Source organism: Budorcas taxicolor, chromosome 7 (assembly GCF_023091745.1).
Source record: "Budorcas taxicolor isolate Tak-1 chromosome 7, Takin1.1, whole genome shotgun sequence".
NCBI lineage: Eukaryota > Metazoa > Chordata > Mammalia > Artiodactyla > Bovidae > Budorcas > Budorcas taxicolor.
Genome location: NC_068916.1, coordinates 4,408,858 through 4,480,251, shown reverse-complemented (window position 1 = coordinate 4,480,251; position 71,394 = coordinate 4,408,858). Strand labels below are relative to the sequence as shown.

At 45.1% G+C, this 71,394-nt stretch overlaps 4 protein-coding genes across 4 annotated transcripts; 2 read left to right on the top strand and 2 right to left on the bottom strand.

The window, feature by feature from the left end:
• Positions 1-29,847: 29,847 nt before the first annotated feature.
• Positions 29,848-30,258, bottom strand: H3-4 (H3.4 histone, cluster member). The gene has a single exon (XM_052644072.1). It carries the CDS (start codon positions 30,256-30,258, stop codon positions 29,848-29,850), a length of 411 nt encoding a protein of 136 aa, XP_052500032.1.
• Positions 30,259-38,694: 8,436 nt separating this feature from the next.
• On the bottom strand, positions 38,695-39,417 carry LOC128050946 (histone H2A type 3). Its single transcript, XM_052643463.1, has one exon. It carries the CDS (start codon positions 39,415-39,417, stop codon positions 39,025-39,027), a length of 393 nt encoding a protein of 130 aa, XP_052499423.1. The 3' UTR covers positions 38,695-39,024.
• Positions 39,418-39,734: 317 nt separating this feature from the next.
• On the top strand, positions 39,735-40,115 carry LOC128050659 (histone H2B type 3-B). The gene has a single exon (XM_052642967.1). It carries the CDS (start codon positions 39,735-39,737, stop codon positions 40,113-40,115), a length of 381 nt encoding a protein of 126 aa, XP_052498927.1.
• Positions 40,116-49,562: 9,447 nt separating this feature from the next.
• RNF187 (ring finger protein 187) lies at positions 49,563-65,556 on the top strand. The gene is made up of 6 exons (XM_052642614.1): positions 49,563-49,592; positions 54,758-55,177; positions 62,025-62,501; positions 64,121-64,213; positions 64,421-64,642; positions 65,227-65,556. The coding sequence occupies exons 1-6, from the start codon at positions 49,563-49,565 to the stop codon at positions 65,227-65,229; spliced, it is 1,245 nt and encodes a 414-aa protein (XP_052498574.1). The 3' UTR covers positions 65,230-65,556.
• Positions 65,557-71,394: the final 5,838 nt, after the last annotated feature.

Here is a 71,394-nt window from a genome sequence, read left to right as displayed (position 1 = left end):
CAGAAATCCTGCTAGGTGGGTTTAACCAGAACCCTCCCTCCCCACCACTCACTGCTACTAAGATGTTTCCTCCTAGTAACTTCTTGTAACTGACCCTACCCTACTCCTTAAAAATCCCCACTGGCCCATGTTGTATTCAGAACTGAACTTCACAATTCTATATAGAAGGTCTAGTTCTATACAGAAACCCAGTTTCAATGAGACCCCAGTTTCTATGTTAATGTTTCTTCCTATTCCAATAGTCCCAAATAAAACCTGTTTTTACCCCTGTACCATCCAGCTCTGATTTTCCTTGACAAGGTGAAGTGCAGAAAAGATAAAGGAGGGCCATTACACGCACACATGCTCACACACATGCACCAGAACACACATGTACACGTGCATGCATGTTTGGACACTGGCACATACAAGGAAAGGCACACGCAGAGGCACCTAGACCCGTGCACCAACATCTGAACACAAACACACATGCACACACACTCTGGGTTGGAATACCCATGACTTGATGCAGTGGAGACCCAGTCCTCCTGGATGCACTTCACAGGGTGGTGGTTAGGGCTGAGTTAGAGTGGATTTAAACATCACTTCTTTACAATATTGTAGAATAAAAATTAAAAAAAAAAAAGTATAAATTTAAGCAAAAATAAATAAACATCATTTCTGAATTATTAATGCAAGCACTGTCCAGGTTCCCTTCTATGCAGTCTGAAACTATGGTGGCTGGATTCTGCAGGTTCCTGAATCCCTGACATGGGTCCACTTTGTCTCTGGGAAGAGCCTTTGGCGCGAGTCTCTCCCTCTGCTCTCAGCTGCCCTTCGTCCCAACTGCTGCCCACCCAGCAGAAGCTGGGTGAGAGTGGGGCAGTCTGGGCGCTAGGCTCTGGCTCAGGTTCTGGGGGAAGCCATCCAAGGGCTCTGGGCCAGTGATGGCAGACGGGCCTTCCTTGACCCCGGAATGTTACTTGGTAAATGCAGGGCTAAAATAGCGGGCTCTTCCTTCCAGTTTACAACCACCTTCAAAGCTGGGACAGCCACTCCACTAGGGCAGAGGGTGCACGGGGACCCAACCTGAGGCTCAGCACCCACAAGGTGACCACCCGCCGGCTCCCTGAAGGGGGTGATGCTTACGGGGTAAAGCAGTGCACGCTGCACCTCGCCAGGCACCCCGAACTACGTCTCCAAACGCGGCCCAGGAAAGCCTGCTTTGAGGCGATGGAAACCACTGGGCGGGGATCCGAGGGCGCTGGGCTTAGGGCATTGTGGCGTCAGCAGGAGCCCGAGGTCGAGGGGCGGGGCCGTAATCACGTGGGGGACGGGGAGGTTTCGTTGGCGAGCGGTTGTCAGCAGCCTAGGGATGGGGGCAGGATTCTCCCGATGGGTAAGGAGCCCTCACAGAGCTGGCCGGAGCTGGGCGGGCGGCGGAAGGAGCGGGAACAGGGCAGGGGTTGGGTAGCCAGGCGGGAAGGGGGAGGGGTAGACGGTGGTGGGAGCCTTGTCTGCGGAGGGGAAGGCGTGTGGGGCGGCCGGGAGCGGATCCCACGGGAGGGGCGTGAGGACGGAAGAGGCAGCGGGCGGCAGGCACACCTTTGGCGGAGATGGATGGCGTCTCTGGTCGACCGGAGGCTCCAGGTCTCCCGGGGCTCCACAGCCCGCCTGGCTGGCTGAACTGTGTGTCTTTCTGCTAACATCTCCAGGACAGAGTCTGGTGGTTCAAGGCTCGGGGCAGCGAGAGGGGCTGGGGGCCCGAAGGCTAGTTGAATGAGGCACTGTGTGTTGGTCGCTCAGCCTTGTCCGACTCTTCGCGACCACCGGGACTGTAGCCCCCGCAGGCTCTCGGTTGCTGATTAGAATCCCCCGAAAGCTCTGCGCCTGCTCTGCATGTAAGGTGAGTCTGGGCTGACAGTTTCTTTCAATTTAGAAAATAGAATCACAGGATTTTAAAAACATTTCTTTCTCTGTTCTTGTTAACTGTGTGTAACTCTTTTTTATCTGGCTAAATAAGCCTGTGGCCCATCTCATATATCAAGAACGATTCAAAGACCTAGGAGCGTTCCTGAAATGTAATCATTTCCCAGAGTCCTGGGAGGATATGGGCCTACCTTGTCATCGAACTTCAAATCATTGTTTATCATAATTGCAGGAGAAAATTAGCAACATTATCATGAAGACGTGAAAGTAATAAGTTGTATTCACTTAGCCATAGGAAAAGAGGTTCCTTTCCATCTCTGCACCCCCTGTAGCTATTGCTTGGGATCAGCATCACATTCTAGTTCTTATTAAATAACAAAAATTGTGGGTTTTTTTTCTTTTTTCTTTCTCTTTCTCTTCTCTGTGAGTGGTTTTCTGGATTGGGAGCAGATTTGGTTGTACGTTTCCCCATTAATGTGCAGAAATTTGAGAACTACCAGTGATCGGATTTGGGCTCACATGTCTTTACCAACAATATTGTGCACAGTGTAGGTGTGGTTGCAGGTGCTACAGAACCAAAATGTTTTTTTTTAAAAGAACTAGCAAGACTGGTAAACCTGCAACAGAGCTGGAGACCCTTGGGTCTGTGTTGAGAATTTGAGACAGGGCGAGTGTGAACCATGACCCAGCATCATCTGTGCAGCTTGCTGGAAGCCTGGGAGCAGGGTGTTGGTCCTTTATGAGCTTCTACTGATGCTTGTGGCACCATGCCACCTGCTCAGAAGGACACATGGGCTCAAACAATCCAGGTAACAGCACAGAGCGTGCCTCCTTCAAGAAGCAGCTTCTGCCCCACAAGACTCCCTATTCTCTTTCCAGTGTGGAAGTAAATGGAAACAGCCCGTGAGAACAAGCAGAGGGCATTTACTCATAGCTCTCTGCAACAAGGGAGATGACCACCATCCCTTGGCAGCAATTCAGGGTCCATCAGTGGTGTGGGGTGCTTCCTCTTGGAAAAAGAGGTTTTAGATGTGCCCTGATGGAGGCTGTGGGTCTGGGAAACTGGAGCAACTGATTAGAAATGAAGTGTCCTGGATTGTTGCTAGAGAAAACAGCCTAATGTCCTGCGAGTGTGACTCACCGCAGGTTGGCTTTCTGGGCCAATATATGTAGATGGTATGTTGGCTTCCTGGACAGTTTTACTATGGACTGAATGTGTGTCCCTAAAATTCGTATTTCTTTTCCATGGGGATGGTCTTGATCCCTGTGAGACTAGAGATCTCTTCAAGAAAATTAGAGATACCAAGGGAACATTTCATGCAAAGATGGGCTCGATAAAGGACAGAAATGGTATGGACCTAACAGAAGCAGAAGATATTAAGAAGAGATGGCAAGAATACACAGAAGAACTGTACAAAAAAGATCTTCACGACCCAGATAATCATGATGATGTGATCACTTATCTAGAGCCAGACATCTTGGAATGTGAAGTCAAGTGGGCCTTAGAAAGCATCACTACGAGCAAAGCTAGTGGAGGTGATGGAATTCCAGTTGAGCTGTTTCAAATCCTGAAAGATGATGCTGTGAAAGTGCTGCACTCAATATGCCAGCAAATTTGGAAAACTCAGCAGTGGCCACAGGACTGGGAAAGGTCAGTTTTCATTCCAATTCCAAAGAAAGGCAATGCAAAATAATGCTCAAACTACTGCACAATTGCACTCATCTCACATGCTAGTAAAGTAATGCTCAAAATTCTCCAAGCCAAGCTTCAGCAATACGTGAACCATGAACTCCCTGATGTTCAAGCTGGTTTTGGAAAAGGCAGAGGAACCAGAGATCAAATTGCCAACATCCGCTGGATCATGGAAGAAGCAAGAGAGTTCCAGAAAAACATCTATTTCTGCTTTATTGACTATGCCAAAGCCTTTGACTGTGTGGATCACAATAAACTGTGGAAAATTCTGAAAGAGATGGGAATACCAGACCACCTAACCTGCCTCTTGAGAAACCTATATGCAGGTCAGGAAGCAACAGTTAGAACTGGACATGGAACAACAGACTGGTTCCAAATAGGGAAAGGAGTACATCAAGGCTGTATATTGTCACCCTGTTTATTTAACGTATATGCAGAGTTCATCATGAGAAACGCTGGGCTGGAAGAAGCTAAGCTGAAATCAAGATTGCTGGGAGAAATATCAATAACCTCAGATATGCAGATGACACCACCCTTATGGTAGAAAGTGAAGAGGAGCTACAAAGCCTCTTGATGAAAGTGAACGAGGAGAGCGAAAAAGTTGGCTTAAAGCTCAACGTTCAGAAAACGAAGATCATGGCATCCGGTCCCATCACTTCATGGGAAATAGATGGAGAAACAGTGGAAATAGTGTCAGACTTTATTTGGGGGGGCTCCAAAATCACTGCAGATGGTGACTGCAGCCATGAAATTAAAAGACGCTTGCTCCTTGGAAGAAAAGTTATGACCAACCTAGACAGTATATTCAAAAGCAGAGACATTACTTTGCCAACTAAGGTCCGTCTAGTCAAGGCTACGGTTTTTCCTGTGGTCATGTATGGATGTGAGAGTTGGACTGTGAAGAAGGCTGAGCACTGAAGAATTGATGCTTTTGAACTGTGGTTTTGGAGAAGACTCTTGAGAGTCCCTTGGACTGCAAGGAGATCCAACCAGTCCATTCTGAAGGAGATCAACCCTGGGATTTCTTTGGAAGGAATGATGCTGAAGCTGAAGCTCCAGTACTTTGGCCACCTCATGCGAAGAGTTGACTCACTGGAAAAGACTCTGATGCTGGGAGGGACTGGGGGCAGGAGGAGAAGGGGATGACCGAGGATGAGATGGCTGGATGGCATCACTGACTCGATGGATGTGAGTCTGAGTGAACTCCAGGAGTTGGTGATGGACAGGGAGGCCTGGAGTGCTCCAGTTCATGGGGTCGCAAAGAGTCAGACACTATTGAGCAACTGAACTGAAAATTCGTATGTTGAAGTGTAGCCCCTGGGAGGTGGGGCCTTTGGGAGGTTGATTAGGTCAGGAGGGTGGAGCCCTCATCAATGGGATTAGTGCTCTTAGAAAAGAGATTCCTTTCTCCCAGAGAGCTCCTTTATCCTTTCTATCAGGTAAGGACATAGCAAGAAGGTGGAGGTCTGTAACCCAGGAAGCAGGCCCCAAATCAGTTGGTACCTTGCTCTTGGACTTCCATCCTCCAGAACTGTGAGAAATAAGTTTGTGGTTCATGAGTGGCCCTGTCATGATATTTTGTTATAGCAGTCAGAGCAGATTAAGACAAGATTGCTGCACATTGTGGGTCAGAGTTTTCTTTTTATATATGGTCTGGCTACTGTTGGGATGTTCACACTCCCACTGGAATGAAGCTGCAGTTAGATCAGGGCCTATCTGACCCTGGGAGGGCCGTTCTTCTCACCTGATGGTTTCTAGAGGAATACTTCGAGACTACATGTGGGGCAGTGGTTTCTTGCCCATCCTGAAGCTGTGCTGGGTGGTTCCCTCACCCTGCCTGTTTGGAGAGCTCAACTTAGCTGCAGAGAATCAGCTCAGGCTGCAGTACCTGGAGACAGTAGAAGAAGGCTGTGGATCCGAGAGAAAGCAGGATGGGAAACATAAAAATGTAATCTAAAACTAAGGAGTACGTGTGTTAGGGAATCATGGACTGAAACGGCCTGCTGTGGCCAGGCAGCATAATAACTGCTTGGATGTGTTAATCACACAACAGGAGGTCCCAGTAAGGAACACAGAGCTAAGAAGCTACTGCAAAAAGGAGGGGGTACCCCAGCCCATAACATGTCCTGCCGACCCTCCAGAAACCTTCATGCTGAAATCCATCGTGGCTGAGAGACGCTTACACTCCCAAGGACTCTGAGTCAGACCAAACAGGGGCAACAAGCAAGAAGACTGGCCACAGAAAACCCAGAAAGCTAACCCCACGACCAGAAAACCCGAGACTGTGAGCCCCTTGGCGGAGCAGTTCTGCTGGCTCTCTTACGTCACCATTCTCTCCCCGGTTTCCCCTTTCCAGTGAAGTCTTTTGCTTTGCCAGCACATGTGTCTCCTTGGACAATCTGTTTCTGACTGTTAGACAAGAGACTATTCTAGGCCTTGGAAGGATTTCCTTTTCTTGCAACATTTGTGTGCCTGAGTCTGTGGCCTTCAGAGCCTCACTTCACGTCATGCCTGATGACATAGACTTACAACTTCATTTCTGATTCTTTTTTCTACTTAGTTACTTTTGTAAAGTTTGAATCATTTCACTTAGAGTTTTTGTTTCCATTTATATTTGCCACTTCTAGTCAGAGGGACAAGCAAAAAATTAAAAGTCAGACTTTTTCTTTGACATCTACAAAGCTAAGTGTAAAGGAAATATAAGCTTTCAAATGATGATTTTGATGTGTTTGTAGCATTTATTCTTCTGAAGTATAGGGAAGGAAAATAATTTCTTCTACTATTTTAGAGATATATGAACTAAACCAATGAAACACAATAACAAGAAAAGCATAAACATTTTATTTAATTTTTTAAAAATTTATGTGCTTGATGGCTTCACAGACAAGAACTGTAACTCCCGCCCCCCCACCGCCCCACCACCACCACCTCCGCCAAAAAAACCTCAAGGGCCTATTTTGTTAACTGAAAAAAATATACAATGTGACTTTTGTGAATTAAGTTTTATTGGGACAAAATGAGGACTATAGCCTGGGAGGCAGTTTCAGATACTTCTGAGGAACTGCTTGGAAGAGGTGAGGGGTGGTCAGTGTATATCTGATTTTGGTGAAAGGATATACATGCAAGTGAGCACACATTTTTGTATTAGGTTGCTGCTTGTCATAGAGAAGGAAATGGCAACCCACTCCAGTGTTCTTGCCTGGAGAATCCCAGGGACAGGGGAGCCTGGCGGGCTGCCATCTATGGGGTCGCACAGTCGGACACGACTGAAGCGACTTAGCAGCAGTAGCAGTCATGAGAAGCAGATGTCTCTGTTAATGACTATAATGCTTTTCTAGATATAAGATGCAAGAATTGGGCGCATAATCTTCTGCTGAAAATATTGAACTGTCCAAAGGCCTGTTCTGCCCATTTTTCCCAGAGCTCAGAGTGCCTCATTCCTGATCTCCACACTGAGCTCCTTTTGGGGTGTGTGTGTGTCAGTGACTATATTGGCAAGTGAATTAATCTTTGTAGAGGCAAATGGCAAATGCTAATTTTTAGTTGGCAATATTGATTTTAACAAAGCTGATAAATTGTGGAGAAGTTTTAAAAAAGTGGGGGTGGGGAGCTTCTGTGGTGGCTCAGGTGGTGAAGAATCCACCTGCAATGTGGGAGACCTGGGTCCAATACCTAGGTTGGGAAGATCCCCTGGAGAAAGGAACAGCTACCCACTCCAGTATTCTGGCCTGGAGAATTCCATGGACAGAGGAGCCTAGTAGGCTACAGTCCATGGGGTCACAAAGAGTCAGACACAACTGAGCGACTTTCCAAAAAAAAAAAAAGAGCTTGAGCTTCTTGTAGTAGTGAATTGTGGCCAGGTAAATAAGTGGGGAGCCTGGTGGGCTGCCGTCTATGGGGTTGCACAGAGTTGGACACAACTGAAGTGACTTAGCAGCAGCAGCAACAGCAAATAAGTGGGGAAATTAATGATAGGTATAGGGATTTCCCTGGTGGTTCAGATGGTAAGGAATCTGCCTGCAGTGCAGGAGACCCTGGTTCTATCCCTGGATCAGGAAGATCCCCTGGAGAAGGGCCAACCTACTCCAGCATTCTTGCCTAGAGAATTCCATGGACAGATCGTGGGGTTGCAAAGTGTCAGACGTGTCAGAGCGACTAACAAACACATGGGTTATATAGCAAGTTTTGCTTATGCAGACTCATCTCAGCATTGACTCCCTCTTTGGTGATCCCCTTTTTCTGGTACAGAGGTCAGGGGACACCTACACAAGGGGGACTTATGGTCTGCTTTTAGGCAGATAGAGGGAGGGCAGGGAGTTCATCCTGTGTCTGCTTTATCTCAACTGACTTCAGCTCAAAATAAGCGTATGGCAATTGGGGCTTTTCTGATAGCCCAGTTGGTACAGAATTCACCTGCAATGCAGGAGACCCCAGTTTGATCCCTGGGTTGGGAAGATCCACTGGAGAAGGGATAGGCTACCCACTCCAGTATTCTTGGGCTTCCCTTATGTCTCAGCTGGTAAAGAATCTGCCAGCAATGCAGGAGACTTGGGTTCGATCCGTGGGTTGGGACGATCCTCTGGAGATGGGAAAGGTTACCCACTCCAGTATTCTGGCCTGGAGAGTTCCATGGACTGCATAGTCCATGGGGTCACAGAGTCAGGTGCAACTGAGTGACTTTCACTTTCTTTCAAAGTAGCATTGTGTATAAGCTCTAACAGTTTCTTTTTATAAAGTAAGTTGGTGTCCACTTCAAAGGGGCATTCTGAAGGATATCTGAAATAAATATACTGCCAGCTACATGGCTAGATAAACAACCAGGACTTGAGTGTGCACGACCTAACTCACCATTGACATGCCTTCTGTGTTCCAAGAACTGTAAGTAAAAAATTATTTTTTCTTCAAATTTCCTAATAGTTATTGCTGAAGAACATCTTGCAGAATCATAATAAAACCCACATGTGTTGGTCCGTTTGTAAGATTAATTTGCACAGGGTTCTGTGGGAAACTCACCAGACTCCGAGGCGTGCTCCCCAACCCCCAGGCATTTCTAGGCATTACTATTGTCAGGCTGAGACTGGCACAAAACAGGCACTTATTTGGGGCCTCCCTGGTGGCTCAGCTGGTAAAGAATCTGCCTGCAATGTGGGAGACCTGGGCTTAATCCCTGGGTTGGGAAGATCCCCTGGAGAAGGGCATGGCAACCCACTCCAGTATTCTGGCCTGGAGAATCTCCATGGACAGAGGAGCCTGGTGGGCTACAGTCCATGGAGTACCAAAGAGTTGGACACGACTGAGCAACTAAGCACAAAGGTTGTTGTCAAAGATAAAGCCAGATACTGGTTAAAGGTGGTGAAGACAGATTTCATTCCATACTATTACAAGACAGGAAAGAGACCTGATCTCAACTCTGAATACAACAAAGACAACCGGGGTTTGTAGCCCGTGAGTGGAGAGAGGTGGTCAGTGGTTGGAAAGTTACTAAGAGGGAACATCAGTCGGAAGGGGATGTGGACAGAAATAATCTATAATAGGAATAGAAAAGTTTTATTTCAGCCAAACTGAGGATGATATCCTGGGAGACAGCCTCACAGGTAGCTCTGAGGAACTGCCCTGGAGAAGCATGTTTTTCACCAGAGTTTTATATCTTGTCAGAAGAAAGAACATCAAATAGACAGGAAGTACATTCATTCAAGGCTTGCAAAAAAACCCCCACAAACCCCAGACCAACATGTGCACAGTGAGTCAGTATGGGAAGGGAGTCTTATCATCAAATGAGTATTAGTAACAGCATCCTAAACAAGGCATTTAATCTTTATCTTTTTAGAAAAAATATTTATTTTCTTATTTAACTGTATCAGGTCTTGGTTGTGACAAGTGGGATCTTCATTCTATGTGGAATCTTTCATTGTGGTGTGTGGGCTTGAGCTCACAGGTTCAGAAGTTGCAGCATGCAGGCTTAATTGCTCTGTGGCATGTTGGTTGGGGTCAAATCCATGTCCCCTGCATTGTAAGGTGGATTTTTAACCACTGGACCACCAAGGATGTCCATAATCTTTATGTTTAAAACAGACATTCTTTACGTCCGATCAATGCAAATTTCTCTTTAATGATTAAAGCAGATGTACAAGGTATGTTTGATAGACCACAAACCAGCTATTTTAGTTAGCATGAAATTCAAGTTATATCATGTATAAGCCAGAATGATGGTTACCGTATATCGATATTTGAAAATTCCATCCACTAGGGTGTTCCTGGGGGCTCAGATGGTAAAGAATCTGCCTGCAGTGCAGGAGACCTGGGTTCGATCCCTGGGTTCGATCCCTGGAGAAGGGAATGGCTATCCACTCCAGTATTCTGGCCTGGAGAATTCCATGGACTGTATAGTCCATGGGATTGCAAAGAGTCAGACACGACTGAGTGACTTTCACTTTCAGGGGGAGTCTTGCTTAACTGGCTCAGTCTGTTCAGTCCTCTGTAATAGGATACCATGCTGTTCACGGGGTTCTCAAGGCAAGAATACTCAAGTGGTTTGCCATTCCCTTCTCCAGTGGACCGTGTTTTGTCAGAACTCTCTAACATGAGCTATCCGTCTTGGGTAGCCCTGCATGGCCTGGCTCATAGTTTCACTAAGTTAGACTAGGTTTTGGTCCATGTGATCAGATTGGTTAGTTTTCTGTGATTGTGGTTTTCAGTCTGTCTGCCCTTTGATGGAGAGGGATAAGAGGCTTATGGAAGCTTCCTGATGGGAGAGACTGACTGAGGGGAAACCAGAGACATTATTTTGCCAACAAAGGTCCGTCTAGTCAAAGCTATGGTTTTTCCAGTGGTCATGTATGGATGTGAGAGTTGGACTATAAAGAAACCTGAGCACCAAAGAGTTGATGCTTTTGAGCTGTGGTGTTGGAGAGGACTCTTGAGAGTCCCTTGGACTGCAAGGAGATCCAACCAGTCCATCCTAAAGGAGATCAGTGCTGAATATTCATTAGAAGGACTGATGCTGAAGCTGAAACTCCAATACTTTGGCCACCTGATGTGAAGAACTGACTCATTAGAAAAGACCCTGATGCTGGGAGGGATTGAGGGCAGAAGGAGAAGGGGACGACAGAGGATGAGATGGCTGGATGGTATCACCGACTTGATGCACATGAGTTTGAGTGAACTCCGGGAGTTGGTGATGGACAGAGAGGCCTGGCATGCTGCGATTCATGGGGTCGCAAAGAGTCGGACACAACTGAGTGACTGGTAGCTCAGCTGGTAAAGCTGGTAGCTACCAACTGGTAGCTCAGCTGGTAACTAACTAACTGGTAGCTCAGCTGGTAACTAACTAACTGGTAGCCCAGCTGGTTAAGAATCTGCCTGCAATGCAGGAGACCCAGTTCGATTTCTGGGTTGGGAAGATCTGCTGGAGAAGGGAATGCCTACCCACTCTAGTATTCTGGCCTGGAGAATTCCATGGACTGTAGAGTCCGTGGGGTGGCAAAGAGTTGGACATGACTGAGTGACTTTCACTTTCATATAAATGTATCAAATCAACACATTGTATACCCTACACTCATGCATTGTTATATGCCAATTATGGGCTCCCCTGGTAGCTCAGCTGGTGAAGAATCCACCTGCAATGCAGGAGACCCCGATTTGGTCCCTGGGTCAGGAAGATCTGCTGAGGGGATAGGCTACCCCCTCCAGTATTCTTGGGCTTGCCTGGTGGCTCAGCTGGTAAAGAATCTGCCTGCAGTGCAGGAGACCTGGGTTCTATCCCTGTGTTGGGAAGATCCCCTGGAGGAGGGAAAGGCTACCCACTCCAGTATTTTGGCCTGGAGAATTCCATGGACTGTATAGTACATGAGGTCACAAAGGGTCAGACATGACTGAGCAATTTTCACTTACTTCACTATGCCAATTTTATGTCAATAGGAGTTTAGAAGATGGTTCTATCAAGTCTCTTTGAAGTAAAAAGGAAGTCGCAGGTCTTAATCCTGGGCGGCACGTCACGTGGGGAGCAGGAGAGCCTCAGATTTTGGCCCCTCCTTGGTTAAAGGAGGGCCTTGTGGTATAAATCATGCCTGCTATTCTGTGACCTCTTGAGGCCCAAGTCTTATAAAGCGGACATGGAGGAGAAATGATCTGTGAGAACTCAGAAAGACCTGCTGGCTGAGTGACACTGGTGAGGGTAAGAGGCAAGTTGATTTTTATTTTAAGCAAATTCGTGGTGTTGTCCGATAAAACATAAGACAGGAAAAGAAAGAACATCCGGAAAAGCAGACATTGGCCTTTTGTTTAGACATGTACCTGGATCGGTTTTATTCTGGGAAAGAGTTCAGTCATTCCCAGTGATACTTACGTAGACATAAGACTACGCCATGATACTATTACGTAGACATAAGACATTTACATTGCTTCCCGTCGCGTGGATCAAGGGATCTGTGGCTTTCCCTCGAGGCTTTCCCACGAGGCTTTCCCACAGGGCTGTTCCACGTGCCACCGTGGTGTGAGTCAATCCTCGGCGTGAAAGTCGAGGCAGTGCAGAGAAAGCAGGTTCCTCTGGAATGGACTGAGACATCTGGGGGACTCTTGGAATGGTGGCACGACCATTTACATTGAATTTACATCAGAATTTACATTGCTGATGTTACTTAGATATTTTTTAAAAATTTTATTTTCAGAAACCATGGAAATGGTATAAAACTTAACTCCAAAAGGCTGATAGTGAAATTTTGAGTCTCTCTCAATTGAAGGTTTTCTCAGTTCCAAGTTTCCATTTTCGAGATTGAATTTCTTATATATTGTATCAAAGGTGCGTCTTCAAGCATGTATTATTTTTATCCAAATGATGCCATATTATGCATACTGTTCTACAACTTGCCTTTAGTCAAACCTACCAAGTTACCGGGACATGTAAGAACTATCTGATTCTTCTCAATGACTTTTTCCCTTTGAAGCTTTGAGATTGTTTCCAATTATTTTATCATGAAGGTGATATATTTCTCTGCCCAGTAACTTGAGACAAACAAATAGGACATTAATAATGAATGTCTGGGGCTGATACAACATTTTTACAAATATTTCTTACATATCCCACATCATGCTGGTCTGGGGGCAACAGGTTTTGTACAGCCTGATGTACAAAAGAAAATACAAATTAAAAATAAACAACTGAATTCTCTCTGCGGAAATTAAGGGGACATGTCCCTCCTTCTTTTTCTTTCACAATTTCTTCCTCTACCCTTTTCACATCTATATAAATCTTTTTAGTGGCTAAACTTTCTAGTCTTATATCTCAGGAATGTTTCCCCAAGCACATGGAACTTATCTCTGAAACATAATTGTAGGGAAGGAAAAAACTTTCCCTCTGCCCTCTTAGATTCAGTATCTGAGGCCTGCAAATGAACATGACAAAAGACAGATTAACAGGGGAAAAGGCATACAAATTGTATTGATGTTAATATTTTTACATGCTTGTGGAGACTCATAGCAAAAAGTGAAAATCCAAGAAATGGTTTGACTCAGAAGCTTATATATCATTTTACCAAAAGGTATTAAATTGTGGGAAGGTGAGTAACAAGTGTATGGCCGGTAAATGTCGTTTAATAAGGTTTGTTTGTTATTCATCAGGCTGCTAACTTTCCATCTTCTTTATGCCCATAAAATTCCTTCAGGAAGGGGCTTTCTGGCAGTCCTCATTTCTCAGAAGTTTCTGCTTTTAGTTAGATAAGGGAAGCTCTGAGAAGGTGGCTTTCTACATCTATCGATTCTCAGTTGGCATCAGCTCAAAATTATCCATGTGCCAAAGTGGCATAGTTTGGGTGGCATTTTTAGACCCTCTTAATATTTTTTGGGCTCCAAAATCACTGCAGATGGTGACTGCAGCCATGAAATTAAAAGACGCTTACTCCTTGGAAGAAAAGTTATGACCAACCTAGATAGCATATTCAAAAGCAGAGCCATTACTTTGCCGACTAAGGTCCGTCTAGTCAAGGCTATGGTTTTTCCTGTGGTCATGTATGGATGTGAGAGTTGGACTGTGAAGAAGGCTGAGCACTGAAGAATTGATGCTTTTGAACTGTGGTGTTGGAGAAGACTCTTGAGAGTCCCTTGGACTGCAAGGAGATCCAACCAGTCCATCCTAAAGGAGATCAGCCCTGGGATTTCTTTGGAAGGAATGATGCTAAAGCTGAAACTCCAGTACTTTGGCCACCTCATGAGAAGAGTTGACTCATTGGCAAAGACTCTGATGCTGGGAGGGATTGGGGGCAGGAGGAGAAGGGGACGACAGAGGATGAGATGGCTGGATGGCATCACTGACTAGATGGACGTGAGTCTGAGTGAACTCCGGGAGATGGTGATAAACAGGGAGGCCTGGCGTGCTGCGATTCATGTAGTCGCAAAGAATCAGACACGACTGAGCGACTGAACTGAACTGAATAATCATCAAGGAATATAATGCCCATTTCCCAACTTCCTTGGAGGAAATGAGCCTAACTATCCCTTGCAAAATGTATCTAAAGTATTGAATGGGTTGCATCTACTCAGCTCTGTAAAAGAATGAAATTTTGTACAAGCAACTATATGCCAATAAAATGGACAACCTGGAAGGAATGGACAAATTCTTAGAAAAGTACAACATTCCAAGACTGAACCAGAAAGAAATAGAAATCATGAACAGACCGATCACAAGTAATAAAATTGAAACTGTGATTTAAAAACTTTTCAAACAAACAAAAGTCCAGGACCAGATAGCTTCACAGGCGAATTCTATCAAACATTTAGAGAAGAGCTAACATCTCTCCTTCTCAAACACTTCCCCCAAAAATGCAGAGGCAGGAACACTCCCAAATTCATTCTATGAGGTTGCCATCATCCTAATACCAAAATCAGACAAATATATCAGAAAAGAAAAAAGAAAATTATAGACCAATATCACTGACGAACATAGCCATAAAAATTCTCAACAAAATACGAGCAACTAAATCTAACAACACTTTAAAAGGATCATACACCACAATCAAGTGAGATTTTTTCCAAGGATGCAAGAATTGTTCAATATATGCAAATCAATCAACATGATACACCACATTAACATTGAAGAGTAAAAATGTGATCATCTCAATAGATGCAGAAAAAGTTTGTGACAAAATTCAATACCCATTTGTGATGAAAACTCTCTAGAAAATGGGCACAGAGGGAATCTATCTCAACATAGTAAAGGCCATATTTGATAAACCCAGAGCGAACATCATTCTTAATGATGAAAACCTTGAAAGCATTTCCTCCTAGGTCAGGAAAAGACAAGGATGTCCATTTCCACCACTATTATCCAACATGTTAACAGTTTTGGAAGTCCTAGCCATGGCAATCAGAGAAGAAAATGAAATAAAAGGAATCTAAAATGGAAAATATTACTTCTTTGTAATTGTAAGTGACAATTGTAAATTGTCACTGTTCGCAGATGACATGATACTATACATAGAAAATCCTAAAGGTGCCACCAGAAAACTACTGTGCTTAGTCAGTCAGTTGTGTCCAACTCTTGGTGACCCCATGGACTGCAGCCCGCCAGGTTCCTCTGTCCATGGGGATTCTCCAGGCAAGAATACTGGAGGGGGTTGCCATGCCCTCCTCCAGGGGGTCTTCCCAATCCAAGAACTGAACCCAGGTCTCCCTCATCGCAGGTGGATTCTTTACCCTCTGAGCCACCACGGAAGCCCTGGGAAAACTACTGAGCTAATCAATGAATTTGGTAAAATTGCAGGATACAGAATTAATGCACATCTGGTCCTGGGCTTTCGTTTGTTTGGAATTAATGCACAGAAGTCTCTTGCAGTCTTCAAGACACTTTGGACTATAGCAGACCAAGCTCTTCTGTCTATAGGATTTTAGACTAGAATACTGGAGTGTTTGCTATGACCAGTGCCTTCTCTTGGCAAAACTCTGTTAGCTTTTGCCCTGCTTCATTTGTATTCCAAAGCCGAACTTGCTTGTTACTCCAGGTATCTCTTCACTTCCTACTTTTGCATTCCTATGCAAAAAAAAGGACATCTTTTTAGGTGTTAGTTGTAGAAGGTTTTGTAGGTCTTCATAGAACTGTTCAACTTCAGCATTAGTGGTTGGAGGCATAGACTTGGATTACTATGACATTGAATGGTTTCCCTTGGAAATGAATCAAGATCATTCTGTCGTTTTTGAGATTGCACTGCATTTCAGACTCTTTTGTTGACTATGAGGGCTACTCCATTTCTTCTAAGGGATTCTTGCCCACAGTAGTAGATATAATGGTCATCTAAGTTAAATTTGCCCATTCCGGTCCATTTTAGTTCTCTGATTCCTAAAATGTTGATGTTCATTCTTGCCATCTGTTTGACTGCTTCCAATTAACCTTGATTCATGGACCTTAATGTAGGTTCCTATGTAGTATTGTTCTTTACAGCATTGGACTTTACTTTCACCACAAGACACGTCTACAACTGGGCATCATTTCCACTTTGGCTCAGCCTCTTCCTTCCTTCTGGACCTTTCTCTGCTCTTCTCCAGTAGCATATTGGACACCTACCAACCTAGGGGGTTGGGTTCATCTTTCAGTGTCATATATTTTTGCCTTTTCATACTGTTCATGGGGTTCTCAAGGCAAGAATGGTGAAGTGGTTTGCCATTCCCTTCTCCAGTGGACCATGCTTTGTCAGAACTCTCCACCACGATCCATCCATCTTGGGTGGCCCTACATGGCATGGCTCATAGTTTCATTGAGTTACAGAAATCTGTGATTCATGTGATCGTTTTGGTTAGTTTTCTGTGATTGTGGTTTTTATTATGTTTGCTCTCTGATGAAGGATAAACTTATCTTGAGGATAAGAGGCTTCTGGAAGGTTCCTGATGGGAGAGACTGGTTGTGAGGAAAACGGTCTTGCTCTGGTGGGCGGGGCCATGCTCATTAAATTTTTAATCCAATTTTCTACTGATGGGGTGTGTGTGTGTGTGTGTGTGTGTGTGTGTGTAGGCGAGGGTGGCCTGAGGCCAAACTATGGTAGGGGTATGGTGGTAATTCTGACCTCGAGCAAAAGGACTTATGCCAGCATGCCGCACCCCCAGGACTGCTGCCGTCCGTGCCCTGACCCCGTGGCAGGACACTTTTGACTCATGCCTCCACCAGAGACTCCCAAACACTCACAGGCAAGTCTGGCTCAGTCTCTTGTGGGGGTCACTGCTCCTTTCTCCTGGGCCCTGATGTGCACAAGGTTTTGTTGTGCCCCAGAAGAGTCTCTTTCTCCCCAGTCTTGTGGAAGTTCTGTAATGAAATCCTGCCAGCTTTCAAACTCAGATTCCCTTGGGATTCCTAGTCCCTTCACCAGATCCCCAGGTTAAACCGGAAGTCTGTTGTGGGGCCTAGAAGTTTTGCGACAGTGTGAGAACTTCTTTGGTATAATCGTTCCCCAGTTTGTGGGTCACCTGCCTGGTAGCTCTAGAGTGGGGCTAATGCAATCCCCTTTAAGAGGACTTACACCGCATGCCATGCCTCCCAGGCTGCTGCTGCCCCGTCCCCATAGCAGGCCACTGCTGATGCATGCCTCCATGGGGCATCATCAAACTCTCAAAGGCAGGTCTGGCTCAGTCTCCTGTGGGGTCACTGCTCCTTTCACTGGGTCCTGGTGCCCACAAGGTTTGGTTGGTGCCCTCCAAAAATCTCTGGTAGGTATGAGGTTTGGTTTTAAATGTGATCGTGCCCCTCCTACGGTCTCGTTGCAGCTTCTCCTTTGTCCCTGGACATGGTTTTTTTTTTTTTTTTTTTAACTCCTTATTGCAAAATTCAAACTTAAATTGAAAAAAGTAGGGAAAAACCACTAAGCCATTCAGGTATGACCTACATAAAATCCCTTATAATTATACAGTGGAAGTGACAAATGGATTCAAGGGATTAGACCTGGTAGACAGAACACCTGAATAACAATGGACAGAAGTTCGTAACATGGTGCAGGAGGTGGCGATCAAAACAATCCCCAAGAAGTAGAAATGCAAAAAATCAAAATGGTTGTCTGAGAAGGCCTTACAAATAGCTGAGAAAAGAAGTGCAAAGCAAATGAGAAAAGGAAAGATATGCTCATCTGAATGCAGAGTTCCAAAGAATAGCAAGGAAAGATAAGAAAGCCTTAAGTAAACAATGCAAATAAACAGAGAAAAACACTAGAATGGGAAAGACTAGAGATCACTTCAAGAAAATTAGAGATACCAAGGGAACATTTAATGCAAAGATGGGCACAACAAAAGAAAGAAATGGTATGGACCTAACAGAAACAGAAGGGATTAAGAAGAGGTGGCAAGACTATACAGAAGAACTATACAAAAAATGTCTTAATGACTCGGACAACCACAATGGTTTAGGCACTCACCTAGAGCCAGACATCCTGGAATGTGAAGTCGGGTGGGCCTTAGGAAGCATTACTACAAACAAACCTAGTGGAGGTGATGGAATCCCAGCTGAGCTATTTCAAATCCTAAAAGATGATTCTATTAAAGTGCTGCACTCAATATACCAGCAAATATGGAAAACTCAGCAGTGGTCACAGGACTGGAAAAGGTCAGTTTTCATTCCAATCCCAAAGAATGGCAATGACAAAGAATGCTCAAACTACTGCACAATTGCATTCATTTTATATGCTAACAAGGTGTAATGTTCAAAATCCTTCAAGTTAGACTTCAACAGTACTTGAGCCGATAAATTCCAAATGTACAAGGTTGATTTAGAAAAGGCAGAGGAGCCAGAGATCAGACTAGCCACATCTGCTGGATCATAGAAAAGGCAAGGGAATTCCAGAAAAACATCTACTGCTTCATTGATGACGCTGAAGCCTTTGACTGTCTGGATGACAACAAACTGTGCAAAATTCTTACAGAGATGGGAATACCAGACCTCTTTATCTGCCTCCTGAGAAACCTGTATGCAGGTCAAGAAGCAACAGTTAGAACCAGACGTGGAACAACAAACTGGTTCCAAATTGGGAAAGGAGTACATCAAGACGGTATATTGTCACCCTGCTTATTTAACTTCCATGCAGAGTACATCATGCAAAATGCCAGGCTGGATGAAGCACAAGCTGGAATCAAAATAGCCAGGAGAAATATCAATAACCTCAAACATACAGATGACACCACCCTAATGGCAGAAAGCAAAGAGGAACTAAAGAGCCTCTTGATGAAGTGAAAGGGGAGAATGAAAAAACTAACTTAAAATTCAACATTCAGAAAACTAAGGTCATGGTATCTGGTCCTGCCACTTCACGGCAAATAGATGGGGAGAAATGAGAAACAATGACAGATTTTACTTTCTTGGGCTCCAAAATCACTGTGAATGGTGACTGCAGCCACAAAATTAAAATGCACTTGTTCTTTGGAAGAAAAGCTATGACTAACCTAGACAGCATACTAAAAAGCAGAATCATCACTTTGCTGACAAAATCTGTCTAGTCAAACCTATGGTTTTTCCAGTAGTCTTGTATGGATGTAATAGTTGGACCATAAAGAAGGCTGAGCACGTTAGAACTGATGCTTTCTAACTGTTGTGCTGAAGACTCTTGAGAGTCCCTTGGACAGCAAGGAGATCAAACCAGTCAATCCTAAAGGAAATCAACACTGAATATTCATTGGAAAGACTGATGCTGAAGCTGAAGCTTCAATCCTTTGGCCAGCTGATACAAAGAGCTGACTCACTGGAAAAGACCCAGATGCTGGGAAAGATTGAGGGCAGGAAGAGAAGGGGAAGATAGAGGATGAGGTTGTTGGATGGCATCATCGACTAATGGACATGAGTTTGAGATAGTGAAAGGTAGGGTAGCCTGGCGTGCTGCAGTCCATGGGGTGGCAAAGAGTTGGACGCTACTGAACAACTGAACAACAACCACATACTGGAGTGGGTTGCCATTTCCTCTTCCAGAGAATCTTCCTGGCCCAGGGTTCAAACCTGCGTCTCCTGCATTGGGAGGCAGATTCTTTATCTACTGAGCCATTGGGGATGCTGTTCTCACACTAACAATGAAGAAGACCAGAAGGAAAAATTAAGGAAAAAATTCCAATTACCATTGCAGCCAAATGAATAAAATACCTGGGAATAAACCTACCTAAAAAGGCAAAAGGCCTGTACTCAGAGAACTATAAAATACTGATGAAATACATCAGAGATGACACAAACACATGGAGATATATTCAATGTTCGTGGAATGAATCAATATTGTGAAAATGACTATACTATCCAAAGCAATCTACATATTCAGTGCAATCTCTATCAAATTATCAATGGCATTTTCCAGATAATTAGAACAACAAATCTGTACAACTTTTATGGAAACAGAAAAGACCCTGAATAGAAAAAGCAATCTTGAGAAAGGAAAATCTGAGCTAGAGGAATCAGGCTCCCGGACTTCAGACTATAAAACAAAGCTACAGTAATCAAGACAGTAGGATACGGGCACAAAAATAGAAATATAAATCAATGGAACAGGATAGAAAGCCTGGAGATAAACCCACACACCTGTGTCACCTAATCTATGCATCCATGCACTGTTGTCACCTAGTCTATGATCACTAGATGAGAATATACAATGGAGAAAAGACAGCCTCTTCAATAAGTGGTGCTGGGAAAACTAGACAGCTACATGTAAACGAAATTAGAACACTTCCTTCTACCATACATGAAAATAAACTCAAAATGTATTAAAGACATAAATATAAGGCCAGACACTCTAAAACTGTTAGAGGAAAACAGAACATTCTTTGACATAAATTACAGCAATATCTTTTTTGACCCGCTTCCTACAGTAATGAAAATAAGCAATTGTGATCTAATTAAATGTAAGCTTTTACATAGCAAAGGAAACCATGAACAAGATGAAAAGACAACTCTCAAATGGGAGAAGAAATTGCAAATGAAGCAACTGACAAAGGATGAATCTCCAAAATATACAAGCAGCTCATGCATTTCAGTATCGGGGGGCGGGGGGGGGGGGGGGGTGAAGAATTTAAAAATGAGAAGGAAGAACTAAACAAACATTTCTCCAAAGAAGACATAGATGGATAACAGACACAGGAAAAGATGTTCAACATCTCTCATTATTAGAGAAGTGCAAATTAAAACTCCATGAGGGGCTTCCCTGGTGGCTTCAGTGCCAAAGAATCTGCCTGCCAATGCCTGAGGCATGAGTTCAATCCCTGTTCCAGGAGGACCCAACATGCAGCTAAGCCTCTGCACCACACTACTGACCCTGTGCTCCACATCCTGGGAGCTGCAACGACGGAAGCCCACGTGCCCTTAAGCCTGTGCTCTGCAGCAAGAGAAAAGTGAAATGAGAAGCCACTAGACAGGAGCCCCCTCTGGCCACAAATTAGAGAAAGGCCTGTGCAGCCATGAAGAACCAATGCAGCCAAAATAAATAAACAAATTTATTAAAAAATTACTTGAGGTATCGATACCAAAATCAGGTTGATTATATTCTTTGCAGCTGATGATGGAGAAGCTCTATACAGTTAGCAAAAACAAGACCTGGACATTACTGTGGCTCACATCATGAGCTCCTTATTGCAAAGATGAGGCTTAACTTGAAGAAAGTAGGAAAACTACTAGGCCATTCAGGTATGACCTAAATAAAATCCCTTATGATTATACAGTGGAAGTGACAAATAGATTCAAAGGATTATATCTGGTAGACAGAGTGCCTGAAGAAATATGGATGGAGGTTTGTAACACTGTACAGTAGGCATTGACCAAAACCATCCCAAAGAAAAAGAAATGCAAGAAGGTAAAACACTTGTCTCAGGAGGCTTTACAAATAACTGAAAAAAAGAAGTGAAAGGCAAAGGAGAAAGGGAAGGATATACCCCAATGAATACAGAATTCCAGAGAATAGCAAGGAAAGATAAGAAAGCCTTCTTAAGTAAACAATGCAAAGAAATAGAGAAAAACAATAGAATGGGAAAGACTAGAAATCTCTTCAAGAAAATTGGAGATATCAAGGGAATATTTCAAGCAAGGATAAACACAATAAAGGACAAAAATTTTAAGGACCTGACAGAAGCAGGAAATATTAAGAGGTGGTGAGAATACACAGAACTATATATAAAAAGTCTTAATAACCATGATTGTGGGGTCACTCACGTAGAGCCAGACATCCTGGAGTGTGAAGTCAAGTGGGCCTTAGGAAGAAGTACTATGAACAAAGCTAGTGAAGCTGATGGAATTCCAGCTGACCTATTTAAAATCCTAAAAGATAGATGCTTTTAAACTGCTACAAACCATATGTCAGCAAATTTGGAAAACTCAGCAGTGGCCACAGGACTGGAAAAGGTTAGTTTTCATTCCAATCCCAAAGATGGGCAATGCCAAAGAATGTTCAAACTACCATGAAATTGTGCTCATTTCACATGCTAGCAAGGTTATGCTCAAAATCCTTCAAGCTAAGGTTCAGCAGTACTTGAACCAAGAAGTTCCAGACGTACAAGCTGGGTTTTGAAGAGGGAGAGGAACCAGAGATAAAACTGCCAATATTTATTGGATCATAGAGAAAGCAATGGAATTCCAGAAAATCATCTACTTCTCCTTCATTGACTATGCTAAATCCTTTCACTGTGTAGATCACACACACACACACACACACACACACACACACAAACTGGAAAATTCTTAACGAGATGGGAATACCAGACCATCTTACTTGTCTCCTGAGAAGTCTGTATGTAGGCAAAGAAGCAACAGTTAGAACTGGACATGGAACAACTGACCGGTTCAAAATTGGGAAAGGAGTATAATAAGGCTGTATATTGTCACCCTGTTTATTTAACTTATATACAGAGAACATTATGCAAAATGCTGTCCTAGATGAATCACAAGCTGGAATCAGAATTGCTGGGAGAAATATCAATAACCTCAGATATGCAGATGAGACCACTCTGATGGCAGAAAGTGAAGAGGAACTAAAGAGCCTCTTGATGAGAGTGAAAGAAGAGAGTGAAAAGCCAAACCTCAGCATTCAAAAACAAAGATCATAGCATCTTGTCCCATCACTTTGTGGAAAATAGAAGGGGAAAAATTGCAAACAGTGACAGACTTTCTTTTCTTGGGCTCCAAAATCACCACAAATGGTGACTGTAGCCATGAAATTAAAAAGACCCTTGCTGCTTGGAAGGAAAGCCATGACAAACCTAGACAGTGTATCAGAAAGCAAAGACATCACTTTGCCGACAAAGGTCTGTATAGTCAAAACTATGGTTTTTCTAGTAGTCATGTACAGATTTGAGAGTTGGACCATAAGGCAGGCTAAGGGCTGAAGAACTGATGCTTTCAAATTATGGCCCTGGAGAAGACTCTTGAGAGTCCCTTAGAGAGCAAGGAGTTGAAACCAGTCAATCCTAAAGGAAATCAACCCTGAATATTCATTGGAAGGCCTGATGCTAAAGCTCCAATACTTTGGCCACCTGACTGAAGAGCTGACTCATTAGAAAAGACCCCATTGCTGTGGAAGATTGAAGGCAAAAGGGGAAGAGGGTGGCAGAGGATGAGATGGTTGGATAGCATCACTGATTCAACTGACATGAATTTGAGTAAAGTCCAGGAGATAGTGAGGGACAGGGAAGCCTGGCATGCTGCCGTCCATACCCTTGTAAAGGGACAGACACGACTTAGTGATTGAACAACAAAAACATAAGGTGTCAGAATTGCATAATAAAAAAAAATCTATAAACAATAAATGCTGGAGAGAGTGTAGAGAGAAGGGAACCCTCTTACACTGTTGGGATACAGCTACTATGGAGAATAATCTGGAGGTTCCTTTAAAAACTAAAATTAAACTACCACATTTATGCAAAGAAAATCAGAATTTTTAAAAAATGCATGCAACCTGAATGTTCATTCCAGCACTATTTGCAGTAGCCAGCACATGGCAGTAACATAAACATCTATCAAAAGAGGAATGGATAAAGAAGATGTAACACATACGTACAATGCAATAGTACTCAGCTCGACTCCAACAGGCTCAGGCGGGCACGTGGTCAGAGTGGACTCAGCACCATCACCGTCCTCTTTTTTAATGAGGTCCTCTAGGCAATGGCCACCGAGGCCTGCTGTACTAAAGCAAAGATGCAATTACGTCCTTTATTTTCTGTTCAGTTCAGTTCCATCTCTCAGTCATATCCAGCTCTTTGTGACCCCATGGACTGCAGCATGCCAGGCTTCCCTGTCCATCACCAACTCCCGAAGCTTACTCAAACTCATGTGCATCGAGTCGGTGATGCCATACAACTATCTTATCTTCTGTCAACCCTTTCTCCTCCCACCTTCAATCTTTCCCAGCATCAGGGTCTTTTCTAATGAGTCAGTTTGTTGCATCAGGTAGCCAAAGTATTTGAGTTTCAGCTTCAGCATCAGTCCTTTCAATGAATATTCAGGACTGATTTCCTTTTGGATGGACTGGTTGGATCTTCTTGCAGTCCAAGGGACTCTCAAGAGTCTTCTCCAGCCCCATAGTTCAAAAGCATCAATTCTTCAGTGCTCAGCTTTCTTTATAGGCCAACTCTCACATCCATACATGACTACTGGAAAAATCGTAGAGCTTTCTTTCCAAGAAGCAAGTGTCTTAATTTCATGGCTGCAATCACCATCTGCAGTGATTTGGGAACCCCCCAAAATAAAGTCTCTCACTGTTTCCATTGTTTCCCCATCTTTTGCCATGAAGTGATGGGACCAGATGCCATGATCTTAGCGTTCTGAATACTGAGTTTTAAGCCAACTTTTTCAGTGTCCTCTTTCACCAAGAGGCTCTTTAGTTCTTCTTTGCTTTCTGCCATAAGGGTGATGTCATATGTGTATAAGAAATTATAATATGCTGGGAGATATTTCTCCTGACAATCTTGATTCCAGCTTGTGCTTCATCCAGCCCTGCATTTTGCATGATGTACTCTGCATGTAAGTTAAATAAGCAGGTGACAAAATACAGCCTTGACATAATCCTTTCCCTACTTGGAACCAGTCTGTTGTTCCATGTCCAGTTGTAACTGTTGCGTCTTGACCTGCATACAGATTTCTCAGGAGGCAGGTAAGGTGGTCTTGTAGTTCCTTCTCTTGAAGAATTTTCCACAGTTTATTGTGATCCACACAGTCAAAGGCTTTGCATAGTCAATAAAGCAGAAATAGATGTTTTTCTGGAACTCTCTTGCTTTTTTGATGATCCAGCAGATGTTGGCAATTTAATCTCTGTTTTCTCTGCCTTTTCTAAATCCACCTTGAACATCTGGAAGTCCATGATTCATGTACTGTTAAAGCCTGGCTTGAAGAATTTTGAGCATTACTTTGCTAGCATTGAGATGCGTGTAATTGTGCGGTAGTTTGAACATTCTTTGGCATTGCCTTTCTTTGGGATTGGAATGAATATTGACATTTTCCAGTCCTGTGGCCACTGCTGAGTTTTCCAAATTTGCTGGCATACTGAGTGCAGCACTTTCACAGCATCATCTTTTAGGATTTGAAATAGCTCATCACCTCCACTAGTTTTGTTTGCAGTGATGTTTCCTAAGGCCCACTTGACCTTGCATTTCAGGGTGTCTGGGTCTAGGTTAGTGATCACATCATTGTGGTTATCTGGGTCATGAAGATCTTTTTTGTACAGTTCTTCTGTGTATTCTTGCCACCTCTTCTTAATATCTTCTCCTTCGGTTAGGTTCATCCATACCATTTCTGTCCTTTATTGGGCCCATCTTTTCATGAAATGTTCCCTTGGTATCTCTAACTTTTTTGAAGAATTCTCTAGTCTTTCCCATTCTGTGGTTTTCCTCTATTTCTTTGCCTTGATCACTGAGGAAGACTTTCTCTCTCCCTGCTATTCTTTGGCACTCTGCATTCAGATGGAGATAGCTTTCCTTTTCTCCTTCGTCTTTAGCTTCTCTTCTTTTGTCAGCTATTTGTAAGGCCTCCTCAGACAAACATTTTACCTTGTTGCATTTCTTTTTCTTGGGGATGATCTTGATCACTGCCTTTTGTACAATGTCACGAATCTCCATCCATAGTTCTTCAGGCACATTATCAGATCTAATTCCTTGAATCTATTTGTCACTTTCACTGTATAATTGTAAGGGATTTGACTTAGGTTATACCTGAATGGTCTAGTGGTTTCTCCTACTTTCTTCAACGTAAGTCTGAATTTTGCAATCAGGAGTTCATGATCTGAGCCACAGTCAGCTCCCGGTCTTGTTTTTGCTAACTATATAGAGCTTCTTCATCTTTGTCTGCAAAGAATGTAATCAATCTGATTTCAGTATTGACCATCTGGTGATGTCCATGTGTAGAGTTGTCTCTTATGTTGTTGGAAGAACGTGTTTGCTATGACCAGGGCATTCTCTTGACAAAACTCTGTTAGCCTTTGCCCTGCTTCATTTTGTATTCCAAGGCCAAATTTGCCTGTTACTCCAGGTGTTTCTTGACTTCCTACTTTTGCATTCCAGTCCCTTATAATGAAAAGGACATCTTTTTTGGCTATTGGTTCTAGAAGGTCTTATAGGTCTTCATAGAACTGTTCAACTTTAGCTTCTTCAGCATTAGTGGTTGGAGCATAGAATTGGATTACTGTGACACTGAATGGTTTGCCTTAGAAGTGAACTGAGATCATTGTCTCATTTTTGAGATTGCACCCAAGAACCGCATTTTGAATTCTTTTGTTGACTATAAGGGCTACTCCATTTCTTCTAAGGGATTCTTCACCACAGTAGTAGATATAATGGTCATTGGAGTTAAATTTGCCCATTCCAGTCCATTTTATTTTGTGGATTCCTAAAATGTCGATATTCACTCTTGCCATCTCCTGTTTGACCACTTTCAATTTACCTTGATTTGTGGACCTAATATTCCAGGCTCCTGTGAAGTATTGTTCTTTACAGCATTGGACTTTACTTCCATCACCAGTCACATCCACAACTGGGCGCTGTTTTCACTTTGGCTCTGTCTCTTCATTCTTTCTGGAGTTATTTCTGTACTCTTCTCCAGTAGCCTATTGGGCACCTACCGACCTGGGGAGTTCATCTTTCAGTGTCCTATCTTTTTGCCTCTTCGTACTATTCATGGGGTTCTCAAGGTAAGAATGCTGAAGTGGTTTGCCATTCCCTTCTCCCATGGACCACATTTTGTTAGAACTCTCCACCATGACCCGTCCATCTTGGGTGGCCCTACATGGCTTGGCTCATAATTTCATTGAGTTAGACAAGGCTGTGGTCCACATGATCAGTGTGAGTAGTTTTCTGTGATTGTGGTTTTCATGCAGTCTGGCCTCTGACAGATAAGGATAAGAAATTTATGGAAGCTTCCTAATGGCAGAAACGGACTCTGGGGGAAACTGGGTCTTATTCTGATGGGCAGGGCCACGTTCAGTAAGTCTAATCCAACTTTGCTGATGGGTGAGGCTGTCTTCCCTCCCTCTTGTTTGACCTGATACCAAACTTGGTAGGGGTAATGAAGATAACGGTGATCTCCTTCAAATCTCTTGGGCACACACTGTTGTACTCAGTGCCCCTGACCCTGTAGCAGGCCATTGTCGACCCACACCTCCACCAGACTCCTGGACACTGACAGCAAGTCTGGGTCAGTCTCTTGTGGGGTATATTTTCTGCCGTTGTGAATTATTAGAGTAAACCAATTTAGTCATGATATGTCACCCTAAGGGCAGGGCTTCATTTCTTAGAATTCTTGGTTGCAAACCCCAACTTAAACTGGTTTAAAATCATGGCACATTTACATCCTTATCAGGGCTCTTATCTGGCAGGTCCTTATGAACAATGATGTCATAATATTATAGTATCACCAAATGCAGGGTCTGGCTGCTCTTTACTGAAAAGCCAATAAGCAGGCCTGGTTGGTGGAAAGGAAAATTTGCTTTATTTCAGATGCCAGCAACTAGGGTTGGAGGAGGGCAGATGTCCTGGAAACTAGGGAGGCAGGAGCTTTTTTTAGACAAAAGTGGGGGACAGCTACATATAGAAATAGCAGTCAGTTCTGACAGATATCTTTAAGTTGGTCACTGGTGGCCTGCGCAGCGTCATCTTGGTAATTTTAGGTACAGTTAATCTTCAGATCCAGGGTCCATTTGTTCCCATTTCTTCAAGGCCAGTTCTCGGAATTGTGGCAGCTTATGTCATGGGTAGAGTCTGGTCATCGTGTAATTAAGTTTTCACCCTAGCGTTTTAGTATCTACAAGACAGCTCACAGGATATGGCTCAGAATATTACCCATAGCTCTTGAGAAAGAACTAAAGCTTCTTGACTATACTTACTGACTACATTGTCATTATTTGGTCTCCTTGGATTGTTTTCCTTTGTTTCCACGTTTCCTACTTCTCAAATTAAACTTATTTGACTACAGTTTTCCACAGACAAAAGGCAAGTAAACGACATGAGGTTGTAGGGGGCGGGGGGTGGCGGGTGGCAGGCAAGTACCATAGGGTCCTGCTGTTTCAATAATCCCTAGCACCAGCCTGGAATTATTGGTCACAGCTTTTATTGCCATGGGATAAAAAAAAAAAGGAAAAAACAGAATAAAACAACAGGCACCAAAATAGCAGAGTTGGGAGATGAAAGACAAAGCTGATGCTAACTTGAAATACTTATCTCCTTTTAAATAACCCTAAGTCTGCCACCTGCCTTTTCTGTGCTTTGTGAAGTATTTACCTTGCAAGGAATAGATTGAATTCATAGAAAGCAGCAAACCCAGACTGGATCTGCATGTCACCTGGTGGCCTGAAATTAGAGCTCCTGGAATGAAGCAGACTGCTTCATTCCGAGATACAAGCTTTTCCGAGATACACAGACCAGGCCTGTTCGAAGTTTATCACCAAGCCTTTGGCGGTGACATACTGCAGATTATGTCCACAAGGAATGAACGTTGTGATTAGAGGTTTGAAACCTTCAAGCCCATCACCAGGAAGGGGACAGCAGCTGGAGGTTGCGTTCAATCACCGACATCCAATGATTCAATCAACCGTACCTGTGTAATGAGGCTTCCATGACAATCCCTGTAGGACTGGAGTTTCCAGGTTGGTTAGCAAGAACTCATACACACGCCTGGAGGGTGGTGCTCCACAACTCCCTGGGAGCAGAAGATCCTGCATTTGGGACCCAAGTACGTAGCTCATATCTATTTATAGCCTTTAATTTTTTATAATTAAGCCAGAAACCTAGTAAGTAAAAAAATCAACGCTATTTCTCTCTCCCCCACCCAGGGGTGGACTTTGACTTTTAAGTGTTACTTTTGCTCTAGTAGATAGCGACATACAGGCTTCATCATTTCAACCATACACATCCCAAAAGTGTAGCCCAAACAAGTGTAGTAGGGAATGGATTTTATGCATTACCCCTTTATTGCAAAGGGGTTTGCATGACCAGCAAATCTAGCAGGCGTTTAATCAACTTAATAAAGCCTCAGTGGAGAAACTTCGAAGCGTCACCAATGAACGAGAAAATTCCTTTCCCCCTAAAATCCATGCTCCCATCATCTCCACAGAGCTCCACTGCTGAAAGTATGGTTAACCACCCTGTTTCCTCAGCAAGTTCGCTCAATAGGGATGGAAAACTACCATGTGCTGCCAGGTTACCAGCTGTTCCTCAGTCGCCTCCGACTCTTTGCAACCCCATGGTGTGCAGAACGCCAGGCTTCCCTGTCCATCAACTCCCCGACCTTGCTCAAACCCATATTCATTGACTCCGTGACGCTATCCCACCATCTTATTCTGTCGTCCCCTCCTTCTGCCGTCGATCTTTCCGTTACCAAGGTCTTTGCTAAAGAGTCAGTTCTTTGCATCAGGTGGCCGAAGTATTGGCTAATTAACTTCCATAGCAAAGCTCTCTCCTTGAAAGGGTAACACTTGGTACTAACCCATGATTTCAAAGGCTTCCCTGATAGCTCAGATGGTCAAGAGGCTGCCTGCACTGCAGGAGACCTGGGTTCAATCCCAGTGTCACTAAGATCCCCTGGAGAAGAAAATAGCAACCCACTCCAGCACCCTTGGCCTGGAGAAGTCTATGGATAGAGGCGCCTGGCATCGCAGAGTAGTACACGACTGAGCAACTAACACACACACACCCTGTAAGAAACCGTATGGATGACTTAACCAGTCAGGCCTCTGAGTAACTCAAAAGGAGCTAACTCGTCTGTGTGCAGCACTCTTTTTGAGCAGCTAGTGGCTCTGAAAAGAGCCTTTGGAGTCAAAGATTAGCAGTCACATACGCCAAAGAATCTAGGCTCGTTCTCCACGAATTCGGCGTGCCAGCTGAATATCCTTAGGCATGATGGTGACACGCTTAGCATGGATGGCACACAGATTGGTGTCTTCAAAGAGACTGACTAGATACGCCTCGCTTGCCTCCTGCAGTGCCATCACAGCGGAACTCTGAAAGCGCAGATCGGTTTTGAAATCCTGCGCAATTTCCCGCACCAGGCGCTGAAACGGCAGCTTCCGAATCAGAAGTTCGGTCGACTTCTGGAAGCGGCGGATCTCGCGCAGTGCTACGGTTCCAGGCCGGTAGCGATGAGGCTTCTTCACGCCACCGGTGGCTGGAGCGCTCTTACGAGCAACTTTGGTAGCTAACTGCTTACGAGGCGCTTTGCCGCCGGTTGACTTGCGGGCAGTCTGCTTCGTTCGGGCCATGCCGCTACCACTTCCGTCACCTAGATGACAGTAGCTGCAACTGTCTCCTCCGTCCCTCGCCAACGTGCGTAAGCGCGAAGCCTGCCCTCTTTTATAGAGGGTGTAACCTTCCCATTGGCCAATCGCTGGGTGGCGTGAGGGCAGGCTAAGCTCTGATTGGTCCATGGAGGCATACTGCATGGGCGCCTGCCCCTTATTTTCGCGATGCGAGGGCTTGGCCCCGGAGGCTGGCGTCTTGGAGCTCACAGGGTTGCTCGAAAACTGAGTGGGTCTGGGTTGGATGCGGGTGGGCATCAGGTTTGGGTTCAGGTGGGCGTCACTGTGTGTGTCGCATCTCCCTGTACAGCTCCCTTGTTTTCCTCAGCATTCTCTCCCTCCCCTGTGGGCTGAGGGAAGAAAGTTCTAGAAGCTTACACTCTGTATTTGGCCTGTAGGTGGTGACAATTGGAATTTTCTTGATGGTTAAAGGAATTCCCTCAATCGTTGTGCCCTGCAGTGAACCATCTTCGCCAAATGACTCTGATGACACTCAAGATGGAGGTGGGGGCGTGGGGGGTGGGGGTGGGGTGGGAAAAGCAAAAATAAAGATGAAGTAGAGGACCGAAGGGAGGACCTCTGGCAGGATACTGCCCCCCCCCCCCAGACATGCCCTCTTCCCTGATTGGCCTTCGGCACATGCTATTTGCATTCCTCTCCCTGATTGGTGGCAGGTAGAAGCCCTATTTTGCATAAAGCTGAACCAAAAGGAGGAGTCAGCACGTATATAAAGGAGAAATCAAGGCGGATGCAGATTTTTTCAGGGGTGGTCCTCTCTCCTGTCGTGGCCGTGTATTGTTTGTTACATTTTTAATAGTTTTTCTTGCCTGAGCTCTGACTGGGTCATAATTAGTCTGCTGTTTGAAACTCTTGCTATACCAGAGGAAAGCTGAGATAATCTTGCATGCTTGAGCTGTAATTTGGTGTTTCAAATCTCTAAATGTTGAGAACCTGCTGAGAGAAATAAACCAGCCTGAGAGTTCTGAACAAGATGCTTATCTGCTCAGCTCTGGTTCAGTATTCTATCTCCGGGCCCTAACCTGGGAACTGGCTGGGCTCAGGGTGAAGCCTTCCCTGACCTACCGTCCCATCGACTGCCCTGGCATTCCACTTCCTCATACCCGATTCTTCCTAGTCTTGCTCACTTCTCAGTAAACCTGTGAGAGGCTTATAGACCTTAATGACATAGCTGAAGGGCACCAGAATGTGCCATTCCCAAATACTGTGCTGCTTGAGCGGAAGGATTATTTTAAATTAGACACTTGTAAAACAGCTGATGGGAGAGCATTCTGAGGTCTCCTCTTTCTTACTGAAAACGGGAGTTAAAACTCCCTCGTGAAAGATGCCTGCCCTGTGCAAAAAGAAACGGTCTTGTCATCAAGGGTGAAACATTAAGACCAAAGAGGATTCTGCACAAATTGACCTTACTAAGATAATTCCTGTCTTGTATTTTCCCAGGTATATTTTAGTCATTTTTCCATAATTGCCTTTCTTTGTTCAATCTAACACAAAAGCATTTAGGTTTTGTCTGTGGGTATTCATTTCCTTATGAGGGCTCCTGAGTCATGGTGAAACTTTCATGCTTTGCTCTTACTAATTCATCTTCTATTAACAGAGCCCCAGCTAAGAACTAAGATGGGTAGAAGAAAGAATTTTCCTTTCCTATTGCAATAGCCCTTTCCCCTCCCTTGCAATAATCGTTTCAAATGAAAATCTGTCCTTAGTATATCTGGATTTGTTTTTCATTTGACAGTGATTGTTGCACAAAGTCCTGCCACCCTCTTCAAGTCAGGTGTGGTTGGCTAGGAAAGGGCAGGAGGACCAGAGGGACCATCCAAAGCAAGCCCTGGTGTGCATGATGTGGGTCTGACTAGGGACAGACTCTTCATCTGACTGGGATACAGTGGTTAATCTCCAAGCCATCACTCATTCAGAATAGGCAGTGTCAGAATCTCTGCATGTTCCCAGGGTTAAAGAGTATGATGACGGATGGATAGATGATGGTAGTTTGGTAAAGCTCAAGACTATTTAAAAATATTTTTAATGCATAAAGTGGAATGCCTCAGAATGTTTCTAAGTATGTAAAAAAAAAATTAAATACAAAGAATCAATTATATTGAAGCTACCAAAATATATACAAACTATCAAAATATAAATTCATCACATCATTATAAATGTGTATCTTTATCAATGATTAAACAACTTCTAATTGGAGACTTACAACTACTGTCATTTCAAAGTAGTTATGGACATTAAAGATATTTACAGATCTCTGTCATGGCCTTACTGTGACATGATTCCATACCCTAGCCTCTATTTAGCATACCAAGTTCAAAGTGATTTTCCTAGAGTTTGAAACATAGGTTTATAGCCAATCTCAGTCCACTTTCAAATGACACTATTTCAATTTCATGGGTTAGCGCAGGTAACTTACAAATAGTAATAACAATATTACCATTTCCTCCCTTCCATCCCTAACATTGCTGTCATTATCATCCAATCTATTGCTGCCGTTACTATTTGAACAGTTATCAGTTATTAAGAATAGATGCATTTTTTTGAGCTGGATCAAAGAGAATCTTGCTGTGATATATGTCAGCGTATACTGTCAATGTTTTCCTGAGAGTTTATAGTTTCTTGCCTTGCATTTTAATCTTTAATCCATTTTGAATTTATTTTTGTGTATGGTGTTAGAAAGTATTCTGTTTTCATTGTTTTACATGTAGCTGTCCAGTTTTCCCAGCACCACTTCTTGAAGAGGCTGTCTGTTCTCCATTATATATTCTTGCCTCCTTTGTCAAAGATAAGATGCCCATAGGTGCTTGGGTTTCTCTCTGGGCTTTCTATCTTGTTCTACTGCTCTACATTTTTAGTTTTGCAGCAATACCATACTGTCTTAACGACTGTAGCTTTGTTTTAAGCTGAAGTCAGGAAGGTTGATTCCTCCAGCTCCATTCTCTTTTTTTCCTCAAGATTGCTTTGTCTGTTCGGGGTATTTTATCTTCTCCTTCACTTTTGATGAATAATTTTGTTGGATACAAAATTCTAGGTTAGTGATTTTTTTAAAATACAATAATTTGTACATATGTCATGCCACACTTTCACGATTTCTGATGAGAAGTCTTTGTTTTAATTTTTTTTTTTTACTTTATTTTACTTTACAATACTGTATTGGTTTTGCCATACATTGACATGAATCCACCACGGGTGTACATGCGTTCCCAAACATGAACCCCCCTCCCACCTCCCTCCCCATAACATCTCTCTGGGTCATCCCCATGCACCAGCCTCAAGCATGCTGTATCCTGCATCGGACATAGACTGGCAATTCGATTCTTACATGATAGTATACATGTTACAATGCCATTCTCCCAAATCATCCCACCCTCTCCCTCTCCCTCTGAGTCCAAAAGTCCGTTATACACATCTGTGTCTTTTTTGCTGTCTTGCATACAGGGTCGTCATTGCCATCTTTCTAAATTCCATATATATGTGTTAGTATACTGTATTGGTGTTTTTCTTTCTGGCTTACTTCACTCTGTATAATCGGCTCCAGTTTCATCCATCTTGATGAGAAGTCTTAACTTTGTCTGTAGTTAGTGTTGCCCCACCCCCAACCCTGGTTCTTTCAAGGTATTTTCATCTTCAGTTTTCTGTAACAGAATGTAATGTGCCTCAGCATAGATTTCTTTTTTACTGGTGGTCTCTGAACCTCCTGGATCTGTGGTTTAGTCTCCATCCTTTTGGAAAATTCTCAACCATTATTCAAATATTTCTTCTACTCTCTCCTCTCTTTTCTAATTACACATATGCTACAGCTTTTGCCATTATCCCAGTCCTAGGATATTCTATTTTCTATTTATTATTATTCCTTTTTCATTTTGGATTTCAGTTTGGGAGATTTCTATTGACATTTCTTCAAGCTCATGGATTCTTTTCTAGACTGTAGAAAGTCGGCTAAGGAGCCCATCAAAGACAGTCTTCATTTGTTACAGTGTTTTCAATTTCTCACATTCCCTTTTGATACTTTCTTAGCATTTGCTCTCTACTTTATCCATTAGAGCCCTTAACATCTTAGTCACAGTTTTAAAATTCTGGTCTGAAAGATAATTCCAACACTTGTATCATATCTGAGTCTGGTTCTATGCTTATTTAAATCAATTTGGACTAGGTTTTTTGTTTTGTTTTTGCCTTCTGATGGGAAAGACTAACAAATCTCTTCCAGAAAATGAGAGATACCAAGGGAACATTTCATGCAAAGATGGGTACAATAAAGGAGAGAAATGGTATGGACCTAACAGAAGCAGAAGATACTAAGAAGAGGTGGCAAGAATACACAAAAAGTGAAAGTGAAGTCATTCAGTTGTGTCCGACTCTGCAACCCCATGGACTGTAGCCTATCAGGCTTCTCCATCCATGGAATTTTCCAGGCAAGAGTACTTGAGTGGGTTGCCATTTCCTTCTCCAGGAGATCTTCCTGACCCAGGGATTGAACCTGGGTCTCCTGCATTGCAGGCAGACGCTTTGCCATGTGAGCCACCAGGGAAGCCCAGAATACAAAGAACTATACAAAAAAGATCTTCATGGCCCAGATAACCACGATGATGTGATCCCTTACCTTTAGCCAGACATCGTGGAGTGCAAAGTCAAGTGGGCCTTAGGAAGCATCACTGACAAAGCTAGTAGAGGTGATGGAATTCGGTTCAAACTGCTGACCCACATGCTCTCTAGGACATTTGGGGGGCAGATTTGATATCCGGCAGGAGTGACCTGGAAGGACGTGACCCAGAGGGCTGCATGTGCCTGGGAGTAAGCTGAGGACAGGGCAGCAGGAGGGAGAGGGGTTCTGGAGGTCCATGGGCAGCACCGACAGGAGGAGCTGTTGAGTCCAAAGTTAAGAGGAGAAGCACCAAGACCTGGTGTCCCTGGAGACCTCTGCAGGAGGCAGTAGAACCCAGCTGACCAGGAACTGGGAGGGAGGGAAGCAGGCAGAGAAAGGGATGCAGTTTTAAGCTTCTGCTGGGCATGCACTGGAGAAAATCAAAGCTTCTTGAGGCTTTGTGAGCAATGAATATAAATGACCCTGGCTGGAGGTAGGGGTTGTGGAGGGGGAGGCATTAGGCAGATTCTGATGACCAGGGCTGGGGCAGCCATGCAACAGGTTGATGTAGAACAGCTCAGCTCAGCCCAGATCTGATGGCACTAGGAACTGGGTGACCCAGGACTTCAAGTGCTAATCCCAAGTTCCTCTGCCCTCCCTAGTCAAGGGAGCACAGAAACTTTGGGGGGAGGAATCCATTTGCTTTTTCATTTCCAAGATTCTTGAATTTGTTGGTGAATATATGGAAAGTGATACTGTAGGGAGGAAAGACTAGATGTGCAGCAGAGGCTGGGTACAGGCCACACCTAGAGAGAGGTGAGATCACCTATTAGACTTGAGCCAGGCTAAACTGAGAATTCCAAAAACTAGGAACAGTTTATCTGCAGTGAGCATGGATGCTTCTGAGGCTGCCCAGACTGCATTCTTCTTCTGGGATCTCCCTCCCTTTTCATCTTTCTTAATATTAAGTGCCCTCCCATAGGAATATTGGGAGAATGACCAAAATAATTCCATTGAAGGGAATGATATGTGTCAGTTGGCTGGGAAGAAGGCTTAAAACTCCACCGAGTCAGGCAGAAGGAAAGGCTATGGCGACCCAAAAGACTCCATGCCCCTCTCCCAACATGGTCTCTGAGGGATGCTACTGTGCAGGCAGGCTGGCCCACACTCCACCTACTGGATAAAAGTGATGGAGACACAAACTCCTCTTCTTTTTAGTGCATATCCTTGTATTAGGTTCATGTATCTTTTCAAATCAAGGTGAAATTCATATAAACCATTCTAAAGTGAGCAATTCAGTGACATATAGGCATTCACAATCACCTCTTTCCATCTCTGAAATATTTTCATTACCCCAAAAGTGAACAATACTCCATATTTTCCTCTAATACCCAACAGACTTGCAACAACTTATCTACTGTCCTTATGAATTGGTTCTGTATGTGATCATGTAAACAGGATCATACGATATGTGACTTTTAGTGTCCAGCTTCTTTAACTTAGCACAACCTTTTTGAAGTTCATCCATGAACATGTCATTCTTTTTTCTGACTGACTACTATTCCACTATGGCTAGACCACATTTTGTTTATCCATTCATCTGTTATAGACATTTGGGCTGTTTCTATCTTTGGGATGCTGCTGTGAATGAGAGATGGGTGTCTGGGTAGCTGAGTCCATATCTGGGGGATAGAATGGCTGGGCCATACACTGTTTTCTTCTTTAAGCATGAGTCTGACGAGCTTTCTCTATGCAAGGCAGGCAGCTCTGCATATTGCATGATGTTTCTAAAACTGGTAACCCTGATAGATGATCAGACCAGACCTGCCCAACAGAACTTTCTGTCATGATGGAGACCTTCTGTATCTGTTCTGTCCAGTGTGGTAGCCATTAGCCATGTGTGGCTAGGATGACTGAGAAACTGCACCTTTGTATTTAATTTTAATTAATTGAAAATTAATCAGGGCTTGTGGCTATATAAACTCAGCCTTAGAAGTGACAAAAGAAGGGCTTCCTCTTGGAGCACCTCCCCCCTCATGCTTCCCAGTTAACACTCCACTAGAGGCACTGAAAATCTGGAGCTCAGTGATAACGCTTGGAAGACCCAAGCTCTCTGTTCCTGAGAAACCTTTCTTTCTTAAATAACACTGAAGGGGGTGAAGACATACAATGACCTACACAAATATCAATACAAAAATAGAAGTTTACAGTAGAATTGAAGGCTGTCACCGGAAACACAATGTACAGATCTCCAGAAGACTATAATCTCGTGCATAATCCTTGCAGTTTGTTTCATTGAAATGGGTCCCATTAGGCAATGTGAATGCTACTATCTACCTACACTGCAGAGGAGTTGGCTGTTGTTTCCATCCACACTGATGGTTCTTATCAATTTTTGGTGCAGTTTTATATTGCTAGGATATTTTCTAAAGACTAGCAAATATGCGGTTAGCTCTAGTGTCGAGGGAGCCGTGGTTTGAGTACATCTAATTAAAAGTGAAGTCGCTCAGTCATGTCTGACTCTTTGCGACCCCATACTGTAGCCTACCAGGCTCCTCTGTCCATGGTATTTTCCAGGCAATAGTACTGGAGTCGGAGAAGGCAATGGCACCCCACTCCAGTACTCTTGCCTGGGAAATCCCATGGATGGAGGAGCCTCCTAGGCTACAGTCCATGGGGTCGCTAAGAGTCAGACACGACTGAGCGACTTCACTTTCACTTTTCACTTTCATGCGTTGGAGAAGAAAATGGCAACCCACTCCAGTGTTCTTGCCTGGAGAATCCCAGGGACAGAGGAGCCTGGTGGGCTTCTGTCTATGGAGTCGCACAGAGTCGGACACGACTGACGCGACTTAGCAGCAGCAGCAGCAGTACTGGAGTGGATTGACATTTGCTTCTCCAGGGAATCTTCCCAACCCAGGGCTCGAACCCTGGTCTCCTGCATTGTAGACAGACGCTTTACAGTCTGAGCCACCAGGGAACCCCAATTTTGTAAGATAAATACTTATTATGTAACATTCCTAATGTTTTAGTGGCCTATATTATAATAAAAAAATTAATGGAATCAGTAAGGATGACAGCAAGGATAACATTTACTAAACTCATAGTGTGCTGGAGATTTTTAAACATGGGGATTACTATCGAATTACTCATTCAATCCCTTAACCCCATGAAGTAAGTGCTATTAACGTCTTCACTTCTCAGTAGACTTTGCAGAAGTGTATCTGGTACACCCCACCCCTTATTTGTAACATCATGTGGAATTCATGAACAATCATCTTTTGAAATATCCACATATATATTACTTAATCTGGTCCTAACACTGTTCATTTTAAATTTACTGAATTCACGAAAGTAGTTTTATCAAATTCAATGTACTAATAATTTTGACTTTAGCTATCAGTTTAAGGGGATCTCTTATTAACGTTTAACCAACCCAAATATAGTAATTTAAACTCCTTTAAATAATTATTCTATACAAAATAAAATTTCCTTTAAAAATGTGCACCTATTTTCAAAATGTAAACTGATACATTTCAAATGCTGAAAATGCATCTAGCAAGACATATCCTTCCCAAGATCTTAGAATTCACAATACAATAAATTCTGATCTCATGTTCTCTAAAAACCTAACTCGTGCATTCATACCCTTTAAGATGTAAATCACGTTTATCTATCAGAACCTCAAATGGCAGATTTTCTTCTAAGATTACTTTCAATACCAATTCAATGTATGGATTTCTCCTGGAATAAGAAAACAGTCCGCACTCGGTGTCTGAATGTCACAGTAATGACTTCTCGCAGTCAAAAGTAGCTTGTCACCGATAACAAAGTCTTAAGGATGAGTGGGATTAAAACTCCATGACCTTGGGGGTGAGATTCAATAGAAAATGTCATTCCCTGCTGCAAACGAACACAGCGCCCACTGAGCCCCTATGAGCACCCAAATCATGTCTCTGGTTCGATTTCCCGCAAGCCCAGCCTTGCTCAGATTCGCACAGAAACGCGCTGCGAAACGCGCCCTTGGCCAGTACGGCTCTTTTCCAGACACTGTGGGTGGCTCTGAAAAGAGCCTTTGGTGTCAGGGAGCCCCTGGGGAGCACGACCGTTTCCGGCCCGCCTCCGCCGCCTCACTTGCCCTTGGCCTTGTGGTGGCTCTCCGTTTTCTTGGGCAGCAGCACGGCCTGGATGTTGGGCAGGACACCGCCCTGCGCGATGGTCACGCGACCCAGCAGCTTGTTGAGCTCTTCATCGTTACGGATGGCTAGCTGCAGATGGCGTGGGATAATACGCGTCTTCTTGTTGTCGCGCGCCGCGTTGCCCGCCAGCTCTAGGATCTCAGCCGTCAGGTACTCCAACACGGCTGCCAGATAGACAGGCGCGCCAGCACCCACACGCTCAGAGTAGTTACCTTTGCGGAGCAGTCGATGCACTCGGCCCACAGGAAACTGCAAGCCCGCGCGCGAAGAGCGCGACTTCGCTTTCGCGCGCGCCTTACCGCCCTGTTTGCCTCGGCCGGACATCTCCCAGTCACGCACAACGACAAAACAGAGCCCCAAAACAAAACGCCAACCAACAAATTCCCCGTAAGCAGAGAGTCCTTATATATAGTCTTGAGGTAGTGCAGCCGGCGCCGCCCGATTGGGTAGTGATGGTGACCAACCAGAAAAGAAAGTCACCATTTCCCCCTAATTTGCATCTGCCTTTTCCAATGATGACGTTGCGCGTTGCTTGACCCTATCAGAAATTAGAAACTCTGGATCCCTCATTTGAATACAGGACGTATAAGTTGAGTTGCTTTGCAAAGAGGCTTTTTTTCCTATCTGAAGGATCCGCCGTCATGCCTGATCCGTCCAAATCAGCTCCTGCACCCAAGAAGGGCTCCAAAAAAGCTGTTACTAAAGCTCAAAAGAAGGATGGCAAAAAGCGTAAGCGCAGCCGCAAGGAGAGTTATTCCATCTACGTGTATAAGGTGTTGAAGCAAGTGCACCCGGACACCGGTATCTCTTCCAAGGCCATGGGCATCATGAATTCGTTCGTGAACGACATCTTCGAGCGTATCGCTAGCGAGGCCTCCCGTTTGGCGCACTACAACAAGCGTTCTACCATCACGTCCCGGGAGGTGCAGACGGCTGTGCGCCTGCTGTTGCCCGGCGAGTTGGCCAAACACGCTGTGTCGGAAGGTACCAAAGCTGTCACCAAATATACCAGCTCTAAATGAGGTGCACCTCGGTGCCCGGAAACCCAAAGGCTCTTTTCAGAGCCACTCACAAGATCGAGAAAGGGTGTCGAACACGTGAAGGGTTTGTTATGTAAAAGCATCTCTTGTCTACTTCGTAGCGGCTCGTAGGTTACTAGGAGGGCGCCCGGATTCTTCTCACTACCCCCACCCCAACCCCTGTCCCATAGACGTGTGCGCGCGTGTGTACGTGAACAGAATGCGAAAGCGTACCTGTGTTTTATCTGGTCGGGGATGGGCTGGCGAGAAAAAATAGCAGTGCGGGAAACAACGAAAAGGCCGCGTGTCCACCCCTGCTTCCGCTCAAAGCTATCGACGCTTCACTAAGAACCTTGAGTTAAGTGTTTTTAGGGTCTGGAGAATGCCATTTACGAGGCTTGCGAGCCTGGTACAGTTTTGTGTGCGCATGATGTTCGCCTGTGGGTGGGTGGCGCGGGTCATCATCACCCCCCCCCCCCCATCCCCCGCTTCCCCAGAGGGATCGTATGCCATTCGAATACCTCCGTGTTCATTAATGAGTGAGCCGGAAGATGCACTGAAAGACGCTCTGGGTGAGGTCTCCCGGGGGTGTTGTACAGCTTTGGCGCTAGCGCCTGGCGATGCATCTCCGCCCAGACCAGATATCTTTATCCTAAGACAATGAACATTTACGGGAGGATGTTTCCATGTCTGGATTCTTCAAAGGCGGGATGTTTGAAACCGAAAGGAAAATGGAAGCGTGGTGGAACACAGCGCCCTGTGCTCGAGAACCGGATGTAATAAGCCCACCCAGGCTGCAGGTAGTTAGGGGCGGGGGTGGGGAGAGGAGGGCAATTTAAGAGAAAAATAACCTTTTTCTCAGCAAATGTAAACTTCCATTTCAGCCCCATTATTCTCAGTGACGCACTAGTGACGCAGAATTTTCCCTTTGAGTTCATGGCATTCATTTGGAAAGTGTCGTCTTAGTTCAGATAAAGTGCTTTAGCGTGAAGAGTTCACTCTGAGGAAGACATCGCCCACCTTTTTTGCCTGTTTTTTTTTTTTTTTTTAATGTAAGAAGGGGATTTCAAATAATCACTTTCTTGAGCCGTTCTGAGAATTAGATGTGTTGAAAGGTCGTGTCATCATCTCGGGCCAGGAACTGACGTTCAATTAAAGGCTGACGACCGGGCTTTTGCAAATCATGTCCAAAGGAAGAAGGTTGCATGCTTGATTCAGTGGAAAGGACGGGAGAAAACGTGCCCACCGCCACCGTGTCCTCAACCACAGCGGCTGGAAAACGCCCACCTCATTCCTTTTTCTACATGGGTCAACTGTAAAAGAATTTCTAAAACCCCAAACATTTTAAAGTTGGCGTTCAAAATACTTTACGGTTAGTTAATAGTTGCAAGAATGCAAATCCCAAGATAGGACGTTTTACAAAACAAAATGGTCTCATATCAGTTATTTATTTTTTAAATATAAATTTATTTTAATTGGAAGCTAATTACAATATAGTATTGGTTTTACCATACGTCAACATGAATCTGCCACGGGTGTACACGTGTTCCCCATCCTGAATCCCCCTCCTACCTCCCTCCCCATACCATCCCTCTGGGTCATCCCAGTGCACCAGCCCAGAGCATCCTGTATCGAACCTGGACTGGTGGTAACTTTCACATATATTATACATGTTTCAATGCCATTCTCCTAAATCATCCCACCCTCGCCCTCTCCCACAGAATCCAAAAGACTGTTCTATAGATCTGTGTCTCTCGCTGTCTCGCATACAGGGTTATCGTTAGCATCTTTCTAAATTCCATGTATATGCGTTACTATACTGTATTTTTTTTTTTTCCTGGCTTACTTCACTCTGTATAATAGGCTCCAGTTTCACCCATCTCATTAGAACTGATTCAAATGTATTTTTTTTAAGGCTGAGTAACCAGTCCATTCTAAAGATTAGTCCTGGGTGTTCTTTGGAAGGACTGATGCTAAAGCTGAAACTCCAATACTTTGGCCACCTCATGCGAAGGGTTGACTCATTGGAAAAGACTCTGATGCTGGGAGGGATTGGGGGCAGGAGGAGAAGGGGACCACAGAGGATGAGATGCTGGATGGCATCACCGACTCAGTGGACATCAGTTTGGGTAAACTCCGGGAGTTGGTGATGAACAGGGAGGCCTGACGTGCTACAGTTCGTGGGGTCACAGAGTCAGACACGACTGAGCGACTGAACTGAACTGAATACTCCATTGTGTATACGTACCACAGCTTTCTTATCCATTTGTCTGCTGATGGACATCTAGGTTGCTTCCATGTCCTGGCTATTATAAACAGTGCTGCAATGAACATTGGGGTCCACGTGTCTCTTTCAATTCTGGTTTCCTCAGTGTGTATGCCCAGCAGTGGGATTGCTGGGTTGTATGGCAGTTCTATTTCCAGTTTTTTAAGGAATCTCCACACTGTTCTCCATAGTGGCTGTACTAGTTTGCATTCCCACCAATAGTGTAAGAGGGTTCCCTTTTCTCCACACCCTCTCCAGCATTTATTGCTTGTAGACTTTTGGATCGCAGCCATTCTGACTGGCATGAAATAATACCTTATTGTGGTTTTGATTTGCATTTCTCTGATAATGAGCGATGTTGAGCATCTTTTCATGTGTTTGTTAGCCATCTGTATGTCTTCTTTGGAGAAATGTCTATTTAGTTCTTTGGCCCATTTTTTTGATTGTGTCGTTTATTTTTCTGGATTACATCAGTTTTTTAAAGGTTTCTATTGAAATAGCTATTGAATACCACAGTCAGTTTATAGAATACACTATTAAATTATTCGTTAACACTGAGCTAGTTTATGTAATTCTTTTTCCACCTGGAACTCATATTTTCATTCAACTTCAGATTCAGCATTTCATCCTAATGCAAGATACGTATATTTAGCATTGTTTCATCTACCTACTTTATACACAAAAATGGAAATTGAAATTTAAAAACTTGTTGGTGAGCAGAAATAAGCTTAAAAATCATCTGGACAACACACTATTGTTTAAATATAAATAAGTTTTGATAGGTTTATATAAAACTGATAATAAAACTTTAGTGAAAACTGCATTTAAAGATATGGATAGTGGTCTCTGCCTCCCACACCCTCCTTTCCTTTCTGCCTGAGTTAGTTTGTGCACTCATGGGTATATATAGTATTGTTATAGTTAGTGATAGCAGTGTGCAGGCATTCTTTCTTTCCCCTTGTTCTCTTTTATAGATATGAGTGTTTGAACGTATCTGTATGTTCTATCTGTATATGTTTGAACATGTCTATACGTTTGAACATACCTATACGAACATATCTAGTGTTCTAACGTGTTTTTTATAGTCTGAAACAATGTTTACAAAAATAAATACTTCGAAAAGGAAATTTTTTCCTAGCAGTTTTACTTCTTTGCCTTCCTAGTTGTAATACAAAATTTAAACAGTGATCTGTCATCAGAAGACAACACCTTTCATTTTCTCTGTAGATACCTGATTCATATTAAAAACTACTGGCCTCTGGTGGAGCTCCTGCACTAGAGGTGGCCAAGTCATGAACCACAACCTGTCAACAGGGCTGCCAGGTCAGGACGGCAGAGGCGGCGGCGGTGGCCGTGGGGAGCTGCATCACCAGCACTGGCTCTTCGGCATCCTCAGGGGGCTCATCAGATGGTTAGCCCTGAAAATGCCAAATCCAGCTCTGATGATGATGAACAGCAGATGCAGCTTGATGAAGAAATGGAGAATGAAATTTGCAGAGTATGGGATATGTCAATGGATGAGGATGTGGCTTTGTTTCTCCAAGAATTTAATGCTTCTGACATATTTATGGGAGTACTGGCCAAATCAAAATGTCCTCGATTAAGAGAAATATGTGTGGGAATTTTAGGTAATATGGCCTGTTTCCACATTCAGGGAAGAAAAAAGAGAAAGAGGCCAAGGTGCTTTCTCTTAGCAAATCTTTACTTTTTATTTGGAAAGGACGGCCCTCCCTGGCCAGAACCATGTCTAATGTCCGTCCCTAACTGCAGGTATTTGAAATCAAGTACTTTTTTTCTTTCTGGCCTCTACAAGAAAGAAAGGCAAGAGAGAAAGGAGATACGAATGGCTTTTGAGTATACTCAGTTCATGGTGTTTGCCACAATATGCAAACCTTTCTATCCATTTAAATTGTATTGATGCCATGCTAGGTTGTTAGTAGCAATCAAAAGTAATTACCAGTTTAGTTTTGTTACAGTTCACATTTTTTCCAATGTTTTACATATGAAAATGGAAATGCTAACATTCTGATGAAAGAACACTAGCAAAATTCTCTGGTTTAATTTCAGAAAATGATTTGCTTGAATGAATTCAGCTTTTTAAAATTAACATTGAGGAAGCTTCATAACATCTGGGTTGTTCACAAACTGTTATATGTGATTTTCCTCTCACACTCTATCATTCATTATAGTGCTTCCTAGTGAAATGTATTCAGAGGATCAACCAGGTACACTTATAGGAAGTACCCAGTTTGTATTATTTCAGTTGCTGAAAGTGGACTTTTAGTAGATTTTCAGAAAATATCAGTTATGAATGAAATAGCCAGCTCTTTAAGCCTCTCTTCTGGTATAGCCTCTTCTCAGTATATTGCAGAATCTTTTATGCTTTAAAGCATTGGTCTTGCCTCACACTTTGTATTTTTTCCTTGAGTGACTTTTGCTGATAAAATACAGGGCTGCCCTGTGCTGTTCGTAAGAAATCTATAATTTCCAGTTTTGGGGTAGTTTTAGTGTTAAAAGTACCCTGCCAAAAAGAATTGAACAATAAAATTAAAATCTTATCGGTTAAACTCTTAAAAAAAAAAAAAACCTACAAAATTCAGTTCTTCAAATACATTTTAATCAGTTCTAATGAGATGGATGAAACTGGAGCCTATTAATTATACAGAGTGAAGTAAGCCAGAAAGAAAAACACCAATACAGTATACAAATGCATATATATGGAATTTAGGAAGATGGTAATGATAACCCTGTATTCGAGACAGCAAAATAGACACAGATGTATAGAACAGTCTTTTGGAGAGGACGAAGGTGGGATGATTTGAGAGAATAGCATTGAAACGTATATTATCATATGTGAATTAGATCGCCAGTCCAAGTTCGATGCATGAGACAGAGTGCTCAGGGCTGGTGCACTGGGAGGACCCAGAGGGATGGGTTGGGGAGGGAGGTGAGAGGGGGTTCAGGATGGGGAACACATGTACATCCGTGGCTGGTTCATGTCAGTGTATGGCAAAACCACTACAATATTGTAAAGTAATTAGCCTCCAATTAAATTAATTTTAAAAAATTCAGTTCTTCACTTTGAAATAGGGGCCTGCGGACTGGGTCCAAGCCCTCAGCCTCCTACCAAATTAGATTGGGAGTCAATATCTTAATGAAAACTTACAGTCATATGAAACTAGTTTCACAGATCCACATGATTAATAAGCTTAAACCATAGGTAGGTCTAACAAATGGAAATTGTCTAAAGCAGAAACTGTGATAGGAGTGGCAACCGCAATGTTTAGTATCAAAAGTAAAATTAAGAAGTAAAATGAACATTTTACAATAATTTCATATATAGTTCACAGCTTTCTGTGAATAATACAAAACACCAATTAATTTCTTAGTACTTTTTATACTAGCACAGAGAATTAGCTTGAAGTTAAAAAGGCTGCCCCTATTTGCTGAATAGTCCAGTGGAGGCTGCACACAGCCCTGGGTGCAGAATGCACCTGATTTGGCCCTCTCCTAGGAGGAGAATCTGTTAAGGAAGAGGCAAGGCATATGGAATCTCTGCTACAGAGAGTCTATGATTAAGAAAATTGGGGAAAAAATGTATATAGAAACTATGTTTATCATATTGTTACAACAGAGAAATATATGGTCTCTTACACTAAGTGGAAAGTTAAACTAGAGCAGTTAACCAAATACTTGAGAATACACAGAGGTGAGGAAAATGGGACTCAGCACGATGGAGTCATTCTCCAGAGAATAACAATTTCAAATTCTCTGAAATAACAAAGGTAAATGCTTAAAATTAAGGATCTGAAAGGAACTGGAGGAATTTTGCATGTACACAATCTGAAATGCATCTAGGTGACTCCCTTTTTCATCTAGAAATTTGAAGTCAAATTTGTTATTATGAAGTAAATATTTTGGAGGAGGAAAAACTCTCTTTAATAAGAAATTACAAATGCAAAATAGAATTTACTGTGCAAGAGGTTAAATATTGATTAAAGGGTAGCAGTCACTGGAAATGATGTGTGTCAAGTTCCTGAAGGAGGGATCAGATGACCATTGTCCACCTGAGGGAACACAGCTGTGAATCCAAATCTCACATAGCATTTTGGCTCTTGGAGATTGGGTTGTTCTGTGAAGGTGTTTTTCATGGTTTGGGAATCACCAGCACTATGAGATATTTTTTAGATTGAGAACAGCATGGGCCCGTAAGGCTTTGCATGCCTTAATTGTTATTAAATGTGTCATACAGGCAACATTTATTTTGCATACAATTTACTGAGGTTTTTAAAAAAGTACTACATTTGTTTTATTGAAAAGCCTCTTCAAAGGAGCATAAAGAAGTTACAATAGACATCACAGAATTATAAACGGTCCTGAGATTACTATGAGTAATTATACACCAATAAAATTAAAAACCTAGAAGAAATGGACAAATTTCTAGAAATGTACAATCTTCCAAGACTGAGCCAGGTAGAAATAGAAAATATAAACTAACACCAGGATTGAAACTGGGTAATAATAATCCTTGACCAAACAGGTTCACAGGTGAATTCTACCAAACATTTAGAGAAGAGTTAACACCTATCCATCTCAAATGATTCCAAAAATTTGCAGAGTAAGAAATGCTTCTGAACTCAGATCTGAGACCAGCATCACCCTGACATTAAAACTAGACAAAGATATCACAGCAACAGAAAATTAGAGGCCAATATCACTGATGGCTTGGAATAAAAACTAGTTAACATCGTCAAAATAATAGGGAATGAGGCTGTAACTAGGGGGCCGTGTGCCTGAAAGCACATCACAGCTGTCCCTAATCTTATTAGCTGTGAAAGGAATATGGTGGCTCAGTGGTAAAGAATAGCCTGCCAATGCAGGGTTCTTCTCCCATAGGATATGTCTCCTCAAGCAAGGGCGAGAAAAGAAAAAATAAATGAGACTATCTGAAACTAAAATATGTTTGAATAGTGAAGGAAACTATCAACAACAAAATGTAAAGATTGCTTACTGAATGGGAGAAGATGTTTGTAAATGATATGTCTACAAGGAATTAATATCCAATGTATACAAAACTCATATGACTCAACATAAAACCCCCAAACAATATAGAACAACCCAATTGTAAAAAACGGGCAGAGGATCTGAATAGATGTTTTTCCAAAGAAGATATACAGATGGCCAATAGGCACCTGAAAAGATGAGTCACAGATAAATGAGTCGCAGATATGAAAGGTACAGCATGGGAAATACAGTCAGTCAACAATTATATGGCCTTCCCTGGTGGCTCAAACGGTAAAGAATCTGCCTGCAATGTGGGAGACCTGGGTTCAATCCCTGGTTTGAGAAGATCGCTTGGAGGAAGGCATGGGACCCACTCCAGGGTACTTGCCTGGGGAATCCTTATGGATAAAGGAACCCGGCGGGCTACAGTCCATGGGGTTGCGAAGAGTCGAACTCAACTGAACCACTGAGCACACACAATAATTATATAATATTTTTGTATGCTGACAGATGACAACTAGATTATCATGGTGATAATTTTAAAATCTTTAGAAATATGGAATCACTATGTTGTGTATCAGGAATTAACATAGTGTTGTAGGTATTTTACACTTCAAAAACAAGCAAACTCATAGAAAAAGAGATCAGATTTGTGGTTACCAGAGGCAGGGGTGGGGAGGGGATGGGGAATTGGATGAAAGCAGTCGAAAGGTACAACTTCCAGTTTCTTTTAACTTATACAATGATATATGTTAATTATACCTCAATAAAACCGGGGAGGGGGAAAAAAAAAAACCCAACTCAAACCGTTTATGAAGCGTATGTCAAAAAGGCATACATGTTTTTCGGATAAATAACCAACGTAGTTCGAGGGATTTTAGCTGAGTCTTGAGGGTCTAGACCACTACCTGTGCTCCCGCACTTTTGATATTTTAAACAGGAACAGACTTAGTACTAGGACTTACAAGAAGCTGCTCAAACTCAATGCTGCTTAAATGCTTGAGGAAAGAAACTCAAGCGCTTTGCCGTGGCAAAGGCCGGAAGGACGCCCCCAAAAGTCACAGCCTGGTCTGCGCTTCAACACTCAGAGCCTCACCAAGTGTCATGTCCAGCACACCCCGGCGTGACCCACGAAGGAGTGTGGTTAGAGAGGGAGGTTGGCACTAAGCCTTGTCGGAGGTGACCCCCTCACCTGCAAGGCACTTGCCACTTGCAGACAGAAGGACCTGGACCGGGTTCAAGAACTCAAGCGGCAGGGCTGCGCCCTCTCAGGCTTCTGACTGGGGCTGAGGCTAACACAGCAAGTCTCTTTGGTGAATATACCACTTTAAAACTTAGCTTTATTTCAGGAGCGCACTCCCATCTCCTCCATAATCCTAACTGAACAGCATTTCACACCCACACCAGGAGGCAGGCTCTTTTTTTGAGCACTGAGGTGGCTGTGAACGGAGCCTCTGAAGTTCAGAGCACTGCGGCCCACCTATTTGGAGCTCGCGACCTTAACAGTCTCGGTATTTGCGGGCATGACACACTGCGCATGGGGCAGCCGTGCAGATGTGCACTTTCTGTGCCTCACCTTACATGTTCGTAAGAGCAATTGTAGTGCGCCGAGGCCTCGCTGAAGCATGAGCTCAAAGGTGCCCTTGACCACCGAGTTCAAAGTTATCCACGGGCATGGGAGAGATACCTGTGCTGGGGAGTACCTTATACACGTAGATATCTTAGCTCTGCTTGTGGCAGCACTAATTCTTTGGCTTATCCTAAGCCTCCCAGACAGCGGTCTCGGAGCGGTTCTTGGGCGGCGCCTCTGGAACGGAAGACAGGCGGAACCAGCCTTGCGGCGGGCGGCGGGGATGACTATTTATTATCTCCATATTCAAATGAGGCCTCCAACTCCCTAGAATCTGATTGGACGGTCGGTCCCGCTCGGCCAGGTTACAGAGAATTTATGTAAATAGTAGATGCCAGTTTTTCTTTCCTATTGGACAATAGGTCAACCAATCCGAAGGCCATGAGTGGAGTCAGGTTTGGTTCAGTTCAGTTCAGTTCAGTTCAGTCGCTGAGTGTGTCCGACAGTTCGCCCCCCGATGAGCTGCAGCTAGCCGGGCCTCCCGAGTCAGGATGCGGGTTTCTGTTCAAACCCTTTGTTGTAACTGGAGCTGGGTATTTGTTTAGTTACCATGTCTGTATCGGACAAAAACATGAAGAAGGTAATAAAAACGCGCTTTAATCCCGCGTCTCCGATTTTCCTGGATAGGAGACAAGCACAAAGGGGACATTTCTTGAGACAGTGAGCTTGTGCTTATTTAGCAGAGGGAAATGGCAGCTTCCAACCACCATTCCAGTCATTTGTTTCCTATCATTTTTTTACCCCCGAAGGCCGAAGAGAATTCCTTTCAGAATTCAAGAGTAAATGCGAACGGTTCTTTCGCATTTGAAGTACAGAAAACAGTACTGAAAACAAACTAAGGTACTTACATAGGATGCAACAAGGCAGATTTTTAACTGGAGGAAGGAAATGAATGGGTTTCAAAGGAAACTGTCCTTTATATTGTTATTATTAATACTGACTAAACAACCCCTTTTGAAGCGACAGCTATATGCTAAGTGTATATGTATCACCTCGTGTAGTCTAATAACCCCAAAGGTTAGATACTTTTATTGTCCTGTACTTACCCAACAGAATGGAGGTTTTGGAACCATTAAAGGGTAAATTGAGATATATTAAAATTTTAAAGAGTTTATATGAGCAGAAATGATTCAAATTGGGTAGCATCCAATCTAGCTGTTAGAAAGGGGCTGTACAAAATGAAAGACTTCTACAGCCAGAAAGAAGCAGGAGCAAGGAAGATATACTAGGCAAAAAAGCAGCTTGGTTACTCTAAGGTTACTTCTCTTCAGGAGATGGCAGGGCTCTAATGAGGCAGATTACCTAACTGGTGTTGATCAGGCAATTCCTGATTGGAATTGCTGGTGTAAGATTCTATTTTTAGGAAAGCCGAAACTGTAATTAAGTCTTGATTTGGTGATATGGGGCTTAGCATAAGAGACTCCATTTGGGGCCTATCTTATTTTTAATTGAAGTCATCAGTCCCTAAGTTGACTCCCTATTAAATTAATTCCTATATACAGAAGATTAAACTCTCCTATTGACTCCCAAGATAGAAACAAGGGCTTATGAATTCACATTTCTCAGTTGTGTCACATAATGCCTGGGGAACCCCGTCAGAAACGCACATGCTTGGGCCCCACCTGAGATGTATTGAGCCTGAATCTGCATTTCAAGCAGATTCCTATGCACATCACAGTTTTCCAGCGCTGGTGTGGAGGTCATTTACGTGGCAACTTGAGCCATCCAGTGCATTATCCAAACAGACGGGGAAACAACAGCACCCGCAAAAGACAGAGTGGCTCACTGAGTTCAGAGCGGTTAGCAAGGTGCTTTCAAGATATGAGTTTGAAGAAACCCAAAAGGGGTATTATTTGTCTTAGAAAGTTTGGGTATGAAGAAAGTGGAGGAGAGATGCCGGGGAGCCACTCTTCAGATGGCCTGTGCTTAGCTCCCTATCTGGGGCTAGTAATTTGCCATCTCTGTCCTCTGCTTCCTCATCTGTGAAGTGAGGCTATGGATGCCTACTTAATGGGATTCCTGTGAGTGAATGTGTGTCAGGCAGATGGCAGGATATGGTCATATATTTAGTGCTCAAGTCCTGTTGGTTCCATTTCACCCTGTTCTCAGAAGAGATCCAGCCACAGCCAGGGATGCATGCCTCAGCTGAGCTCCCTCTGTGCCAAGGGAACTACATCACGTAAATATGGAGCATAAGCCTTTCTCCTGTCCACTAGAACATGGACTAAGCTGTAAACTCCAGGGCAAGAGATGTGTCCTTCACTTTTAAATCTCTAAGGTGGAACATAGAGCTTGGCACATAGGGGAGATGCAACCAGTGTTTGTTGAATGAATAAGTCTGTGAGCTGAGGCAGTGTCCCCTACCTGCAAGTCTGTGAGCTGAGCTGCTTTGAATGTGCTCAGTATTAACTATTTTATCTGTTTATTTAAAAAATCTATAGTTTACTTAAACATTTCTAGAGAGCTCATTGTTATCAAGTGGTAGTGAAAATGAAAGTGTTGCTCAGTCGTGTCCGACTCTTTGCAACCCCATGGACTATAGCCCACCACGCTCCTCTGTCCATGGATTTCTCCAGGCAAGAGTACTGGAGTGGGTAGCCGTTGCCTTCTCCAGGGGGTCTTCCAACCTACGGATGGAACCTGCATCTCCTGTGTCTCCCACATTGCAGGCAAATTCTTTACTGTCTGAGCCACCAGGGAATCCACTTAATGAATACTTAATTCAGTTTAATGCTCATAACATCCTTTCCACATATGCACTATTATTAATTCCATTTTGCAGATGAGACAGCAAAAGGCAGAAAAAAAACACTTGTTAAGTGAAACAGCTGATGAGATAACTAGCCCTGGAAATTAGGTCAGCGGTACCAAGCTTTGCACTAACCACACCTAGGTTGTTTTGGCTTTGGATGTGGAATTTCATTTTGAAGAGGAAATAATACATATTATATACATATATACATATACATATGTATCATATTGAAGAGGAAATAATCCATATATGTAGGGAAAAAATATTAAAATGCATTGCCCTGTGTTTAAATTTCCAGGGAAAAAACACCAGTCAGCTATCTTAAAATTTCTACTGCAGTAGAAAGCTGAAAGAACTGCAGATGAAATTTCACTCAATTCCACATTCCCAATCCAATTCAAATTTTTAAAAATAGTTTTGAATACAAGACACATTTATAAAATAGACAAATGCTTGCTTCTGGATCACTTATTCAAACTGTTTCTGTAACCATTATTTTTTTTATACCAGAGACTTAATGACCAATGTATACAAATGGTTGGTCTCACCCTTGGAAGAGGTCTGAAGCTTGATCTTGCACCGGCGGTACACTCAAACAAAAATCTCTTTTGTTTCGCTTGTAGATCTAGTTGGTATAGATTTCTCAGAATGAAAGCTAGCTTTTATTCTTAAAACTCACTGTTCGGAGCAGGTCTTTCTGTCTCAGTTAAGACTCATTGGTGGTCGTTATTGAAGCTGTTAATAACGTTTGTAATGTTACAGAGAAAAAACTTTCCTTCCACCCTCTTGGGTTCAGTAGGTAGGTTTATGAATAAACTGACAACAGGCAGAATAACAGGGGAAAAGTTATGCAAATTTACTCATTTTAAAATACTATGTGCATGGAAAAAGTGAATTATTATTGCAGGGGAAAAAATGAATAGCCCCAAAAGCAATGAGATTTGAGAGCTTATATACCATCTTAGTAGGAGAAGGGGAGAAGTAGTCCTCATAGAGGAGAGTAAATGATGTTAGGAAAGATGACAGGCCCTTAGGAGACTAGACAGGAGGTATGATAGTTTGTGACAGTCTGTCTGGGTGTGGCATTAACATCTAGTCTCCTTTCTTGTGATGAATCAGTCTTCCTTTGCTGATGAAACTCTTGGGAGGGAATTGATGACAGTATTCATTTTGAAGGAACTGTTTTTAGGCAGTTAGGGGGAGTTCAGAGAAAGTTTCTCACAGTGTTTGCTGTTTCTTGAGTGATCTCAGTCCCAAATAATCAATATGACAAGTGCAGCATAGTCGGGGATGATATGTCCAGAACACTTTCAGTAGCAAAAGAATTTATCCCAGGCATCTGGCAGAGAAAATCATCTCTTCTTCTTTCTCTGTTCTAGGTCAGTACACAGAAAGAGGGCAGCCATCTGCAGTCTAGAAGGAGGTCCTCACCAGAACCCACCCACACTGGCACCCTGATCTCTCTATTCCCAGCTTCCAGAATTATGAGTGCTGTACTCTGTTGTTTAAGCTCCCCAGTTTGTGGTATTCTGTCATAGCAGCCCAAATGGACAAAGGACAGGCCTCAGGATCAAGAGCAATATTTTGTATTGACCGATGGAACCCTATAGTGCAGGCGTGAGGTTTTCCAGAAATAAGGAAGGAAGGAAAGAAAGAGGGTTTCCCTAGTGACTCAGTGGTAAAGAGCCTGCTTGCCAATGCAGGAGGCATGGTGTGACCCCTGATCTGGAAGGATCCCACATGCCAGGAGCAACAAAGCCCACGTGCCACAACTATTGAGCCGTGATCTAGAGCCAGGGAACCACAACTACTGAACTCACAAGCCTCAGCCGTTCCGCCCACGCACCACACTGCTGACATCCCTGTGCCTCAGAGCCTGTGCTCTGCAACAAGGGAGGCCCGCCGCAATGGGAAGCCCGCCCACTGCAACTGAAGGTGGCTCCCGCAACCGTGGCAACCCGTGCAAAGCCAGGACACAAGGACGTCAGATTGTTCTTCCAGGGAAACGCCACCCCCTCGCGCATGTATACACCGTATTTTTCTCCTATCTCCTATCTAACTACATTAATTTCAAGATCGTAAGCTGTGCTGAAACTGAATCCAGCAGCTCCCAGCAGTATTGAGGAAATACAGGAAACACAAGACTTGAGATTTTATGGCAATAATTTTCTATATGTTATTGATATATTTTTGGTATTTTCGGGAGACGTAGTCTGGACCTGGGAAGGGAGAGCTGGAGGTGGGCGAGGAGGGCTGTAGAGCGGGGTGTTGGGGGCTTCAAGGGGAGAGGTGTCGGGAGGAGGCCAGGAGCAGCCCAGCGGGCGAAGGGATGGGAGTGATGGGTTTTTCACCAAGGAAAGTTGGGGGCTGAAGGGTTTAGGAAGGGTTCTGGGAGATGGGCGGAGTGCAGGTTAACGAAAGGTGACTGGGGGATGGGTGGGCAGACAGCCTCACCCTTGGCATACCCCAGTGGACACCCAGCCTCACCTTGGTGGTTTTGTCCAAAGCCCTCTTCACCCAACCCCCTCCCTCCCCAAAGCAGCAGCATTCCTGTGTTACCAGCGCGTCAGGAAATCGGGATAATATCCAAAGATACTGGTGAAAACATTAAGGCACAAATGTGCGTAAAATACCAGAAATTCCAGACTCAGACACTACATTGAAGGCCGCGGCAGAAGTGGTGGAATAAGGGAAAGCATTGGAAAGCTCCAAGAGGCGCCTTAGCCAATAGGTTTGTGGTGAGTGAAAGTGAAAGTCGCTCAGTCGAGACTGACTCTTTGCGACCCCATGGATTATACACTCCATGGAATTCTCTAGGCCAGAATACTCGAGTGGCTAGTCTTTCCCTTCTCCAGGGGATCTTCCCAACAGAGGCATCAGCCCAGGTCTCCCGCATTGCGGGCGGATTCTTTACCAGCTGAGCCACCAAGGAAGCCTTTGTCGTGAGGGGAGAACGAAACTGAGTTTGAACCAATCCACATGGGCCCTTTTAGGGGAAATACCGGAGGCGGCGCTCCCTTGGTTCCCGGCCCCGCAGTCGCCCGACTGTACTGCGGAGCAGACGCTGCAGGGAAAGTCCCCCCACCCGGCCCCAACCCTCCACCCGACCTGCGCCTTTACGCAACCTGTGCCGCTTGCCATCCGCTTGCGTCCTGGCACTGCGGCACTCCTGCGCCATCGAGCTCCACTCTGCAGCTCCCTTGCAGTCCTTTGTCCGCGGGCCCCTCTATCCCGCCTCGTTGCACTGCTGCAGACTCCGAGCCCGGCTGCCCTTCCGCGCGCTACTCTGTGTGTCCAGGAAGCCCCTTCGCGCTGGATCCCAGCGCCAGGCCAGCCTGGAGCGACTCTGCGGATCACCGGCCCTCACCGCTCGAGGCGCCTCCGCGGGGAGCCGTCCTGAGACGGAGAGGCTGGCAACGCCACAGCTGTTCCTTGCCACCTGCGTTGTCAAGCGACTTGGGCTTTTCTGAGTGCCCTTGGTTTTTCTTTCGTTGTCTTGGCAAGGGGGTGGGGTCCAGAAGTTTGGGAGCCACTGAGTTCCCCCCACACCTTTAGGAAGAGAAGAGCTGGCAGGGGCGGGAGGGGTGAAGGGAGCGGGGAGCCGAGTGCCATGATGGGTTGGGTTTGGAAATCGTCACTCACGGGTCTGGACAGGGCAAAGAGCTCACCACCTGGTCTCCCCCGGAGACTCCTCCGAGGTAAGCCGAGACCCCAGGCTCGCCTCCCTTTGGTACTAACAGCCTTAGGTTCTGGTCCAGCGTTCTTCCCAGAGTCCTATGCTGGAACACCAAGTAAGTCCTACCCGCCTCCAGAATTACGAAAAATAAATATCTGTTGCTTTTAATCTACCCAGTCTATGGTGGTATAACAATCCAAGTGGGCTGAGATGAGGAGCCAAGGAATATGCCGCCTCCGTTTTCAGTCCTATGGTTCCAATCACTTTTGTCACTTTTGGTCCTGACACATCAAGATGAAATGGATTTCATTTCCTAGAAAATTTACTTGTGCCACTTTATTAAAGTATTATACTAGTATTTACTTGAGCTGATGCAGACTGACCCATTTATTTTTTATTCTAGATTTAAGAGCTCTGTGGGATAAGACAGTAGTCATTCATTTGACTTATTTTAGTTAAGGAAGAAGAGGTTTGAGTAATTTTAAAAATCCAGGAAGAAATTTGAAATTTTATTTATTTTGGTAAAAAACACATGAAAAAAACTCTTAATAGATTTTAAGTGTATAGTACAATATTCAGTTATTTATATTCTGCTGTTGATACAATGATTGACTTGCTAATGATACTTCACAGCTCAGGGCTCATTACTATCATCGATTTGAGTAAGCACCACCTCTTGTTTACATATATATGTATATATACATACATATATATATATATGTCAGAGAAGGCAATGGCACCCCACTCCAGTACTCTTGCCTGGAAAATCCCATGGATGGAGGAGCCTGGTGGGCTGCAGTCCATGGGGTCGCTAAGAGTCGGACAGGACTGAGCGACTTCCCTTCCACTTTTCACTTTCATGCATTGGAGAAGGAAATGGCAACCCACTCGTGTTCTTGCCTGGAGAATCCCAGGAACGGGGGAGCCTGGTGGGCTTCTGTCTATGGGGTCGCATGCAGTCGGACACGACTGAAGTGACTTAGCAGCAGTAGCAGCATATATATATGTATATACAAATGTGTAAATATGTATATTCCCAAATATCTTCCCTCTGCCCATTTTTCTTGCTTGCCTGCTTTCCAGTGCACTTTTAAAGAAAGTCTAATGAAGTGCTGGAAATATTTTGAAGATGTGATATTGTGATATATAATAAATATATATTTAGTCTTCCTCCCTATTCCTGGCACAGAGCTCCAAAAACTCTTGGAATTGCCTAAGTGACGAGAATCATAAAAGTGTCTCGATATTAGAAACAAACCTCTGTTGATGACACCAGACTCTGTTAGTAAGGTGACTTTTGGAAAGTCTTTGAGGATGGGAGCAGTCCCCAGGGGAACCAACTTAGAGAGACAGGGTTAGAAATTTTAATGCCACCCTGACCTTCTGGGAGGGGAGAGGGGCTAGAGGTTGAACCCATTATAGGTGGCCAGTGATTTAATCAATCATGGCTATGTAATGAAGCTTCCATAAAAGCTCAAAAGGATAGGGTTTGGAGAGATTTCAGGTCAGTGAACACCTACAGATTCAGAGAGTGTTATGCCCAGAGAGAGCATGAAAGCTCTGCACCTTTCCCCATATCTTGCCCTATGCAACTCTTTCACTTGGTTGTTTCCAGGTTACATGCTTTTATAATAAACTGGTGATGTGTTCTGTGTTCTGTGAGGCACTCTGGCAAATTGATGGAACTGAGGACGAGGGTATGGAAACCTCTGATCTATAGTCAGTGGCTCAGAAGCATAGACAACCTGGTCTTGGGAAGGAACTAAAGGTTCTTGACTTTGTTTTATAGCTAAACTAGTTTGTCTTGTTTGACTGTTTTCCTTTGTTTCTGCATTTTCTCACTTCTCTGCCTGAGCTTGTTGTTTGGAACTAGGTGGAAGCGAGTCTCTCTGCAGGGAAGGCCTTGCAGAGTCCTGCTGGGTTTCCTAAGTAGTTTGGAGACCAGAAGGGGGCGCTATCCTGTGCTGCAATGATAGAGTCCAATAGGAAGAAGAATGCTCCTCTCTTTTGGCAAGGCCTCAGCCAATGAAGATATGGACTCTTTGTTTACTGGAGTCCTCCCAGCTTTCTTTTCCTTCCTTTGCCGTGTGGAAATACGAATGTGGCTCGCCATGGTTGCAGACCCCAAGTTGCAATTCTCTGTTGATCCCAAATAAATTCACGCTTGTTTCAGGTTAGCAAACTTCAACACTGCTTTTATCTATTTTGCTGGACTCAATTCAACTCATAACAAATGGTTGGTTCCTCTCATGGTTAGTTCTTCCCCTCTATCCCCACACCCATAAATAAGTTTAAGGAAACATTTCCTTTAAGTATGGCTTATTGGGTCACACACATCTTGACATGTAGTTATTTCTGTGTGGATCACAACAAACTGTGGAAAATTCTTGAAGAGATGGGAATACCAGATCTCCTGAGAAATCTGTATGCAGGTCAGGAAGCAACAGCTAGACTAGAACTTGAAAGGAAAGATTGGTTCCAAATTGGGAAAGGAGTACGTCAAGGATGTATATTCTCACCCTGCTTATTTAACTTATATGCGGAGTACATCATGTGAAGTGCTGGGCTGGATGAAGCACAAGGTGGAATCAAGACTGCCAGGAGAAATATCAATAACCTCAGATATGCAGATGACACCACCCTTATGGCAGAAAGGGAAGAGGAACTAAAGAGCCTCTTGATGAAAGTGAAAGAGGAGAGTGAAAAAGCTGGCTTAACACTCAACATTCAAAAAACAGGTGGATTCTTTACCAGCTGAGCTACTAGGGAAGCCCCTCTTGCTTGGGGCTTGCTTGGGTGAAAGCCCTTCCCTTCACCACACAAAAGCTTGGCTTTGCTGTGAGACGGATAAGTGGAGCCAAGTCTGGTTCACTAACAAGGTCTCCCAAATTAATAGTGGAAAAAAAAAAAATCTCAATTTATACTTTTATTTCTTAGTAACTGGGTAGAGTGTATAATTTTCCTATTCAGCATTTGCTTTTATTTATATTTTTGTGAACTGACAAATTCCAGTGGTATTTTTCCACTGAAATTTTCTGTTCGAACTTTATGAACTCTGTATATTTTGGCTGGCAGTTTCCTAGTTTGGCTGTTTTCCTTTAATGACTGTGCCTGATTATTTTTCACACTCACAAGATTATTATGGATTTTGCTCATTGATTTCTTTTCTTTCCACTTTTCTCTCCATTATGTTCCTAGTTTACCCAACAAATCAGCTAAGCTCTTCTTCAAGTGCTTTTCTCCTTCTGACCATCACTCCACAGAACTAACCTCAGTTTACTAGCCACACTTCTGACTGCCCATTTAGTGCATTTTCAAGTCTATGCCAATGTACACAAAGAGAATAAAGAGGGTCACTCATTATCCTGATATGGAAAGGGGTAAGTTGCAACCCACTGCAGTTGCCCACTGACAGTGTGTCCTGAGGGGAATTCAAGACAGGAAAACTGATGAAACATTCTGCACTTTGGATTTACCAGTCTGTTGTTCCATGTCCAGTTCTAACTGTTGCTTCCTGACCTGCATACAGATTTCGCAAGAGGCAGGTTAGGTGGTCTGGTATTCCCATCTCTTTTAGAATTTTCCACAGTTTATGGTGATCCACACAGTCAAAGGCTTTGGCATAGTCAATAAAGCAGAAATAGATGTTTTTCTGGAACTCTCTTGCTTTTTCGATGATCCAGTGGATGTTGGCAATTTGATCTCTGGTTCCTCTGCCTTTTCTAAAACCAGCTTGAACATCAGGGAGTTCACGGTTCACGTATTGCTGAAGCCTGGCTTGGAGAATTTTGAGCATTACTTTACTAGCATGTGAGATGAATGCAATTGTGCGGTAGTTTGAGCATTCTTTGGGATTGCTTTTCTTTGGGATTGGAATGAAAACTGACCTTTTCCAGTCCTGTGGCCACTGCTGAGTTTTCCAAACTTGCTGGCATATTGAGTGCAGCACTTTCACAGCATCATCTTTCAGGATTTGAAATAGCTCAACTGGAATTCCATCACCTCCACTAGCTTTGTTCGTAGTGATGCTTTCTAAGGCCCACTTGACTTCACATTCCAAGATGTCTGGCTCTAGATGAGTGATCACATCATCATGATTATCTGGGTCGTGAAGATCTTTTTTGTACAGTTCTTCCGTGTATTCTTGCCACCTCTTCTTAATATCTTCTGCTTCTGTTAGGTCCAGACCATTTCTGTCCTTTATCGAGCCCATCTTTGCATGAAATGTTCCCTTGGTATCTCTAATTTTCTTGAAGAGATCTCTAGTCTTTCCCATTCTGTTCTTTTCCTCTGTTTCTTTGCATTGATTGCTGAAGAAGGCTTTCTTATCTCTTCTTGCTATTCTTTGGAACTCTGCATTCAGATGCTTATATCTTTCCTTTTCTCCTTTGCTTTTCGCCTCTCTTCTTTTCACAGCTATTGGAATCATTCCAATAACCCTAGATGACTACATCTTCCCATACATTAAAAAAAGCACTAAATTTATTAACTTAAGATGCCTGGTTTTCTTTAATCAACAGCAAATTTTGATAGTCCAACTATCTGATTTTTGTTGCAAAAACTCCTATATACCTCGGTTCTGAGAGGCTCTCTTCCTGGAACAAGTCTGCGGAACAGAACAGTAACTCTCAACTTTTAGGTTGTGCATTTTCTTCAGTCAACAATTTCCTGGCTACGTCTGTGTGCATGCTTGCATGCTTAGTTGCTTCAGTCATGTCCAACTCTGCGACCCTATGGGCCTTAGCCCCCCAGGCTTCTCCTTCCATGGAAGTCTTCAGGAAAGAAAACGAGTGGGTTGCTGTGTCCTCCTCCAGGGGATCTTCCCCACCCAGGGATCAAACCAGCATCTCTGAAGTCTCCTGCATTGGCAGGCGGGTTCTTTACCACTAGAGCCACCTGGGAAGCCCCATTTTCTGGCTATAGGCATAAAAACTTAACTTTTACATGATGTGTTTTTCGTTAAGTGAACATCAGGTTTAAAAAACACACACAAAACCAAAACGCAATACCTAGCAAGACTGCACGGATATGGACTGAAAGATTCGCTTTTTAAAAATTAAAGATTACGTGTTTTAAACCACGTGCTTGCTTAAAAACAACCACCAAAAAACAAAAATCCAAAAAAACCTCACCCTATTAGACTGCTCCTCCCCAAACCATTTTTTGTCTTTTCTAAAGAAATGCTAACAAATTTCCTGGTATGGACCAGGATACTGGTAGCTTTGGGTCTCATCAGATGTCTTCAGTCTGCATTAATGAGTTTTCTCGACGCTGAATTCCCCATTCCTGTGGCTCAGGGACAAACAGTGGACCAAAGGCCTGGGTTTCAAGCTGCTAAGGTGGGGTTGAGGTAGAAAAATCTGAGGCAGTCAGTTTAGCCTAGGGTCAAAAGGAAACAAACAAACAAACAAAAAGACTCCATTTCTTCTTTTAAAAATCGAATTCCAATCTCCCCTTATTTTTCGCCTAAGTGTTTGCTGTTCCAGTTTGTGGACATTTAAAGGGATGCCTCTAACTCCCTTGACCTGAAGGTCGTAAAACATCAGAGCCTGTGACAGGACAATCAGCAACTGATCAAGGAGAAAAACACCAGGTGGCCCATTAACTTTAGAACACGGTCCTCAGACAATGGCCTGAGGTCACCAGAAAAGGGGAGGGGAGAGGGCAAGAGAAAAGGTGAGAGGGTGGAGACTCAGTATCATGAGAAAATTCAAGAACTGGGAGATCAGGAAAAAAGGGTCATAAAAATGGACAAACTGACATGATGACTTTTGGAACAGGGATTATGTACACTGGGATCTTTAACCAACCAAAAACAAATAGGTGGGTCAACATTAGTAAAGATATAAATTCGTGATTTCCGCGGTTTGGGGGAACGCTTTCCCCCCTCAGTGACTATGCTGGCAGCTCTATACTTCTACTCTTTGAAACAAACTTTGCCTTTGTGAGTATCTGCGTGTCCCTGGAAGATCATTCCTTCGCGGGCTGTTCCTGGATTCTCCTTTCAGGATGGCCCTCACAGGACGTATTCCCCTGAGAGTCCACGTCTAACCTGCGCACACAGCAAAAGCCCACGCAGCTCGGTGCGTACAGAACGATTTGACGCGAGGGGTTGCACGCAAGAGGTCCCACGCCGCAGTTTTCCAGCCCAGTCCCCGCCCCGCGTTAGCATAGCGCTGCAAGGAGGCGCTTGCAGCTCAGGTCCTAGCAGCTTACAAAAAAAACGTTTTATAACGGAGTTTTCCAATGAGACTGCTTCCTTTTCGCACACGAGTCATTTACGGGAGAAGTGACAATCCCTGTAAGATTTCAGCGTGCGAAGACGTGGGTCGGAGCGAAGCACATCTCTGCTAGCTGAGCCGGGGTGAGTGTACACCGCCGCCAGGATCCAGGCAGAGTGGCGCGGCCCCTGCCAGGACCCGGGAGGGTGGAGTACACCGCTGCCGGGACCTTGCCAGGAGAACACCCCTGCCAGGACCTTGCGCCGGGCACCCAGCCATTCCAGTCGCCATTTCTGTCTTCGGTCCCTGCGCTCCATCTCTATCAACGCATTCTTGTCCCTGGCTCCCCGGTAGCGCTCTTAGTGCGTCCGGGTCCCCGGCTCTGCCAGCCACCAGTGCGCCCCTGTTCGCATCCCTGTCTGCGCCCTCTGGGGCCCCGCCGCTGCCGCCCTGGCGCTCCCCGCGGGCCCCGGCGAGGCCGCCTGCGCCCTGTGCCAGAGCGCGCCCCGCGACCCGGTGCGCGCCGACTGCGGCCATCGCTTTTGCCGGGCGTGCGTGGTGCGATTCTGGGCTGAGGAAGACGGGCCCTTTCCGTGTCCCGAGTGCGCCGACGACTGCTGGCAGCGCGCCGTGGAGCCCGGCCGCCCGCCGCTCAGCCGCCGCCTGCTGGCGCTCGAGGAAGCAGCTGCGGCGCCCACGCGCGACGGCCCGGCCTCCGAGGCGGCGCTGCAGCTGCTGTGCCGCGCCGACGGGGGCCCGCTGTGCGCAGCTTGCCGCATGGCCGCGGGGCCCGAGCCACCCGAGTGGGAGCCCCGCTGGAGGAAGGCGCTGCGCGGCAAGGTGCCCTTTCCCGGAGGGTGCCCTGTCCCTGTTCTCATCACCAGACTGCGCCCTGTTCCCCCTCCGTATTCTCTGGATGGCGCCCTGGCCCCCAGTCTCCATCTTCCGGACGGTGTCCTGGCTGCCCTCCCCATACCCCAGTTAGTGCCCTGTCCCCTTTCCTTCCTCTGGTGCCTAGTACCCTTTCACCCATCCCAGGACCGGGACCATTTCCCCCGTTCCCTAACCCCAGAGGTTGCGGTCACCGCACTCCCCTATCTGGAAGGTGTCCTTTCCCCCTTTCCCACGCCTGGACGGGGCACTTTCTCCTCCTCTCCCTCCACCTCCCTGCCCTCCCCCCCCCCATACGCGCGTGACTTTCCCAGGGTTGAACTGCCCTGCCCCACCCCCCTTGGCAAAGAGAGTCCTGCCGAGGCCCCTCCACGCCCAGCCCCCTTTGTGTCACTGCCCTGCCCTGCCCCCTGGCATGACGTCGTACTATGGTAGCCCCACCCCCACGGGCAAAGCCCTCTCAGTGGGTGTGGTAGTCGCTCAGCCGTGTCCGACTCTGCGACCCCAGGAACTGCCTGCCAGTCTCGTTTGTCCATGGAATTTCCCAGGCAAGAGTACTGGAGTGGGGGTGTGGCCTTGAGGGTATTGGCCCCTCTATGGTCCTGTGCACCCCTCCCATTCGGTCTTCTCACCTGCTCTGAGCCCTCTTGAGTCCCTTCATCCACTCTGTTCTGGAACCTCCTCCACTGCTTTCAGCTGTTTACATTTGGCACTTGGCTTTGGGTCAGAACCTTCCATTGGAGTCTGGTCACTGCTGAGGTCTGGTAATCCCAGGGACCCGCTGGTGTGTGTGTTTGTTGGGAGGGCGGGGGGAGCACAACGTTATTTCTGAGAGAATAAAGATAGCCAGGCCCCTGGAGTGCAAAGAGTCAGTGTGGTCCCTGCGCACCTGAGGGGAGAGAGTAACCTGTTTGAGGGTTCCTGCGCCAGGGCTTGGGTGCTGCGGTCTTCTTAAGCAGTGGGATGTTGCATCCAGGGCTTCCTTGGGGTTAGAGCATGTGGCCAGGGGACTGGAGTTGGACTTTTCCACCCACCCAGTCAGTGCACGGAGCTGGGCAGGCCCTGTGTGTGCCCATGGTCACCCTAAAGGGGCCACCCTCCGTCCCTCTGCTAGAAACAGTAACAGTTCGGTTCAGTCGCTCAGTCGTGTCCGACTGTTTGCAACCCCATGAATCGCAGCACGCCAGGCCTCCCTGTCCATAACCAACATCCGGAGTTCACTTAGACTTGCATCCATCGAGTCAGTGATGCCATCCAGCCATCTCATCCTCGGTCGTCCCCTTCTCCTCCTGCCCCCAATCCCTCCCAAATGAATAGTCTTGTCTAGTTACCCTGTTTGGATTCTTAGCACAAATGTTTCTCTCTGACTATAGAGAGCATAGTGGGTCACTAAGACCCCCTCTGCAGCCTGCAGAGTTTTGAGGTGTCCGATGGGCTAAGATCATGAACTGGGGCTTCTGGACTGCCCGATGGGATTCTAGTGGTGTGATGTCCCTCTGGACTGGGCTTAGGTGGGTCCCAGACTTTCAGAAGTGGCCACACACTCCATAACCAGCGTCTTTCTCCAGGAGAACAAGGGGTCTGTGGAGATCATGAAGAAAGATCTGAATGATGCTCGGGATCTGCATGGCCAGGCTGAGTCCGCTGCTGCTGTGTGGAAGGCAAGTGGGGTGGGGTTCGAGTCCACGTGAGCAAGGAAACATGGATGTGTACCCTGACCCTGTTTGGTAGGGCCTTGGACCACAGCTGAGCGCCGTACAGTCAGGTGGTCAGGGAACTCTCCTCCCTTGAGGTGGTCAGTGGTGGATGGGTGGGGTCTCAGGGTAGCCTGAGGACATGGGTGTTCCTCCTGCCCACCCATCCTGTAGGGACATGTAATGGACCGAAGGAAGAAGGCTCTGACTGACTACAAGAAGCTTCGGGCCTTCTTTGCCGAGGAGGAGGGGCGATTCCTACAGGAAGCAGAAAAAGAAGAAGGGTCCCTGGAGGACGAGGACGAGGACCCAGCAGAGAGGTTCAGGTCTCTGCTGCAGGCTGTGTCGGAGCTGGAGAGGAGGCACCGCAACCTGGGTCTCAATATGCTGCTCCAGGTAGGCACCCAGCCTTGCTGGTCAGGGGAGGGCAGCGGGATGCAGAGTCAAGAATTAGCAAGAGGGTAGCTTATCCAGAGAGAACCCTTCAGACCAGCACTGCTTGGCTTCCATTTGGGGCTGAGTTTCAGGAATGGATAATCCAGGAGACTCGCTTCCCCCCACATTTGCAGAGAGGGGGTGCTTGCATTGCAGTAGTGAAGTGCTGGGCCCCTACCCTGTCCTTGGGCTCTACAGGTAGGAGCTGGCCACGAGGTCAGAAGAGTCAGGGATCTGGGGGACGGTGGTGGTTGCCATGCCCTCATCCTGAACGTCCTCCTTACTCTCTGCCCGGAAGCCTTGCCTAAACCTGGGGATTCCGGGCTCTTTGCAGTCCTTGAGTCTGATCCTGGAGCTGGCAGTGTCTGTCCTTCCCTCCTCTGAGCTGAGAGGTGCCGTTTTACTTCTGGCAGTAGTGGTGACTCAGCTCCGAGTGGCTGCTGATTGTGGGTGAAGAGACACGAGAGTCTCGTGGGGCTGGATTCTGCAGTCATCTGGCTTGTAGGATAGAACCTCGCTCACTCATTCCCTCTCTCCCTATGCAGTGAAGTGCTGCCTGCCCAGGCAGCAGGCAGAGGAAGCTGTTAACCATCCCAGGCCTGAAACAGCTCCTCCATCTGCCTCCTTCTGGACCCCTTGTCGTCCTTCAAGACACCCCCAGCCCTGCGTGTCTTCTCCTAGGTGAATATGTGGACTGTGAACTCTAGGTGCCCACCTGGGGTTGCTGACGCCAGTACTCTGCAGAAGAGTGTTTGTGTTCCCTTTTCCTCTGGGTGTTCATGTTTCCAGGCTGTAAACCTTTCACTGTAGAGATCTGTATTGGGGGTAAGTTAACCCAAGTGTATCCTGACTCCATAAAGTTCTTTTCGTTGCCCCAAGTTTCATCAGATTTTCTGAGGTCTCCGTGAGCTCTGGTGGTCATCTTCAGGAGGCTTGGGCTGTGCAGACCTGTACCACCCGTCATGCACGCGCAGGCCCGCAGACCCACACCCATGCAGGGCACAGCAGTTAAGGTGAAATTTGAGGCGACTGTCAAGGGGAGGGAATGCTCAGTGTGGCTGGGTGGGGATGGTGGGCTGGTCAGACTTGTCACCTCTGCTTGAGGTCCTTGAACAGCGTATGTTGCACAAACCTATATCTACTATGGCTCAGGGTCTGTCCGCAGAAACATGAGAACCTTGGGGTGTTCCGGGACAGTGCAGCCCCTTGCTGGCATGTCTTTCAGGCTGTATCTCTTCTCTGCCTCTTAGTATATCTCGTCAACCTGTTCTCATTTCTCTTATCCATCTTCCATCCCTTGGATGCCAGTGGTTTCCCAGGAAACTTGTCTTAGCATCACCCTCTATCTGCCTTGTCTGCCCCTCACTGACCCAGGAATTTTTCCTGGGGCAGCAGAAGCAATGTCAGGGTCAGGCCATCCCCAGACCTCACCTTGGTGTGTCATTTTCCCTGTACCTTTGACTTCCCTTCCTATTTTCTCTGCTGGATGAATTTAGCAAAACTCCTTGTTTAGTGTTATTGTGTAGATTCCTCCAAGTGACAAAATAGCATGAAGTGACAAGATCACGGGGTATGAGAATTGACACAGACAGGCATTTAGGGTGGTGGTTGAGGCTATGAGATGTTCATACAAGTGCAGGTTTGTGATCAGTGGCCCATTTCTGGATGAACCCTCTCAGGCCTGGGAGTCACGAGCCTTTGGCCCTGCTGGGCCTTTGTGTTTCTGTGAGCTTGGGGGTCGGTTGCCTGCCTAGCTGGTAGCCGGCACTCAGCCTACTGAAGAGGGCTTGCTGTAGCCAGTTTGCTTAACGTCCCTCCTCATCTATATCCTCCCCATACCCTGGCCAGTCTCTGAGGAAGCACTGTGTCTGCACGGTGCCATGTTGGGGGCTTCTGTGGGCTGGACTTTTCTCTGATGAGCCCTCCACCTCCTGCTTCTGCTGAGTCAAATTGGGGTGCTGCCCCAGTTTCCCATGACTGGAGATCTAGCTGCCTGTTTTTCTCCTCTGCAGGGATCTGCTGGGAGGCCTGCCTGTTTTTCTTGAAGTAGAGTACTTCGAGACTGATGTGCTATACAGGGCTGGTGTACAGTCCAGAAAAGTGGTAACCCCTGGGTTCCCAGTGCTGGGGAGAGATAGGAGGTCCCGATTCCAGCGTGGATCCAGTTTCTTTGTAACGGTGTGTGGATAGAATTCTCAGCCCGTTGGCCACCTCTCCCTTCCTCTCCATAATGTCTACATAAGAATGACAAGCAGAGGGTGGGAAAAGTTGCCTGGTTTTGAATAGGAGAGACGTTCATCCTCTTGGCAAGCTATAGGACCCTGGCCAAATAACCCTGCAGCACAGATGGCCGTTGATTCTGGTGAGATTTGACCTCTTGCTTAGCAGTTCCTCTGAATGTCCAAAGCTCTGTGTTGGTTGCTGGACTGTACAGCCAACCCCTGCCATTTCCTCACTGAAGTGAGCCCTCACCCTCTGCTCACTGGTCACAGTGGCCTCTCTGCGGTGGGTCCTGTGTTCTCTGTGGAATAATGTTCCTTTTCCAGACGTCTCCATGGCTAGTCCTCGCATCTTCAAATCTCTGCTGAAATGGTATTTCTAGAAACCTTTTGCAGTGGAGGATCTTTGCATGGTCCTGCCCTTGAGGACATAGTTGAGTAGGGTCCCAGTGAATGTATGGCTTTTCCTCAACGCAGGTTCATTTGACTGGTTCAGGACCATGTCAGGCTCTGCATGTCTAAGGTCAGTGCAGAGGCACGAGTGAAGGGAAACCCAGGCTAGGTGGACAAGAGTTTCGTCTGCCAAACGGTAGGGAGCACATTTCAAAGAAATTCGTTTATTCATTCAATACCTAGATCCCTTTCCTTTTAATTCTTGGGGCTTAATAGGAAAGTCAAGGATAGTTAGGACCTGTGGCCTGTTTTTGGTGTCAGGATCCTTTGTCCAGGGGGAGCAGAGGGAAATGCTGAGGGTTGTTTTCACACTCCTAGTTGAAGTATTTCATCAGATTGATGATGACAAAATAAGAGGGGATACTTGCACTCTGATACAGAGAGACTTGCATGTGGAAAGGCCAGTGGGGTACTGCCCCAGCTGTTAGGATGACCTCAAGCTTGAGTCGGGAATTCCCCAAGAGGTGCTGCTGCCCTTTGGGAGAGCAGCCTGAGAGGGTTAAACTGAATGACTAAACCACAGAGAATCAGGCCAGCCAAGAACTTAGAGGGAACTAGTGCCTCTTCAGGCTGGGTAATTTGCTAGAAAAGCTCCTAGAGCTCACTGAAGGCCCTCATGCTCACAGTGAAGGTTTATCACTGGAAGAGGAGACAGGTTAACATCAAGCCAAGGGGAAAGACATCAGGGAAAATGCCAGTTGCGTTGTCTTCTTGTGGAGTCAAGACAGTGTCACTTCCAGCATCTGTGTGTGGCCAGTCAGATGAAGCATGGCTTGTGGGAGGTGGGTAGGCTACCTGACTCGCTGTCCGTAGCCTTCATGGGGTCCATTGCACCTACATGCTGACACTCCGCCTGGCTGGTCTATCCTGTAGTCCCACAGGAAATGGAGTTACAGGTCCTAAAACTCCTGCTACACATCAAAAGGTCAGACCACCAAGGTGGCCCAGGCCCACAGGTATATCTGTCAGGGCTCAGAAGTAACTTCCAGGTTGACTACACTGTGTTTGCTTCCATGTGACTTGGCAATTCCAGCCTTGGGTTGGCGTGCCAAAGAGATGCCAGCATGGCTCGATGAGGAAATATGCACAGGATGGACACTGAATCATTTGCAGCATCAGGAGGTTGGAGGTGACCCCAGTCCGTGTTACTGAGGTACCAAAAAGGTGGACATGGGGGTGCCAGCATGGGGAGCAGTGCAGAACTGGTTCTGCCATGTAACGTGGGCACAGGGGTGTCCCAGCCCGATTTCCATGTCCAAGAGAACCCAAGGGGAGCTAGGCTGCTGACAGTCTCTTGATGCAGATGTAGCTTTTTTTCAGGGTATGACCTGCTGGAGAGGGTAGGGCAGGCGTCATGGCTACTCCAGTCCTGCACAGGGGCAGAGCTCTGTGCAGACCTATGGATTGCCATTGTTGGTAGGATGTCCCCCTCGCTCTGTCCTGTCGGGTTAGTGGGTCAAGGAACATAGGAACTACCCACAGTGGTTTGACGAGAATGCTGCCGTTGCTTTTCTGCCACCTGGGGACCATCTGGTGCTGGAAATGGTTTCCTCAGGTGAGCTGGCTGGTCTTATCAATATGCCTCCTCCGTTCAACCAAGTGTCCCATGGCCAGAGTCAATACAGACAGGAGGAGTAGATGTTTGCAGTGTCCAGACCAACATGGTTTTTACCAAAACTGCAAGGAGCTCCTGCAAATTCATGAAGAGCCAAAAGTGCCTGGAGTTAAAACAGCAGAGATGTGGACAAGCAAGTGCATAAGAGGAACCAGAGAGCTCAGCAACCCAGGGAGGAGATGCTCAAACTTCTTAGTTTTTGTAGCAGAGAAATCACACGCCCACAAGCGTAATGACACTCTGTTGGGTTGATGGAGATGGGAAAGCTACCATGTTTTGTTACCTGTACTGCTGCTGAGTTCTTCAGCACTGCTGTCAGCTGTCGTCAGGTTTGGGGCATAGTGACCCTGGACCCAGTGACCCACTCCCAGGTATTCTTTAGTCTTCTCCAGGCCCACAGAGGGATGCACACTTAGGTATCCTCTGCATCACTGTCTTGGGGTAGGCAAGACAAGTGCCAGTGCCCCTCAGTGGGGGAGGTGGAAAGTCAGACAGGGTTTGGAGGCTATAAAGTATGCTGAAGCCCTGAGATAGATACAGAGCTGCTGGACACACATAGTGGAGCTTATGGCATGTGGCTGTGGCATCATGCTGCAAACGAAGAATCAAACAGCATTTAACGTGTACACAGAACACTCTGCTTGGAAGAATACTTGAAGCTGGTAGATGGAATCCATTAGGGTAGTTTCCTATGGAATGGGGAATAGCAACAAACAAAAGGCAAAGAACCAAGGTGACACACAGGCCTGGGATGGAAAATGGGAAGGGGAGAGTCTGGTCATCCTGAGCTCACTCAACTTGGGACTTCATGTTAGGAAAGGAAGTTGGGTCCAGAGTATTTCAAGTCACTTTTGGGTTTCTGTAGTGGCAAGCTAGTTCTTTAACTAGCTCCCTACCAAATCTGAGTGTCTAGGTGTGTGAAAGGAGCCTTAGACGTTTTGGAACATAAAGGTGATATGCATGCTGGAAAAAGTTGAGGGCCCTTGCGATAAGTGAACCAAAAATGTGCAAGCACTCCGGTTTGATCTTACAGACTCAGTGGGTGTGTCTGGCCATCTACCTCACTCATTTCAGGCGAACTTCCCCCATATTCTCATTTTGACTCTTTGGGGAGGCTGTGCCCTCTTCACCTTGGAGTGTCTTCATTTCTTTTTACCTGTTTCTCTGTTGAGCCCCAGCGATGGCAGCTTCAAAGCCCTGTGCCCTGGGTGTCTGTGCTTCATTCGCCCTCAGGTGTGGGAGGAGTGGAGTTAACTGTTCTCACCTGGGGTTCAAAGATGGCCTCAGGGCACACCTAGTGTTTTCTCTGGGAAGTCTGGTGCCTGGGAGGAGATAAAGGCCACAAGGTGGCTGACAGTTAAGGCACCCCTACTTTTTGCCAAGTCAGGTGGTACAAACTTGAGGTGTTGCATTTCCTAACAGAATCTTGATCAATTTGAAGATAGATAAAGAGCCTTCTCTTTTTTTTTAGATTTTGACATTTTAATTTCTTTTGAATACAAGTCACTTTTTGCAAGCTAAGAAGCAGATCAAGCTATCAAGAGGCAGATCAAGCAGTCCAGTCCTCTAGAGATCCAGGCCAATTCTCAAAGTCTTCAGCAGAATGACATTGTGGTAGGAAGGCAGGGGAGGTGCTCCAGGGCCCCAAGAGCGGGCTCTTGTCTAACACTTGGAAAAGAATTGCCCGAGGAGACATGTGCTGACAAAGCAAGAGACTTAACTGGAAGAAGGCACCCGGGCGGAGAACAGCAGGGTAAGGGAACCCGGGAGAACTGCTCTGCCACGTGGCTCGCAGTCTTGGGATTTATGGTGATGGGATTAGTTTCCGGGTTGTCTTTGGCCAATCATTCTGACTCAAGAGTCCTTCCTGGTGGTGCACGCATCGCTCAGCCAAGATGGATGCAAGCGAGAGGGATTCTGGGAGGTGGAGGAACACACAGTGTCTCCTTTTGTCCTTTCCTGAACTCTTCCAGTTGGTGGTGGCTTCTTAGTTCCGTATTCCTTACCAGCACCGCCTGTGGTAAAACAAGTCTTGAATGGTTACTAGAGAGCCTGGCCAAAGTGGGCGGTTTCAGTCTGTGTGCTTCTCCTAAAAACATCATAATACAAGGTGCTAACAACAGGGTTATAAACTCTAATAACCATTCACCTATATTTTTTCGTTAGGAAACAGCCAAAAGTGTAGTCCGTAAGGGCATGATATACAGAACATCTTGATCCACACAGGACAGAATGATCCAAACTATATGCTGGCCAACCTATCAGTGAGCCAGATCAGAGCTGGCCAAGGATTGGTGAACAGAGAAGTGTTTACGTTTTGAAAACTTGCTCTGAGATTAAAAAAATTTCTAGTTGTTGTTAATAAGAAAACAAGTAGGAAATATTATAGATGCACCACACTGATATTTGATTTTGCCAACGTCTTC

Excerpts from the sequence above, each read along its gene's own strand:
- LOC128050946 (XM_052643463.1), bottom strand. The coding sequence starts at position 39,417 with ATGTCCGGCCGAGGCAAACAGGGCGGTAAGGCGCGCGCGAAAGCGAAG.
- RNF187 (XM_052642614.1), top strand. The coding sequence starts at position 49,563 with ATGTCTGTATCGGACAAAAACATGAAGAAG. Across the intron at positions 49,593-54,757 it reads CGGACAAAAACATGAAGAAG|GGGAAATACCGGAGGCGGCG; the intron begins GTAATAAAAACG and ends GGGCCCTTTTAG. Across the intron at positions 64,214-64,420 it reads CCGCTGCTGCTGTGTGGAAG|GGACATGTAATGGACCGAAG; the intron begins GCAAGTGGGGTG and ends CCCATCCTGTAG.
- H3-4 (XM_052644072.1), bottom strand. The coding sequence starts at position 30,258 with ATGGCCCGAACGAAGCAGACTGCCCGCAAGTCAACCGGCGGCAAAGCG.
- LOC128050659 (XM_052642967.1), top strand. The coding sequence starts at position 39,735 with ATGCCTGATCCGTCCAAATCAGCTCCTGCACCCAAGAAGGGCTCCAAA.